Raw genomic sequence first — 60,948 nt, forward strand, 5'->3', positions numbered from 1 at the left:
TTTATCTCTTGGCTCCCTACTTTAGCATTCCAGTCCCCTAGAATGAGAAGAACATCTTTCTTTGGTGTCAGTTCTAGAAGGTGTTGTAAATCTTCATAAAATTGTTCAATTTCAGTCTCCTCAGCAATGGTGGTTGGTGCATAAACTTGGATTATTGTGATGTTGAAAGGTCTGCCTTGGATTCGTATTGACATTATTCTATCATTTTTGAGATTGTATCCCATTACAGCTTTTCCCACTCTTTTGTTGTCTATGAGGGCTACTCCATTCCTTCTACGGGATTCTTGCCCACAATAGTAGATATGATAATCATCTGAGCTGAATTTGCCTATTCCTGTCCATTTTAGTTCACTGATGCCCAGGATGTCAATGTTTATTCTTGCCATCTCCTGCTTGACCACCTCCAGCTTCCCAAGGTTCATAGATCTTACATTCCAGGTTCCTATGCAGTATTTTTCTTTGCTGCATCGGACTTTTCTTTCACTTCCAGGTGCGTCCGCAGCTGAGCGTCCTTTCGGCTTTGGCACAACCACTTCATTAGCTCTGGAGCTACTTGTACTTGTCCTCCGCTCTTTCTCAGTAGCATGTTGGACGCCTTCTGACCATCTTCCAGCATCATATCTTTTAGCCTTTTTTTTCTGATCATGGGATGTTTTTGGCAAAGATACTGGAGTGGCATTGCCATTTCCTACTCCAGGTGGATTGTGTTTAGTCGGAACTCTCCACTATGTCCTGTCCGTCTTGGGGGTCCCTGCACGGCACAGCCCATAGCTTCTCATAGTTACTCAAGCCCCTTCACCATGACAAGGCAGCAATCAATGATGGGTGCATTCATTGTAATTGCACACAAATGTTTAGTATTCCAGCAAAAAATGTTTAAATGTGTTGGATTTTTCATTTTGAGTTTTTTGCTTTTCTGATAAGTGAATTCCAGAAATTTTAATTTTATTTAAAAATAAAAAGAAGTTTGTATTTATATCTTATTGCTCAGAAAAATATTCTCCTCCATGAATAAATTACTCATATAATGCCCAATATTGATTTACCCCTTCATATCAGAATTTCAGAGGCAAATAGGTGACTACACTATTCAAGAAGTATCATAAGGACTCCTCGATACATCTATGCATGTGTGTTTACAACAGTCATTATCCCCACCACCACACCAGGGTATTAACTACAGACTACTGTTGAACAGTGCAGTGCAAAAACTGGATGTCATAAGCAATAGAAAGTTAAGAGTTGTGAGCTGGAAGTTTTAATGTGTTTTCTTCTTGCAATATAAAGCTCATTCCCAGAATTTCACTGGACCGTGTGGACAGGCCAACTGTCACAGCTGTCTATCAAGTCTGAATTAGATGAAGGCAGACAAAGCAGGCTTTGTGGGAAAACTGAAGCAGCAGCCTCAAACGTTTCCATTTCTCATCCAAGGGCACTGTGGGAGCATTGTCTTCCCCCTCTCTGAAAAGAGAATGGAGCAATTATGTTACTGAAATTCCTCAGTGAGTCTGAAAGACTGTTTATGTCCAGGCAGAGACAGTGAAAACTGAAAGGAGTTTCATGACAGCAGGGTGGAAGTTTGGGGGAAGATTTTTGTATGGAATGGTGGGCCTGACTCTCCTCTCTCATAGCAGTGTAAATCAGAAGAAAATCCACAAATGGCAATGGAGTGGAACTAGTCAGAACAACGCTCAGTTATGTCTGACATTTTTTGTAGAATTGCTGTGCACTGAGGATATTCATTACTTTCAATGAGTTATGTATCTTCTTTCCAAGTGTGACTTCAATCTGTCTTTCCATGGAAACCAGAAAATGAAACCAGGAACAGTCTGAATGGAATACAGCACTATAAGCATTCCCCCAATTATTTCATTGAAGAAATCCACTGCATAAAATTATAATACTCAGCCTGGACTTAAAAGGAAAAAAATGTTAAAAAGACCACATAAGCCCTGTTGTGTAAATTTCCCATTGAGGTACTTTGTTGTTTATTGACAGCACATCACTAACTCTAATGCAATCAGGGCTCTCCATCTTGTCAGCAAATGATCTATAACTGTCAGGGGAAAAGCTACCTGGCAATGTCCCAGGTCAAGATTAGCTGCTTTAGATTACATCAGTCTGTTTCGTTAATCATTTTGTTTCCTATTATTATTTTAGTGCCAAGAGTGCTGAAGATAGATAGATAGATAGATAGATAGATAGATAGATAGATAGATAGATAGATAGATAGATAGATAGATAGATAGATAGATAGATAGATAGATAGATAGATAGATAGATAGATAGATAGATAGATAGATAGATAACACAGTATAGTTAATGCACACCATAGTATGCAGCAGGCTTTGTAAGCACTGGTCATACCATATAGAAACATACTTCTGGGGAAGTCCTGTTGAACTGTTAGAAAATGGGAAGTATTTCTGTGTAAATTTGGCTGAGGCAGCTGTGCACAAGGGTTTGCACTCCATTTTTACTTCAGTTATCCAATGCATTGTGACTTTGACACCTGGCAAATGCTGCCAATGCCAGAGGGGTGCTGCTGAGTAAGGCTCTGGTAGCAGCAGATATCCCTGTCCAACCAACAAAGATGGATTCCATCCCTTACCTTATGGTCAGATACAGAAGCAGGCCTTGTAAGTCATTGCTGAGAATACGGTACTTGGCTTGACTCGGGCAATGCGAGACTTATTGCTTTCATGAGCCATAGTGGCAGACCTTATTTATGGATGAAGTTTTTGTTTGACTACCCTATAATGGTATTATGAGTGTGGTTATTGCTGCTGCTCATCATCATCATAGTCATCATGATTATCATAGCAGTAAAAATACTATGTTGGATGAAGTTTCCACTTTCTAAAACATTTATTGCCCCATAGGAATCACTGTTTTGCGAATTGCTATAGCGATCACAAAAAGTCAATGTCTAGCGAAAAAACTGTCATACGGGGTAACTGTGTAGCGAGGCACCACTGTATAAACACATCAATTTATTTATTTATTTATTATTTATTTATTTATTTATTTGATTTTTACCCTGCCCCTCTAGACAACGTCTACTCGGAGCGGCTTACATAGGCTAAAACAAATTAAAAGGACATATAAATAACATATATAATACAATAATTATAAGCAATATTATTCAAGTTGGCTAAAACTCAAAAAACAGAAGAAAAGGAAAGAAAAAATAACTTAGTTGACTGGGGGGAAGGCCTGTTTGAATAACCAGGTTTTTAGTTGGCTTTTAAAAGCACCCAGCGAGGGTGCCAGCCGAATTTCAGTGGGGAGTGTGTTCCACAGCCGAGGGGCGACCGCCGAGAAGGCCCGGTTTCTTGTTTTCTCCTTCTGGGCCTCCCTCGGCGTCTGTTGTTTTTATTGTGGTATCCCATGTTGTAAGCCGCCTAGAGTGGTCTATTGACTAGATAGGCGGGATATTAAATAAATAAATAAATAAATAAATAAATAAATAAATAAATAAATAAATAAATAAATAAATAAATAAATAAATAAATAAATAAATAAATAAATAAAATAAACCCCTCAGCTGACCCTGCTGGCTATATCGGGTGATTCGGGTAGATCTGGGCCGGAGGAGGCGATCTGCCAAATATTGAGGTCCCAAACCGTTAAGGGCTTTATATGTGATCATTAGCACTTTGAAGTCAATGCGGAAACAAATAGGTAACCAGTGCAATGCAACCAGAGTGGGGGAGATATGCTGAAATTTTCTCACGCCACTAAGAAGCCTGGCTGCTGCATTCTGGACCGTCTGAAGTTTCCCCATGAGCCTCAAAGGCAGTCCCACGTAGAGTGCATTACAATGGTCTAATCTTGAGATTAAGAGCGCATGGACTAGAGTAATGAGGGCCCCCCGATCAAGATATGGACGCAGCTGGGCAATCCGCCATAGATGAAAATAGGTGGAGTGGACCACGGACGCCACCTGGGTTTCCATGGTAAGCGCCGGGTCCAGATGTATCGCCAAGCTGCGGACCTCGCTCTTTGTGGCAAGGGCCGTCCCTCCAAAAGAGAGGGAGTCGCCTATGCCGCTGATGGGAGGGCCAACCACCCTCAAGACGTCCGTCTTCTCCGGGTTCAGCCCCAATCCATTTGACTGCATCCATTCCAGTACAGTCTCCAGGCAGCGCTGAAGGGACTGGACGGCATCCACTGAAGTTGGAGTAAAGGAGATGTAGAGCTGTGTGTCATCAGCGTACTGGTGACACGATGCCCCACACCCCCTGATGACCCCACCCAGCGGCCTCATATAGATGTTAAACAGCATTGGGGAGATGATCGACCCCTGTGGAACCCCACAATTGAGACTCCATGGGGCCGAGACATTCTCCCCAAGCTGTACTCTCTGAGGGCAGTCCTCCAAGAAGGAGCAGAGCCAGGCAAGTGCAAGGCCACCAACTCCCAACTCGGAGAGCCTCCTCAGGAGGATACCGTGGTCGACGGTATCAAAGGCGGCTGAGATGTCGAGGAGGACCAACAAGGACACATTGCCCCATCAGCCTCCCTCAACAGGTCATCCATCAGTGCGACCAGTGCCGTCTCTGTACCATAGCGCGGCCTGAAGCCCGACTGAAATGGGTCCAGAGCACTGGTTTCATCTAAGAGCGCCTGAAGCTGATCTGCCACCACTCTCTCGACCACTTTGCTGAGGAAGGAAACACTGGCGACGGGCCTATAATTGCCAATTTCGTCCGCCGCCAGATTGGGTTTCTTCCTAATGGGCCTAATGAGTGTCTCCTTGAGGGCAAGGGGAATCTTGCCCTCCTGGAGAGACCCATTAATTATTGCAGTGGCCCATTCAGTTGTTACCGGCCTGGCTGCTTTGATTAGCCAGGCCGGGCAAAAGTCGAGAGAAGAGGTGGTGGCCCGACAGCGATCAAGTGCCTTGTCTACCAAGTCTGATGTTACAGGCTGAAAAGAAGCGAGAATTACCGGGCAGGACGGAGTGCTGGAGATCTCTGCTCGATCCATTGTATTTAAAAAAGGAGAGAGGTCATGGTGGATGGCCTCCACTTTAGATTTTTAAAATGCTGCAAATTGGTCAGGTGAGATGCTATTAGGAGGCCCTTCAACCTGGCCAATTCCGGATAGATCGCGAACTATACGGAAGAGTTCTGCCTGCCGATTGGAAGCCTCGCTTATCCGGTCAGCGACATAAGATCTTCTCGCAGCCTTTACCTTGGCAGCAGTCTTATTATAATCCGTCGGTTCCTTCCTCCAAATGCACTCTAGCCGTTTCCTTATTCGCTTCATCGCTCGTAGATCCTGACTATACCAGGGTCCTGGCCGAGCTTTGCTACGGAGAGGGCGTTTGGGTGCGATCATGTCAACTGCCCTAGTGGCGGCGGAGAACCAACCATCAACCAGGGCTTCAACAGGAGCGCCGGACAGTACCACTGGAATCCCTCTCATGGTGTCCTGAAATCTCATTGGATCCAGTAACCTTCGAGGGCGGACCATCAAAATGGGTCCCTGCTCCCTGCAGGGGGGAAGCGCCATTGCGAGGTTACATTTTATCAGGTGATGGTCTGACCATGACAAGGGGACTGACATGAGGTCAGTCACCATCAGACCACGCTCACTACACTCGGTGGAAAAGACCAGATCAAGCTTATGGCCACCCATGTGTGTGGGGCCGTTGACATGTTGGGACAAGTTCAAGAAAGCCATGGTTTCCAAGAACTCAAGAGCTGGCCTGGATACCTCCGCCTCCACATGGATGTTGAAGTCACCCAGGACCAGAAGTCTCGGGGACTCCAACAGTGCTGCGGAGACGAAGTCCGCCAGCTCCGGTAGGGAGGTGGCTGGGTTGCGGGGAGCGCGGTAACCCAACAAAATCCCAATACCATCCCTGGCCTCAATCCACACATGGAGAGCCTCCAGACCTGGCCTCACAACCGAGGAGCGCCTGGTAACCTCTAATGATTTTCTATAAACAATGGCAACTCCCCCCCCCGCCCCTCCAGTCTGCCCTGGTGCTGCACTGCATAACCCGGAGGGCAGGAAAGGGTCAGAGGGACCCCTCCTTCTCTACCCATCCAGGTCTCGGTTATACACGCCAGGTCTGCATCCTCATCCAGAATAAGATCTTGTACAAGCTGGGATTTATTAGATACAGACCTGGCGTTCAATTAATTTGGGCTTTGCCCTAAACTGCAAGCTCTATCTTGCAATGCAAAATAAAATAAAATAAAACCTGAAACGTTGTTATGACAGATTTTGCCAAAATGTATCTTATGGTGTGCATGTATTTCCTCAGCTTCAATTAGTAGTAAACTAATTAACACAGTTCTTCTGTATATTTGTGAAAAGTGGCTCCTTCTTTCCTTTCATTTCTTGCAAGTCCCAAGTGTGATGTAAGAGTGATTGAGTAGCTAATTACTCTGTAATTGAATTTACACATTATACACTTGTTCAGGCAGATTACTCATTCAGAAATAAAACTAATTAAATTAAGCTATACAGGCAAATACAACCACTGTATTAAAGAAATTAAACATATTTTTTAAAAAAACTGTTTTATTCCATTTATTATAGGTACATGACGTAACAAAATGCACTCATTAAATGTGTTATAACTAAAGTGTGACCCATAGTCTTCCTTAAATGTATATATTCGAGTAAGTAAATATAAAAATACCTTAGGAAATGGTAGTATTTTTTGTTAATTTAAAAGATTCAGATAAATCTGTCAGAAGAACCAGATATCGATTCTATGTCTGAATTCATACATCCATATAATCAAGTTAGTTGTTTGTTTTTAAATGACTCATCTTTTCAGCAGAAGATGTCTATAATGTAGTGTAGTATTATTGCATCATATCGTACAGTTGGTGATGTAGTGGTCATTCCACTGGAACAGGATTAAGAAGAGCAAAGTACAAGTTGCTATTCAGATTTGAGATTCACTGAGTGATATTGAACCAGTTGCTTTCAGTTAGATCCCATTCAAGGTCTTGATTTGATCTCCTAAATAGTCTCTTCCAGAGACACCTCTTCTAGAGACATCCAGAGAATGTTTTTACTATATATAAAAATGCAGCCTATCTTTCGAGGCAAGTCATATCCAAGCAAGAAGGATAGCTTGATCCAAAATTTTGCCTATTGTCCAATGCAAGAAGTACTGCAAAGTTAGTTGATTTGATATTATTAGGGAAATGTTTGATCTTCCCCACTAGATCTGTAGTACATTGCTGTCAATATATTTTTTGGATTTCTTCCCATCTAAGGCCAAATTGTGGTGTGTAAATGTGCCAGTATAGCCCAGGAGATGGAGAGCCTGGTTGCAGAGCCAAAAGTCTGAAGTTCAAATCCCTTTGTGTATCCCGAGAGAAGGGCCATCGTATGTGAGTCTGATGGGGGTTATGTAGCTTGCTACCTAATGATCCGAGAGTGCCACCAGAAGAATGGACTGGTAAACCACATCTGTATACTTGGAAAACCCTGGGGAAAACCCTATGTCATAATCAACTTGGCAACATTTAATTATCATTAAGACCTCCTGTATTTTTCACTCCATAAGATGCACCTCAGCATAAGACACAGCTAATTTTTAGAGGAGGAAAACAGGAAAAAAATATTCTGAACCAAATAATGTAATAAAGTTGTATGGTATCTCTATAGGCAGAGTGGTCCCACATGAGGAGGTCTGTTGCTTTATATAATACATTTTAAATTATGTTCACCATTAGGAGAGTGAGGTAGACACCCCAAAGCACAATACATCAGTGTAAAGTATCAAAAATTCAGGTTTAAGATACCATTAGACTGGGTTGCCTTGAATAGTATGACAAATCTCAAAAGAACTAAAAGCCTTTCACTCAGTGAGCAACTGAAACAAATCCTACTTTTCACCAACAATGCCTCATGTGCCCCTTAATGTCGCCAATCAGCAATCCAGCCAGGAATACCTCTGTATTATGTTATTTACGGTACCTGGACGAGTCTTCTCCCTTCCTCCATGGAGCTCTCCTTTCTCTCTCTCTCTCTCTCTCTGCTTCCCCCAGTGTCTGGCTGGTCACGTGATCCGGCTGTCCAGTAAGCAGCACTGGTACTACAGGGCTGCTACAGATGCCCTGTAGTATCAGTGCTACTAATGAGTACAGTACTGGGGGGTCTGTTAAACCATCACCATTTTGCCTAGTCTCAGCAAGCTTGAGGCAGCGTCCTTCCAGATCAGCATTGTAAAAAATGTGTAATTATCAGACTGACCACTAGAGGGAACCAAATGCAATGTATTTTCTTCATAAGATGCACAGACTTTTTGCCTCACTTTTTTGAAGGGAAAAGTGCATCTTATGGAACAAAACATACGGTATTTACTGATCCTCATATTGGAGAACTTTTTAGCCCCTGTCTGTTTCCTGCAGGCCAAAATACTGGCAATGGTACATTGGCAGGAAAGTCTGATGTGTAGACTTCGAAAAAGAACAAACACAAATTTCCACAGTTAAGACTGTATCTACTGTTTTCAGCATTTTATTTTTCTTTCATATATTTTATGTTGGGATTGACACAGAAACTCCGCAATCTGTTTATGTGTTTGGAAAAGTACAAGTTACATTAACTGGCATCCATTTCTGTTGAATCCACTTTGAAGTATATGTTATTCCAGTTTGAACTGCTTGACCAAAAAGGTCCAACTTGGGCACAGATCAAAGTCAGACTGGTCTGTGATCTCATAGATGTCAGGTGATCACCAGGAAGTGGCTGGCACTTCATTGTGTTAAACCTCCAGGCTGATCTATTTTAACATGTACTTTAAATCTTACATTCACCGTTTGAGCTAATGCACATTTTAAATTTCAGAATTCTACAATAAAATTCTAACTTACTAGTGTAGGTCACCACAACAAAAACAACCATTTTATATACCCCAAGCAAAATACAAAATGGCTGACTTATGCATGCTATTTTCCTTATTGCATATATTTCATAAGTTACAGTGGTGCCCCGCAAGATGATTGCCTCGCCGGATGAAAAACTCACTAGATGAATGGTCCGACGAGGGTTTTGGTGCCTCACAAGATGATTTTTCCTATGGCACTGTTTCGCAAGACGAAGCCCCGGGAGGCTTCTGAAAGTGGTGCTTTGCTGGGGGCGGGTGTGTGTGTGCTCTTCTCCGCTCCCCCCTCCCCGCCTCACAGCTGATCGGCGCAGGGTGTCAGAAGCTTCTCCGGGCTTTCCCAACAGGTAAACAGGCAGTGGAAATGCACCCGGGGAAGCTTTGCCACAGGGTGGTTGGGTAGGGGTGGGTGGGTGGCAGGGACAAGGCCCCCTGCCCCCCATGGCAAAGCGCTGCTTTCAGAAGCTTCCCGGGGCTTGTTCAGCAATGGAAAGCACCCAGGAGGTTTCTGAAAGCGGTGCTTTGCCACGGGGGGCACAGGGGGGTGGCGGGCCTGCCCCTACCACCCACCCACCCTCAGGAAAGCGCCGCTTTCAGAGGATTCCCTGGTGCACTTCCACTGCCTGTTTACCTGCTGGGCAAGCCCGGGGAAGCTTCTAAGACCCAGCGCCGATCAGCTGTGAGGTGGGGTGGGGGAGGGGTTGGAGCAAAGAAGAGCACAAAATGGCTGCCGGCTCCCTGCTGGGTGCCAGCTCTGAGCTGTTTGGCGCTCTTTTTCCTGCTGTTCTGGGGCTACCAAGACAGTGTGAGGAGCTGGGCTCAGTCTATAGTCTACAGGTAAGTGATTTATTTTATTTTTTTGTTTTGTTTTGGACTTTTTCCCCCATAGGAATGGATTAATTAAATTTCAATGCATTCCTATGGGAAACCATGCCTTGCAAGACAAAATTTTCACTAGACGGCATTAACCATGGAACAGATTAATTTCATCTTGCGAGGCACCACTGTACTTCATAAACATAGATGATTAGCATGGGAAAGCATGTAAGCATGATACTGCAACCACTTTTATATATATTTGTATGTAACATATGAATAATCCTTATAGTGTTAGAAGTTTTTTGGAATAATGGAACAAAATATTAGAAAAAGTATAACATAACATGTAAGCACCTTTACAGAGAAACTTTGTATCATGCTGTAACCCTTAGAACCAGCTTCTCCACCTTTACAAAAGGTTTTGACACAGGTACTTACCAGGGAAAGAAATGCTAATTCAGTAATTTGCTTTGAGAGTTCCCCTAAAATTTTAGTTCAGGTCTGTCCCATAAAAACAGCAACCAAAGCCTCATGTGCGTTGAAGCTATTAGGCAGTCATAAATTATTTGGTGATGAGTGTGGGGAGTGAGGTATCAAGTTTTAAAACAATGCAAAAGTGCTACAGGGAGAAAAGGCTCAGCAAGGCACTATAAACTGACAGAACCAGGTTCCCAAACCTCTGGAGTGTAACAAAAACATGGTGATTGTGTATTCAGACGATAAAGATCCCCCTCTTTTGATATGGCAATACGCACCTGAAGTTATCTTCTACTTATTCCTGTATTTAGACATGGAGAAGTAGAGTACACAGAACAGAGAACAGAAATGAGTTCACATTTGAGATGGGTATAATATTGTATTGGACTTTTCCTTTTGGAGAAGCCCTTCAAATCCAAATAAACTTTATAATTTCTGAACTCTTCCAGAAAAAAAGAATTTGCACACAGTATGATGAACCAGTAACAGACTATCCTGTTCCAGATGGGCTAGGCCTAGATGTCTGACAGTTGGATAAGACCACTAGCATCAGGAAAAAGAGTAGGAAGTCATCTGAATTAACAGAGTAGTATAGCAGATACCAAAATGTAGGTTATGGTGAACATAACCTAGGTCAGCTCCAAGAAAATAACAAACTTTGTTCTGATAAAGGCTCAAATTCATTTGAGCACTTAGTGCAATTTCAAAGCCGCTTAAGAGCAGCTGATGTTATATTATTTACAAAGAATGGTAAGGAACTAAAGAGACAAGGTTCTAGATTGCATCCTGGTTCTGTAACATTGATGAATGAAGGACATCGTGTCAAACCTTCTGTTTTCTCAGTTGGGGGCCTACAAAAACAAAAACAAAACAAAACCCACAGCATTGGGCAAGTCAACATATTGATTCAGGAAAGAGTTCACATTCCCTGCCAGGATTATCTGATTCACTAGGATCTAGGTAAGCAAATATCTTTGAGGTACTACAAAATCACCAGGAATTCAGATGCTAGTCTGGACCAGGGCTTATAAGATCTCCAGGGCAGATTCCCTTGACTCCAGGTTACTATCAATGGGATCTTCAGGATAATCATGAGACAAATTCTGTATCTTTCTCGATTGATGGATAAAATCCTGTTGTGTAGCTACACCTGAGTAACTTGACATTGCACAAGCTGTTACAAAGTTTTCACCAAGGTGGAAGTCATATCCAAGAGCACCTCTGCAAGCATAGTTGTACAATCAAGCATAGAGACTCCCTGGGCCTCACTCGCTGCGAATTTCCACAGGCATAACTTTACGCTACAGCAAGTGCAGTAGGGTTTCGGCCAATCAGTCACTGCATCAGTTGGTGCATACTGGCAATCAGTTTCTCAATGTCACCTATTTTGTAGAACTCTTCCTGTTCATTATTAAACATCTACATAACGTAACCTAGATACCTAATCTTTCTGAGTTGTAAGCTCTTGCTATTGATTTAAATTAGAATTAACAGTTAATCCCAATTGGGGTACATCCTATTGAATGAAAGAGACTTTTAAAGTAAACAGATATGTGGTTCTCATTGATTTAGTGCTCTACTTGGAACCAGCAATTGGATTGACCTTAATATAATTCAACTTTCCTTAACTGAGAAAGTACAGTGGTGCCCCGCCTAATGAGCGATTCGTTTAATGACGAATCTGCATAGCGATTGAGTTTTTGCGATCGCAGAAAGCAATCGCATAACAATGTATTAAATGGGAAAACATCGCTTTGCGATGATCGGTAAGTGTTTCGCTTACCAATTATCGCATAACGATGTTTTAAGAACAGCTGATCGGCGGTTCCAAAATGGCCGCGGGGTGAAGAAAATGGCTGCCCGCTGTATTTTTGCGTCCTTTCCTCGCTTACTGGCCAGCGAAAATGGTGGCCGCATGGAGGATTTCTGCATAACGGTGAGTTTTGTGCCCGTAGGAATGCATTAAACATGTTCCTATGGACTTTTTTGCCCCGCATAGCGACGAATCCACATAGCGACGATTTTTTTGGAATGGATTATCGTTGCTATGCGGGGCACCACTGTACTTTGTTTAATTTTAGATCAACTGAATAGTTTACATGGGAAATGGTAGGAAGGCAGCTAAGGAGTATTTGAGAGAAATGCACTATGTAATCAGTATATGAAAAGGGACCAGGACTACATATGCTAATCCTGTCTCTACCACTGGACTAGTGGAATTAGCCTTTAATGAAAGGGCTGGCACAGAAATGTGAGCAACAGGTTCATCATCATCAGAATGAGGCTGATACACGTGGGCCTACTGTTCCATACCCAAGCTGATACCTCAGTGTGCAAGTCCATTTCATGTGAACAACTCTCTAGAAGTTGATTTTTCTATCTATCTGTAGAGTCACCTCTTGTGTTGTTGGAAAAGAGTGTTTGTGATGAGCAGCTTGATCTCTTCACAAAACTCTATTAGCCTTTGCCCTGCTTCGTTTTGAACTCCAAGGCCAAACTTCACTTTAGCATTTCAATTCCCTATAATGAGAAGAACATCTTTCCTTGGTATCAGTTCTAGTAGGTGTTGTAAGTCTTCATTGAATTGGTCAATTTCAGCCTCTTCAGCATCAGTGGTTGGTGCATAAACTTGGATTACTGTGATGTTGAAAGGTCTGCCTTGGATTCATATTGAAATCATTTAAACATTTTTGAGATTGTATCCAGTACAGATTCTCCCACTCTTTCGTGGACTGTGAGGGCTATTCCAGTTTTTTCTATGGGATTCTTGCCTGCAATTGTAGATACGATAATCATCTGAATTGAATTCGCCCATTCCCATCCATTTTAGTTCACTGATGCCCAGGATGTCGATGTTTATTCTTGCCATCTCCTGTTTGACCACATCCAATTTACCAAGTTCATAGATCTTACATTCCAGGTTCCTATGCAGTATTTTTCTTTGCAGTATCGGACTTTTCATTCACTTCCAGGTGCGTCCGCAGCTGAGCGTCCTTTCGGCTTTGGCCCAACCACTTCATTAGCTCTGGAGCTACTTGTACTTGTCATCTGCTCTTCCTCAGTAGCATTTTGGACACCCTCCGACCTGAGGGGCTTATGTTCCAGCATCATATCTTTTAGCCTTTTGTTTCTGTTCATGGAGTTTTCTTGGCAAAGATACTGGAGTGGTTTTCCAGTTCCTGCTCCAGGTAGATTGCATTTAGTCAGAACTCTCCACTATGACTTGTCTGTCTTGGGTGTCCCTGGATGGCATAGACCATAACTTCTCTGAATTACTCAAGCCCCTTCGCCACAACAAGGCAGCAATCCCTGAAGGGGAGGTAGGTAGGTAGGTACAATAATTATACCACACTTTTTTCCTAAGACCAGCATATTTTCTGTTCTATTATGAAGTTTCTAAAGTGTATGGTTTAAATAAACTATGCCTAAGGTAACCAACTTGTTGTCTAGAAATAGTTTTGCCACCTAAGATCAATATGTTTTAAGAGTAGATCTTGCATGCTTAAAGTTTGCCTCTTGTTGTCAAATAACTTCAATGTTGCTAGAATTTGAATTACTGACAATGGCCTCAGGACATTATTCAATCTCAGACAAATAAAATGCATAAGTCTGTGATGCTCCAGTCAAGTAAATCCTGTGCAACATTCTAGACACACATTAAATCACCCTTTTCAACAATAAAGGAATTGTACTTTGGGATAACAGAAGAGTATTATATAAGTGAATTTCAGCACAGTAGATAAAAGTGGATGTTTAGCAAAATAGTAAAAGTGGATCTTGAGAGGACTACAGGTTGCCTACATACAAACAAATAAGCAAAGATGCATAAAAGGGAGGGCAGTGGTCCATTGCTCTGGGCAGTCTGCTGTGTTTTCAAGATCAACTTTTACAATTTAACTACACATTCCTAGGGATCACTTTCTCATGAGTCATGATAAGTAGTGAAATGGTGTAGCAATGAATTACCTCCCTCCATTTTGGGAGGTGCTGCGCTGTCACCTCACTAACAGAGACCTACTAGCCCTTGAGTGTGACAGATGCCACAGCAGAACAGCCAGTAAGCTGGAACAGCTGCCCTTCTGATGACTCACTCTGACAAAATAGTGTCAGAATTGAAGCATCAGGCAGGTAGACGCTTAAAAACTGACTGGCTGTCAATGTCAGGCTGTGAGGGCCACTGGATGCTGCTATAACATTGTTGGTGAGGTATCTCTGGAGACTCAGTCTATGCACTCTACATCTCTCAACACAAAGTCTAGTGGTATTTAGCAGGAGAGTGGCAATAGGTGGCGCTGCTATTTCCCATCTCAGGGTGGAAGGATAACTTGTGCTGCCACTGTTCAAGACCATATTTTTCCTCCACTGTCCAAGGAATGAGATGCAAAGCAGAACAGAGTTCCTGTACATTTAGGCTTTAACAGTTTAAGTGCACCTGAACAGGGAAATAGTGAGTGACCTATATAGAGGGATCTAGTTATGGTTCTCCAGCATCTCATCTCATCTCATCCAGAGCTGCACATGGATTATGACAGTACAGATATAAATAAAAAGAATGATAGTTCCTCATCAGACTGGAAATCTGCACATGGTAGTTTTTATTTTATTTTATTTCTATGAAAATGTCATCAGTTCCCATAGCATTCTCCACCAAAAGAAACCACTGCCTGAAAAAAAAAATCTGAATTATCAAAGACCTTCTACTCTACACTATTCAGTGTTTTGCTTTAAAATAAAATGCATGGACTTACCTACATTATTATTGTTTTCACCATTTGTCTCTACTACTGGAAGGCAGCCCTTATGACTCTGTCGCTAAGTGGCTGGGTTGGCCTGAAGTTATCTCCTAAAATTCCATCACAGCCTTCTAGAAGTTCAGCTCCTTTAACATGTGTCCTCAGCCTTCGAAACTCTTCTATCTGATAAAGCAAGGGAACAGTCATTTAAATACCTCAGTGAATGATTTAATAGCAAGAAAAAGTTTATTTGGCATACTGTTCATTTTTACCTCTGTTTATTTAACACCATCTTACCGTTTCACTGTTGATGATATACATATGTTTCCAAAAAAAAACTTATTAGAAACTCAAATCCAGAACCTTTTAAATATATATAATGGCCAGAATCCTATTAGAATTTGTACAGCACAACTGCTCTGCAGGAGGAGCACTCCACAATGGCTAAAAACAACCTCCAGTTTACACTTCTCCAGTCTGTTGAAAACAATAGGGTTTAAACATGTGTAAGGAGATAGCCAATACTCTTTTGTACAACTGATGTAAAAAGACAACCACACATACAACAGCACTTTGTGCTTGGGGAAAAATAAACAGGATTTTGGCCAATGTAACGTAGAAACGGGAAAAGGCTATTTTGGGGACCAAAATTTCCAAGCTGTTCCTGCCAACTGGGATATACTAGGAGTTGTAATCTTAAATATAATTTTGCATACATATACAGAAAACAAAGGTCATGTTAATTAAAGTTAACAGAGTAAGAGTGTCCTCCAGGTCACTTAGAGAGAGATGAAGATACAAAACTGCCCTCTGCTGGGTTAGACCACCAGTCTTGCTAGCTCATAGTTGTCTACACTTACCCTGTGTCTTTCCAAGCCCCAGATCTCCTTTTGGACTGCCTGTGGAGCAGGCTGGTGCAATCTATTTCCTGGTGATCACACAACCTACAGGGAGTTGAGCTTCAGTCCAACCCGCATCCACGCCATGCCTTTTGGGTCCAGCCATAGGGCTACAGCTTTTTGTAGCCATGCTGGAGCGATTCCCCAGCAGACATCACTCCCTGCAAAGTCACCCTTTTCCAGTGTGATTGGACACAGACCCTTCCAGCTATCTGATTGCACCCATGGTTAGAAACAGAGCTACCTTATAAGAAAAAGGTTTTTGCTTATCCTAGGATAAGGTTCTGCAGTTCCTCAAGCCACCATTAAGCCTGCTTTTATTTGGTGATTGTTTGGTTGATTGGTCATCATCTTACCATTTCTAAGTTACAGATGGTTTCAGAATGTCATGATATTTACTTTTCTTAAAAATGATGCTCCAAGCTCCACTGTAAAACCAAATTCAACTCAAGGTTTTTTTCCCCCTCAGACTAACACATTTGATGGGCTTTGACAGAACTGATGCTTTAATAACAACTTCCAAGGTTACATTTCTCAATAGCATTTCAGATGAGAAACTATTGTTGTGGTTTCTAGCACCATGTACTTTGAAGCAGTCAAAACTGACTTCTTACATGATGTTTGCTTATTTGATGAACAACCAGAAATCTGTTGCTAAGACTTTTGTTCTTTGCAGTAGTGTTTTGAAATCCACATTGTTTTCTTTTCAGCTTTGAAAAGCAGAATGGTGCAGCTTATACTGAAAAGATGAAAAGAAGGAATTGAGGTATGGGATTAGAAGGTTCTTGGAAGAGGACTTAAAAAGAAGTCTTCATATTGTGAAGATGGCAATTAGTTTTATACACAGTAACTGGAATTCAAAAACAAACACATTAGAAACCAAAGCATCCCTAAGAAGCGAAGTGCAGACAGGAGCTTGAGTATTGTATAGAAAGATGACACTCTTCAAAGAACTGAAACGGCACTAATAGTTTGATGGTATTCGAATTTTGGAAGAAGTAGTTTCTCTAGCATACTCCAAAGGTTTCCACAGACATAAGCAGGTAGAAATAGGATAAATAAAATGGTCCTCTCCCAGTTCCAGTATTTCTGAATAGTGCTAGAGTGTAAGAAGTAGTGAGATGAACGGCTATCCTTACCTGCTTCCACTTGCTGCTGCTTCAAGAGACTGAGAGTGGGTCTCTTGTCGGCTTTTTAAAACAATTTGTGCCCAAAGAATAAAGCAATGCCCTCTTCCATTCTATGTACAAAAGCTGTATGTGCTGACAGTTAAATCTGTCTTCAGCACTGCCTATGGAACAGCATATTTCACTACACCTAAAGGCATTGGGTGGTGTAGACAGGTCACCTGGCCCAGAGTTCCCTTTTCCAACATTTTTGGGGTTTTCTGACACCCAGAAACTACCATTTGAGCTGATTGCTTCACATCACCTAACAAAATGTCTGGCAGTGCCTTACCAAGAATGAACCAATTTTGTGTTGGAAATAACGAAACATTAAGAACATAAGAACATATGATGATTCCTGAGGATCAGGCCAAGGCCCCATCTAGTCCAGCTTCCTGTATCTCACAGTGGCCCCACCAGATGCCTCTGGGAGCACATGAGACAACTAGGTATCTGTCTCCTGATACCCTTTCTCTGCATCTGGCATTTTGAGGTACCTTCCTTTTAAGCCTGGAAATTACACATCCCCATCAAGGCTTGTAACCTGTGTTGGGCTTTTCCTCCAGGAATCTGTCCAATTCCCTTTTAAAGGCATCTAGGCCAGATACCATCACCATATCCTGTGGCAAGGAGAGTTGCTTCACATCACTCTGCTGAAAGCATTTTTCTGTCTCCTCGTAAGGAAGGTTAAGCTGGCCCTTCTTTTTTGTCCTTCTGGCAATAGACTTTTTATTCTGCCAGGTCTTTGGTAGTTAAGCTGACCTGGTGTAAAAAGGTCTTTTAATCTGGCTGTAGCTCAGTGAAATGGGGCACCTGGTTGCAGAACTAGAGATCAGGCATTGATCCCCCCACCATGTCTTGTAGGAGCAAAGCCAGACTGTGTGGTCTTCGGCAAGCTATACTGTCCAGGAATTCTGTGAGTTGGAGGTGGGACAAAGGTTTCTCATTCTTTCTTTTTTTATTATACACAATAAATTAAGATCATTTTATTATCAAGACACAAACAGCAGACACTGGCAAAAGAAGGTGGTAGGCAATGGCCCATCATTGCCTACCACCTCTGGGAATTCTGTATTTTGAATTTGATCTCTGCTACAGTGGAGAAACCCTGACATTGCCCAATATCAAGACTGGTATTCCTTTAGCATTCTTAGATGGGCAAGTAGCATAAATTGCAGCTTTCGGAACACTGAACTCTGTCCTGGGTGGATTCTGATTAGGGAAATACAGTTACTGTGGCATAAGGCAACAATGGACTGCATGGGAACGGGCCACTTTGGAAAGGGTTTTTGTACTACTTCAACCGAAATAATTTTCAGCTGAGTCCATTCATGTATCAATCTATAGCAAATCAAGTGGGTATGCCTAATCCGATGCAGCATATTTCCATTTAGCTGAATATACCGTACATTTTAAGCAAATGCAAATAAATAAAGAAGAAATACATGAGTCAAGCACAGATAAAAGTAATAATATTCTTCACTGCTCAGAACCTGGAGTCTCTGCAGTGTTATTCAGGCTATCGGTGTCTGTGGATACAATCCATGTGAAGGGGTTTGTGAGAATGTGCAGGCTAGCATTACCCCAAATGTTCCCCCTGCCCCACCCAGCATCACTGTAAAGGGAGCATGTGTCCATATAGATACGTTCCTCAGAGGGTCACAAACCACTGCTCACATTCCAATGGAAGAAGCCATACAAGCATTGGCCCCTTCAGTAGCCAAGGAATAGAGTAAGGGAATACAAATGATACCTCGATTGGGCCTAGCTGGCAGATTCCTCAGAACTCCTCCAGGCATTCTGTATTCATATCCTGAATAAATGAGGAGAGCTATTGTGTGCCTCTGTTCATACGCATAGCAGTGATTACTTAAAGACGTATTTCAATGAACTGCAGATTTTTTTCCTCAGTGATATTTTTATCTTCTGTATTATTTTCTGGTAAATCCATTTTCCCTTAATACACAGGATAAATAGTAAAGCATTTTCTCATTTCTGACCTTTCCATTGCTTTCCGTGACACAAAGGATTTAGCCTTTATTTCAAAAGCCATGTACCAAATGATTTAGTGAGCTCTTTGGCATAAAAGAAGTGCAGTGCCCTGTAATATATTTGCACACCATAACCTTTCACTGAGAATTATATTCTTACATTATTATAAGCAGAGTTCTCACCTGAAGTTGGGATACAGTTAAAGGATATCTAAATAAGATCCAAGTAACACCTTCACTGCAGGGTGGAACCGTGAGGGAGCCTTCATACACCCAATAATCTCGTAACAGTGGGTCTGAAATTAAGCAAATCAGTTTCAAAGTAATTTAAAATGTTATATCGGTTTGATGGGGGCTTTTAATCTGTCAATCACCTCATTGTTGGAGTTTTGCCTACATTACTATCTAATCATTTTAAATTTTATGAGAATTGTCTGGACAATCCAAATTCTAAATTCCACATTCTTTTCCTTCTACCTCTGGATTAACTGTGCCCCAAATTCTGCCATTAAACTTACCTTAAACAAAGACTTCTCTCCATAGTTAATATGTGCTAGTCTGCTTACCTGTGCTTGTCACATGCCCATGATCTTTGAAAGACTCCTAACAGTGACTACTAAATGTCTATCTATCACTCCCAAAGACTTCTTAATGACTTATGCCAGTTATCCACATGCTGCATGAGCAATGACCAAATAATGTTTTCCATGTCCATTATATTTCATTCTTCCCTCCTCTGCATGTTTGCACAAATGTTGGCTTGCCTAGGCAAACTGTCCTGTGCAATCTAAAGAAGCAGGATATAATTGACAAAAATGTGCCCAAAATAAATAATGATAAACTCTTGTCACAAAACTCTTTGAAGGTTATATTAATAATATTTTATTTTTATTTCTTGTAATAAGGGCATAATTCAGTACTACTTTTTGGCATACACTGCCCTAAATCTCCCAACCAGAACAGACACAGTCACTGTAAAACAAAAAAAATGTTTTCTATAATATGTGTGTGTTATGTGCCAACATGTTGGAACCAACTTATAGCAACCCTAATAGAGCTTCCAAGGTACATGAGATGTTTAAGGAGTGGTTCTACCAGTTTCCACTCCACCAGTGAGTTTCCATAGCCAAGCAAGGATTCAAACTCATGTCTCCTGAGTCCTAGTCTGTTACTCTATCCAGTATACAACCCTGGGTATCTCTCTATAATAACTCCTCCAAAGTGTAGCTGGGAAAGATCTGGAGCCTAAAAATGAAGACTGGGGCAGAGAAAAAATTACTTGGAATGCATTTTTCTTAGCAGCATTACAAGACAGTGCTTTTCTTACTCCTCTAGCAACAAGAGGGCACTATAGAATTTTTTTGTTTCATTTTTTGGGATGTGGTGCACTCGCTTTCCCACCACTAAGCCACAAGACAGGATTATGTGCTGGCTATAACTGCAGATCCTTACGCTGCGCCTCACAGTGACAATGCAAAAGAGAGAGAGAGAGAGAGAGAAGAAAAATAAACTTGTCTTGATCATGGTCAGCTTTACCTTTGATAAGCTGTTGAGAGAATTTCTCCTTCCTTGAACGAATCTGGAAAACATGACCTCCCAATTCCATTGCCCAAAAATAGCATGAAGCATTTCTGCACACTGCTTTCTAGCCTTCTGTGCAAGACTGTGCCTAGCACAATGTGAAAGTAAACACTCTAGTCTGTGCTATAAAAAGGGAGAGAGGTGTGGGGCAGGGGGGGGGACCACCTAATCAAGCCCTTGGTGTTTGCCACTGTTACCAACTGTATATATTTATTTCCCGACTGCATCTGCGAAACAGCCATTTAATCTGGAAAGCTAAGTTACTGTCCTTGCTGATTCACAGTAATGGTATGGGTGGCTTTTGAGCATGGGCTGCACAACATGAGGAGACCAACAACTTAACTTGGACATGGACAAACACACAGTAAATTTTGTAAAACATTCAGGAAATACTTTACATAAACAATCTATAACAGGCTCTAATTGCCAGTGGGTATTTATCCCAGCTGCCTAAATTCTGATGGAATTACACCTTGACATAAAGCAGAGACAAGTATTTTGAAAGCTATGACTGATTGCTGTTGAGAATACAAATGTTACCCAGTGGGTACTCAATACATACTGTGCTGACAGACACCATTCATCATCACGGCTGCTTCTATGGCATATACCCTGTTCGAAGCTATCTTTACTAGAAATCCATTTAAGTTAAAACTGTTATTCAGAGTGAAAGCTCCTCAAAGGATTTATACAGAAGCAGAGGTACACCATTTAAGACTGCAATGAAACTTAACCATACATATACATTGCACAGTTAAGTTTTTGTGACACAGCAATAAACACTTACCTGGTAAAAGTGTGTTGGGATTAAAACACGGTATTGTCTTGGACTTTCCCTGAAAATTTAGCAGAAATCAAAATTGTCTCTAGGTCTTAAGAGAAAAAGGAGCAATTTAAGAGTATTATGGCTTATGGAAACTATTATCATGTATCTCATTCCAAACAAAAAATATGCCAAATTGATACCCAAATCCCCCACTCTTAATACTAAAAGCCATAAAAACAAGAGCGCTTATTGTCCAGTAATAATATAATCTTCCTTAATTTTATCTTGGCAACTGGCCATTTTTCTCCACACAAAAGGATGATTGTCACATTCCAGTTGCCCAATTCCAGGTGCCCCAATCTACATATTATTAGCATGTTTTGCAGATTAGCATATCATTCAAATTAAGTACACATTTCAAATTGTGCACATTTTGCAATATAAGCACATTGATTATTGTTTTTCCTACCACACAGCACCATGTATACAGTACGCAGTGATCAGAATGGTCCAAAATAGCAAAGTTTACAGAAAGGTTTTGGAAGAAGGAGAGTCAAGATCAATTCTTACTCTGTTAATAACGCTTGCTGAATAATCTTTGGCCGGCCACTATGATACAGTCAAACCTACCCTAAAGAATTGCTGCAGAATAAATAGGGACAGAAGAACCATGGAAAATGGCCACTTACATTGCTGGTACAAACATCAAGTGCTATCTTGGATTACTCTAGTTTCTTGTCAACAGGTTTTTATTGATGGCAAAGCAGTATAGATCTATGATAATACCACCACAAGTGATACATTGCCATCTGATTTACAGGGGGAAAAACTATGAAGTAAAAAGAGGGGAAACAACAGGTATTACAGGGAACTGTAAAACATGATTTTTTTAAAAAGTTGCATATTAAATATTTACTGGGCAAAATCCTGTTATATCTATATGCCAGCATGAAAGTTGTAGAGTCAGTGCTTCCCTTGCTCATCCTGCACCACTTGCATGACTTGGTGCACAATGAAAAATTCAACATTAGCTAGTAGCAATTCAACACTGTGATTTACATGGTTTACCTTGGGCTGGCACAAATGATAAGATTCTGGTCAACATATGTAATCCTGTAGTATTTTGCTATTTTGCTTTGCCACCAGTAAAATAACTGTTAGCAAGAAATGGCAGTGATACAAAAATACTTTTTATTATTTATACCAGCATTGTAAGTAATTTTTTGTCTTACTTATATTTTTTTGTCCTTTTCAACTGTGAATATATATTGGAACATTTTACTTGACTGACTTCTTGCATTGATGTCATCATTATTACTGCCTGTTGTTTAGTCGTTGTGTCCGACTCTTCATGACCCCATGGACCAGAGCAAGCCATGCCCTCCTGTCTTCTACTTCCTTCCGGAGTTTGGTCAAATTCATGTTGGTAGCTTCGATGACACTGTCCATCCATCTCGTCCTCTGTCGTCCCCTTCTCCTCTTGCCTTCACACTTTCCCAACATCAGGGTCTTTTCCAGGGAGTCTTCTCTTCTCATGAGATGGCCAAAGTATTGGAGCCTCGGCTTTAGGATCTGTCCTTCCAGTGAGCTCTCAGGGTTGATTTCCTTCAGAATGGTTTGTTCTCCTTGCAGTCCAGGGGACTCTCAAGAGCCTCCTCCAGCACCACAATTCAAAAGCATCAATTCTTCAGTGGTCAACCTTCTTTATGGTCCGGCTCTCACTTCCATACTTCAATAGCTCACTTCAATAGCTTTGACTATGCGGACCTTTGTTGGCAAGGTGATGTCTCTGCTTTTTAAGATGCTGTCTAGGTTTGTCATCGCTTTCCTCCCAAGAATCAGGGGTCTTTTAATTTTGTGGCTGCTGTCCCCATCTGCAGTGATTATGGAGCCCAAGAAAGTAAAATCTGTCACTGCCTTCATATCTTCCCCTTCTATTTGCCAGGAGGTGATGGGACCAGTGGCCATGATCTTAGTTTTTTTGATGTTGAACTTCAGACCATGCTTTCCGCTCTCCTCTTTCACCCTCATTAAGATGTTCTTTAATTCCTCCTCACTTTCTGCCATCAGAGTGGTATCATCTGCATATCTGAGGTTGTTGATATTTCTTCCAGCAATCTTAATTCTAGCTTGGGATTCATCCAGTCCAGCCTTTCGCATGAATTACTACTGCTACTTCTTTAATATTTGTTAATGATGACAGTTAATGAAAGACTTTTTTGTCAATTCCTCCTTACAGCAACCCCCCCCCCAAGTTTTTTTTATATCACTCCATGCAACCTGTAATTCATGCACTAGATTCTGTGGGCTGCAGTCCACAAAAGCTTATGCAAAAACAAACAAACAAAGGGATTAGTCTATATTAGGATACGGAAGTGCCTAACATGAAATCTCGGGGTTGGGCAGAATAACATAAAAAGGCAGCTGAAACAAAATTAAAACTAAGCAGCACTTGGAAAACAGAAAATTGTCATGGACAAAAAGCTAGGAGTTTGGTGGTGGTATTTTTTCAAAGTCTGTGACAGTTAACTCATACCAAGGAAGGAGATAATCAAACCTTTCCAAAGACTAAAATCCACAGTTCTGGTTCTAGAGTGCAGAAGGCGGCTATAACCAACCAAAGGATGTGAGATGCAGCACAAAGTCTGCGATGCCAAATCCAGTAGGCAGGTGAAATAGTACAGGAGGAAACAGACTAAAATCCAGGTTACAGATCATTAACATTGTGGAGAATGTGAAGCCCTCCAAACACTGGGCTTCAGCTCCCATCAGCTGTGACCATCAGAGTCCATGATACAGGATGGCAGTTGTAGTCTGGTGAACCACATATTTTCCATTCCTTGTTTAGGACTTTATAATTGCCTAAATTCAATTAAATGTCTTCCACTGCCTCCCAGAGTTTGGTCAAATTTGTGTTGGTAGCTTCGATGACACTGTCCAACCATCTCGTCCACATAATACCCAACCAAAAATTAGCCAGTGAAATAAGTCTCTTTTCTTCCTTCTTAAACCACGTTTTACCTTATACTGGATATCTTGCAGGATCTCAGTCACAGCCTTTAGGCCTGCGTGTTCCTTTCCTATCTGAAACAAAATGGATAAATAGAAGTAAAAGCTGGCATACAATGCCATTTTGATTATTCTCCCACACCAAACCTCTGTGATGACAAAGTTGTCAACAAGTGGAGTCTGGTCTCTGCTCATTTCTGCAAACTGAATGACCTTTTGCATGAAGTTCAAATAACAATGTACCACAAAGCATCCGAAATGTAGACAAGATTAAAGCATGTCAAAGCAGAGAACTAAAGTAACAAGTTGCAAAATAAATCAACTTGCCTCATTTTGCCTTAATGTTTCAGTAATTACTGTATCATTTCCTTGTGTCAGAAAAATACAGAGTTATTTAGTCTCCCTCTTAGCTCTTCTTGTGCTGAGTTGCTTTCCATATTCACTTAAGGATAAGACATTTACATACTGCCCTTACCCCAGTCAAGTCAAGGAGGCATATATGTTTTCTACCTCCTTTATTTTATCCTTAGATCATTGGTTTGCTTAGGCTCGAGACCATTACTGGCCCAGGGCAGTCTAGTATGCATTGTTGCTGAGTGGGGATAGGAACTCTAGTTCATGTATGCTACTGTCCATCACATGACAGAAGGTATTAAACAACCACAGATCAAGGATTCGTGCCTGTTGGAGCCCACATACATGCCCAATACCATACATCCAGCTGAATTTTTCAATAGTTAGCAGTAAAAATACAAAAAAAGTGTTCCATGATAAACTTTGTACATGGCTAGGGAAGTCATGAATGCTGTTCCAGTGTGAGTGTAGGACATGTTGTTGCCTGATAATGATGTTCCACCCAAGTCAAAGTGCACAATATTTAAACACAGATAAGTTATTTTGGCACAACAGACAGAAATCCCTCAGTGAAATCCCTCCGCAAAAAACACCACAGCAACATTCAAAACTAATCATTTGCCACCATTTCATTACACCCAACATTTACCCCCTGAGGCAGCCAACTCATTCTGCATAATACTAGAGCTGATCCTGATTAACCCACCATATGCCTGAAGAGGGTTGTAAGACAGGCTTTAGATTACCCCCAACTCTTTTTTAATTGTGGGCTAGACCCTGCATACTCAAGGAGTTTCCATACCTATGAGAATACAGGGTAAGAACAATGCTATCATCTCTAGGCAAGACCATGGGGAATACTTGAGATATCCAATAGGATATTGTGTGCATGTGAAGCCCAGGAGGATCTTCGGGACTTCAGTTGTTGCTTTTTTTTAAGGCAAAGGAAAAATGTAAGGACTATTGTGCAATTGGTCTGATTTTCTTCTGACTTGCTGAAGAAGGCATGTTAGCCATCACCTCCCTGTGGAAAGGGAAGCTTTCGTACCTATACGAACAGTCTCCGCTTACAGGATTATGAAGAGAGATGGCATTAGAATGTTAGTGGAACTGTCCAGTCCCCTTGTGCTGAAGAGGAGGATCCCAGGCTCCTAGCCCTATATTTAATATATTCTCTTTTTTAAAGGAAAAAAAATGATACTGAAAACCCACAAAGTAACTGTGTATACGTACAAAGAGGCTGAGAGACCAATTTCTATTAACACAAAACAACCTTCTCATCTATATCTGCAAGTGTACACCAGCCTTTTCAAAAGAGAGATCTGATTTTTGAATCCCACACTCCTGTACCTTTTGCAAAGAGATGAAGGTCTACCATACTTTTTAAAAAGTCTGTGTGGAGATATTGTTAAATTGCATTTATAATCTTCTTTATTATTCCAAGGTCCCAAAGCTTTTTCAGTACATCTTGGTACACCTTGATCTTTTCAAATCCTAGTTAGGAAAATCAGCCTGCTACCATTCCATAATCAGATCATTCCTACTTTGAAAGGCAATTTATAAATTGCACTAGCGCATGCCCACTGAATCAGTGGGGATTTGGTGTATCAACTCCTGCATAAATTCCACTGATTCAACTAAGTCTACTCTTCTGTAACTTAATGATTTGAATCAATGGAACTTACAGAGGTGACTCACCAAATTCACATTGATTAAATGGGCATACTCGTAGTGCCATTTGTTGCACTAAGTAATCAGATTTTGGGCAACCTTGTTGAAAATATTTCTTCTTTTAAAAAGAAACCTCTATGTAAAAAATATTACATAAAATGCATTTTGATGTTTTGTGATCCAACATTTTTATAGCCCTCTGCAGACATATTGTATGAAATATGCAAAGGAGCTTCCAAGAACATGCCAGTAAGCCTCACTCTCTTGATAATGTGTGCATTAGTGGTACTCCTCCAAGTCACAGGGCCTCGCCAGGGGCAAATTGTGGGACACAGAAGTAGTGGGATGCAGAGTTTTCATAACAGTTACAAGGAATTCAATTTACGTGTTTACAGTCTTGTTTCAAAGTATGTAAAGGTAAAGGTTCCCCTTGACATTTAGTCCAGTTGTGTCCGACTCTAGGGGGTGGTGCTCATCCCTTTTTCCAAGCCATAGAGCCAGTGTTTGTCTGTGGACAGTTTCTGTGGTCATGTGGCCAGCACGACTAGACACGGACTGCTGTTACCTTCCCACCATGGTGCTACTTATTTATCTACTTGCATTTTTACATTCTTTCGAACTGTTAGGTTGGCAGGAGCTGGGACAAGTGACGGGAGCTCACTCCATCACGTGGATTTGATCTTACGACTGCTGGTCTTCTGACCTTGCAGCACATAGGCTTCTGCGGATTAACCCGCAGCTCCACCAGATCCCACAGTTTCAAAGTAGTTCACCATAATTCTGTCTTTGCTTTTCTATATAATGTCTTTGCATTTAAATGCATATAATTGGTCAGGTATATGGCAGGTAATATTTCAGTTCTTCTTTTTTCAAGAGGGCTTCCCTTTTCCTCAGTCCCCATGTCCTGCTACAAGAGTTATCTGCCATCTTTGATGAATGCTGCCTTTTGTGGATTATCTGTCACAACCTTTTGGCATGCTAGTAGTATTCTGGATACTCAGTGTTTGTCCTATGTCCTGCCTCACCAATTTACTATAAATCGGGGGTCTCAAACATGCAGCCCCGAGGGCCATTTGCGGCCCCCCAGATGATAGTTTGTGGCCCCTGCCTTGCCTGCCCCCCCTGAAGCGCCCACGCGGCCTCTGCTGTCAAGAGTCAAAAAAAGCCTCACCTCGCTTGCCGGCTCTCTCCCAAGACAGTGCCTCTTGCACCCTCCATCCGTGACTGCAGCCTGCCACCCAGCCAGCTGCAGTTCTGGATGGAGGGTTCAAGAGGTGCTATCTTGGGAGAGAGCTGGCGAGCGAGGCGCGCTGCCGCCACTTTTTCCCGAGCCGCAGCCGAGCGATGCCTGAGAGTGGAGTTCGCTCCCTGGCCATCCTCGAAGAGTGCCTCCAAGCCACCAACAGCAGCTGCTGCTCCTGCCGCCTCTTCCAAGGAAGCGGCTCTCTAGCTCTCTTTCTCTCTCAGCACCCCCAGCACCAGTCTGGCCAGCAGCTGCCTCAGCGCCTGGCGGTGCTTCCTCCTCCTCCTCCTCCTCCTCCTCTTCATCCTGCTTCAGCCGCCTTGGCTTGGAGGCTGCCTGGGTTCACCTGGCAAAGTTTGCTCCTTTGTCGTAGTGGGGGTAGCTGCTCCTGCTGAGTGTGCCTTCTTTTGAGGGGGGCCTTCAGAGGAAGGTTGCCAGACCTGTGTGTCTGTGTGTGTGTGTGCGTGTGTGTGTGTGTGCGTGCGCACCTGTGGGGGCCCCGTTCTGTTTAATTTCGCAGGTACCAATGGGGGCTTTTCTCCTTTGGCAAGGCGATTCTGTGAGGTTTTTTTTTTAAAAAAGTCATGCCCTCCCCCCCCCACTAGGAAGTCGCCGGCGCTCCCTCCCTTCTCCATCCTGGTGGTGGTGGTGGTGGTGGTAGTGAAGAAGGAGCCGGAGGGGGGGGTCATAGCCGGTGACGAGGGCTTGCGCACCCCTCCTCCTCCTCCTCGGAGTCCCAGCCAGGCTAGGAAACTCCTGGGGGGTTTCCTTGGGCTCTTGCTCCATTTGGCAGAAAATCTGATGCGGCCCAGCCTCACCCAGACTCTGCCTCCAGCGGCCCCCAGGTAAATTGAGTTTGAGACCCCCGCTATAAATAATAGGGGTGTGTAGAAGCCTCCTGGCCAACTTTGAACTCAAAAAGAGGGGCATACAGTTTATGTTTAATCCACCTTGTACCCTTTAGGAGACATTCCAACCAGTTCCATTCCAGAGTCTGGAACATTTCCAGATATCTATCTGTGCATTTCCAGATATCTATTGAACAAACAAAATTCCAACTGAGTGGTGGGACTCAAACAGCTATGACTTAATGCTTTAAAGTTTATTTTCAATTCAATTCAGTGAATATCTTTTTAACCCTACAGATTCTGATATGAAAGACCCATTGTGGTGCTGCTCCATCTGAGGCTGAATAGCACATCTTTGCTCTGACCCACAATTATCCTGGGATTGGCCCATTTTTGCACATGTGTTTGAAGGCATTGTATATGGTTAATAAATACAATAACAGAATGCCTGTACAGAAATAAATATCCATCCCTCTCCCCCAAAAAGGTATTTTTCCCCCTATTGTGATAGGAGTCACATTTTTGATAGAGTGATTGGTGGGGCATGAGATACAGAACATTGAGAGCCACTGTTCCATCTGAATCACAATTAGCATCAGTCTGGACAGCTCCTGCATAAAAAATAGATGCATGCAAGTGATTAGGCTTCTTATTCCCACAAAGAAAACTATGTGTGGATTGTTCCTCCTGTCTTCAGACTTTTTAACCAATCACTCATTGGCCTTAAGTTGTGATCAAGACATGCATGAGAATCATAAGGACAAGGCTAATCAACACATCCTCAGAAGGCTGTTCATACATTGTTACCAAACACATCTAAGGATGGTTTATGAGTTGAATTCATTATTGCATCATTCAAATATAGAAAACATCTACTTATTTTTATTTAGAACAAAGTCCAGGACACTTCTCACAGGTGATTCTCTCCTTCATTGCAGATTTTTAAACAGAGTGTTGATAACCACCTATCAAGGATGCTTTAGCTATGAATTTCCTCCACTAGTGTGTGGGGGGGGGGGGGGCTAGAGTCAATGTCCCTTCTAACACTACAATTCTATTGTTCTAACTCATAACACAATAATATATAATACAATTAGCTATTATTTTGTGACAAACACAAAAATAAAGTTACCTGCACAAATAAAGCAATAATAGCTATGCCGTTCTTCTTTCCGATAGCTTCATCAATATTGCGATACATGGTGGAGTTCCAGTGAACTAAATGTAACTAAAGATAAAAGGAAAGAGAGAATGTCACTCATTGGAAAAATATACTTTTCAGCAAAGAATCTCTGGAGCATAGGCTGCTGGAGACTTTTGCAGACACTGTTTATCACCTACTCATTTGCCAAAATCCTTTTGGTCATTTATGTCAGCATAAGTGCAAAGATGTAAATCACAGTGATGAATTGCTGCAGTCAAAGTATTTCTACCTATATTCCTTGTCTCATGCCATTTCCATGATAAGGAACAGAAGTGGAATCTCATTAACTAACAGCAACCTGCCACTGTGGTTTTACACCACTCTGCTTATGCTGCCATAATTACAAAAGGACACTAGCTATTATCTCTCTTTCTTTCACCATTTTCATATTGTTCTTTGAAAGAAAAATCCAGAATGTTCACCAAAAGAAAGTGGGTTTTCTGATGCTGTTGTTATTTTGGAAACACCTCTGCAACTACAAGGCAAAACAAAACAAAAACTATTGTGGCATATTTAAGACTAACATATTTATTTCAGTGTGATATTTTGTGGTTACAATCTACTTTTTTAGATACATGGAGCACAACTTAAGAAATGGGTTGTAGTCCATAAAAACTCACACAGCAATACATCTGTTTTTGTTTTTGCTGAAACAGGTTAACAGGTTCTTTTTGAAAACAATGATATTTCATCCTACATTAAAAAAACATACAAACAGCAAACAAAGGCCAGTAAGCAGTGAAAAATAGATGTAAACCATCAGTGAATAGTCAGTGTAATACATTTGTTTTCACATGGTACCTGGAAAGTAAGAGAAGGAGGGAGAGAGGGGAAAGGAGCAAAAGAGTTTTTTTGTTGTTTCATTTTTCAATTTTTTAAATTGTTCTTCTACATTGTGAAATAGACTAATGATAAGAAATCTTAGAAATCACTCATTCATAGGATTGCTGTTCATTGGAAGCAACCTGACAGCACATCATAACAACAACCAATGTTTCTACTGTTTAAATCAGCCAAAGCCATCCTCGGAGAGTCTCTACCATGCTATGCTAAGGGAGCAGAGTTGTATCTTATAGACCCATTGTTAATGCCGCCACCATCATTGGGCCTACCCCCACAATATTGGTTTTCACATCAAGGCCTCCTTACAAATCCTATCCATCAGGGTGGAAACTGTTGTATGTAGAGGTCCACTTTCCTTCAGAAGATAGGTTTCAGGGGCTGCAGAGCAATATGCAAAGGTCTGGATCAGTCCCAAGTCTGTCAAAGCTAAATGTGGACAGATTTTACATCCTCACAAGACTTCCTCTTGTGCATACAGTGGACCCTCGACTTACAGACGGCTCGACTTACAGACTTTTCGAGTTACAGACTTCTCTGGCTGCAAAATTTAGATTCGACTTGCAGCCAGAGAATCGACTTACAGACCAGAAAAAAACCAAAATGGAATAAAAATACAATAAAAAACACTGGTTATGGGATTAATCGGTTTTCAGTGCATTGTAGGTCAATGGAGATTCAACTTACAGACCTTTCGACTTGCAGCCACCATTCCAATACGGATTAATTCCTTAACTAGAGGGTCCACTGTACACTGAATCTCTGCCCATAAATCAGAACCCTATAAAACTAGGCTGAGAAAACAATAATTTAAAGCAAGCTTTTGCCAGCCATGTTAATATATGTAATAATAATAATAATGTGGCAAAGGTATCTTAATGAAATAGTGGTCAAAACAGAAAAAGTGAACAGTGAAATCCAGTTTCAGAACTTGGTGCTTAAATTCACAAGCTAGTTTGTTAAGTACCAGCCACTGAAACAATCTCCGTTGTAGTCACAGTAAGCTTTCTTTTCATATTAAAAGATCATGTTAAAAAGAACAGTAAAATATTCATATTTGGTAAAACACAATTAGACAGAAGGCACTTATCACTCAGCTTGGTATTCAGCAAGTGTTGTGTGTTGAATGAATATAAAGAAGCAAATTATACTGTTTTACTTTGCTCTTTTCAGTTGTCAGTTTTACATGCATACATAATTTTACCTGCTTCTAATGTTAAATGCTTCATTTAAATGCCAAATCATAGGATGACATTTCAGTCCCAGACTCTTGTAAAACAAAAGCAACAAAATAAAATAGCATCATCCAAACAGGACGCAAGCTAATGTTGATGTCAAATTGTCAAGCGCAACAAGCATCTTTTGTTGACTTCTTTTTCTTTCAGTCTCCACTAGGGGGTACACCTGCTGCCGGATAAGCAGCCTCTACAGTAGAAGGAAAAGGGGGGGGGAATCAAACTTCACACTTATGAGGTAAAGCCAAAGGGAAAAAATAAAGAAGACAAAAACACTGTGGTGCCTTAAAGATTAACGGCTATATTTTAATGTGCACCTTTGTGGACAAGTCCAGTTCTTCAGACTTGTCCATGAAAGCTCACATTAAAATATAGTGGTTATTTTATTATTCTTAATTTATTTTTTATACTTTTATAAAAAGTATAAAAAGAGGCCACACTGGGCAAGGTACAGAAGAGGGAAAAAAAAGTCAGTAATTATAAAATGGCAGCATCTTTTTCTTTCTTAAAACCTTTATTGGCATTAAAAGGGGATAAAGCAGCAGTAACAATTTATGTCATAGTATTACAAACCAAAAAGGACGATCGTGAGGGTAAGAGCTGGGAAGGTGATGCGGGGGGAGGTTGGGGGAGGGATTTTGGCTTGGAGACCGCTAATAAAAAATCCGCTACCACGCTAGTGATGGTCGCCGAGTAATTGCTTAAAAGGACGGGAAGGGGGTCAGCTAGGGAAACAAAAAGGAACGACAGGCAGCATAATAAAACAATACACCAACATTATAAAATAAAATGAACAAAACAAATCAAAATACAACTGTGATAAATTAAATTAATCAGTAAATAAAATGCAAACTTACAAACATTAAAAACAGGCGGTGACAATGGGTATTAAATACGTACACTCTAATATACAGCTACTAATCATAGAAAAGTGGAGTTGGAAGGGGGCTACAAGGCCATCAAGTCCAACCCCCTGCTCAATGAAGGAATACAATCAAAGCATATCTGCCAGGTAATTATCTACGTTTTTCTTGAATGCCTCCAGTGTTGGTGCAGTCACCAAAGCCCAGGTAACTGGTTCAACTGTTGTACTGCTCTAACAGTTAGGAAGTAGTGGATGGAATAGTTGACGGAATAGTTTGAAAAGGCTAGTCTTTAAGATGGCACAACATGTTTGTCTTTTTTCTTTTGGTTTTGCCCGATACATTAGCATAGACTAACATGGCTACCTCTTCTGAAACTTAAACTTCATGAAGATTCATAGAAAGCAACTCTGTGTATTGAAGAGTTAAAGCTCTAGGTAGAATACAATGCTCAGTACTGTTCCTATTGTTATCTTACTAATGTCAACATAGATCTTGATGCGAAAAGTTATAACAATGCTACAAGAGTCTTGTTAAGCTGCCAAGTTTGCAGTGACCATTTTTAAGGAGTCAACAGACAACCTCTTGGAGGTTTTTCATTGTGGTGCTGCATTCAGGGAAGTAAAGAACTGAAGCAGGTACCTTCACCTTTGATTTTTTTTAAAGCAAGGATTTATTACAGGAATTGTATATATATGGGGAGGGTGTTAAATAAAGGGAAGGAAATATGATGGTACCCATCAAGAAGAGCCTACTTTTGGATACACCCCCCACAAAAAATGAATGATATTTTACTCTCAAAAACCTACATACAAAACGTATACATATGGAAAAAATATTTCAGTTTAAATGGTAAAATGCATAAAAAGCTGATTTTGCTGTGACTTTCACATCCCGTAGAGCTGTTAGGCAACCTGAGAATAGTGCAAATACATTTAGTTACATCAGTGCATTTTATGCACTGAAGCACTGGTAAAATCCAAATGTGTTCCAAAGCACCGCTGTATTTTTTGCTGAAGGCTGCAAAAAATAAATAAATGTGCACTCGTGAATCACAATTGATAGCACTGTTCTGAGTGAGATAAGAATGACAGCAGACTCAAATTTAAAAGACCTAGGATCCAACTCTACTCTGTGGTTTTCCCAAGCCATCATCAGAAAAATCAAGGAGAATTGCCCAGAACAATGATAGGCCCCATTTACAGGCCTGGCAATAAAATCTTCTTATTACCAGTAAAAAAGAGAACAACATTTAGAAAGGAATCTCACAGGATAAGGCTGAGGCAGAATTCCTCTCCTGCCCAGGTCAACAATGCCTAGATTGGAGCAGAGGTGGCATATGTAAAAGAGGAACTGCACTTCTTCGGGAGCAAATTATGGCAGTGCCTTGGATTAGGATGAATTTTAAATTTTAAACTAAACCAGATTAATTTGGGGCAATTTGTATGAGGTCCAGGTGAAAACAAAATGGGCAAATTTGGTTCCAAGGTAAGAAGAAGCAAATTCACATACCAGTCTGAGTCCAAATCAAATCAGCCTGAATAAAATCAGATGGGAATTGGGGGAAATTTTGCTTCAGCCTTTTCTTTTTTTCAATAAGGCAAACTTTGAAGGTGCGCAGAACAAAAATCCCTAAAGCTACCTATGTGAAATGGGGCTTCCTGCTTTAGAATCTATCATGCCTCCGAATTTCATGTGCATCAGTGCAAAAAAAGAAAATTGCAGCCATTTTTGTTTCAATGGGAACCTTACAAATTGATTGGATCCAGGAGCAAAATTGGTGATTTGGATGGGGTACGAATCATTTTAGACCCAACTGGCTGATAACCAAACCCCCCAAACAGATTGGGGGACCATGCAGTGCCTTAGAATGAATCACGTCCTGATGGAACTGCCTCTTTGGTGTAAATCTTTTTAAAAGTTCCTTGTTTTTTTTTCTGTTTGACCCTTTAGTCTTTAAAAATGTAGTCTTTAGAATTTAAGAATCCAATTTAAATCATAAATTGTCAGGGATGGGGACTCGAGTCTTGAGACTTGCTGTCAAGATGGACTTAAGTCATGCTGGTGACTCAACTCAGACTTGACTTGGGTTTTCTTTTTCAATGACTCAGAGTCAACTCATCACTTGGAACCCACCCCTACTTTTTTCCTGTGGGAAAAAGCTTGTTTTTAACAGGTGCTCAGACTTGGGACTTGGGACTTGGGACGAAAGATTCAGACTCAGACTTGGGACTTGGACACAAAGACTTGCCAACATTGCTGTAAATTGTATGACTCTTAAACTAAGTAAGGCTTCGACCACATTAGCAAATGGTTGACAAAATACTTCTGGATTGCAACAGGCTGCATGTGTTGTTGTCATTGTTGTTGATCAGATGATGCAAAAGAAAATGAGACTCAGTGGGAGTTCTCCCCCAAACCATAATTTTTGCCCCTGCCTCTTCAGGCTTCTACCATTTTTTTAACATCACATCCATTGTCATTGGTTCTGGCAATGTGATTGTTTAAACCAGTGGTTCCCAATCTTAAGTTCCCAGAGGTTTTTGGACTAAAACTTCTAGAAACCTTCACCACTAGTTGTGCTGGCCAGGATTCTTGGGAGTTGTAATCCAAGAATATCTGGGAACTCCAGTTTGAGAACCACTGGCTTAAACCGATGTCTCCATTTCAGAACTAATCTAGTTGCTACTCAGAAGACAAATCCATTAAAGTAAATTGGACTTACGACTAGGTAAGCACAGTGCTCCCTATCATTCACTCACAGCCTGGCAGATGGATGTTCTTGAGAGGTGCACAGACACCTTGTCCCACTGTTTGCCCCCCCATCTCCATGTAGAAACAGGGCAGGAGAGAAATACAAAACAAGAAAGGGAACCTGATGAGAAGATAGGCAATCTCCTTGTTTACTATCTTCCTATGAACTTATTTTGTAGCTGCACCCCCCCCCCGCCGAGTTACATAAACCTAGCTTAAGAGATTGTACTTCTTTCTTTCCTTGTGTGGCCAGAACTGACACAGATCCAGGGAACCCCCAACTCCCTGGTGTGACTTTGCAGCAAGAGAATTCACATTTATCTGCCTGTGTAGTTGTGCCCTTAGTTTAACATCTGGCCAGAGCTTTGAAATATTCCTTTGTTTGACTGCCATTTCAGACATCCCCCCCCACATCATTGTCACTGGGAGATTCTGGAAACTGTATTGCTAAAAAACAACTACTGTATTACAATTTCTCGATGTGACAAAGGAAGATAATGGAGGTCTAAAATGTTACTTAAATAAATAGCAAACATCCTCAGTGGGAACAGGACAGGACACCTCTGGTTGTGACCCACAATAGGAACTCTGATGTAAGTTACACTGTACAATTGCACTTAGTGATAGCCGGAGTCTTTTTGGTGGACTTAGTCTTGTTCTCATCTGAAGAGAATATAATATGAAATACACTACTTCTGAAATGCTCTGTCTGCATGAAGACAGGGGGACCATCTACACATCCTCACTCTGAGAAATGGAAGAATATGCTTTCACATCGTCCAGCAAAAGTTTCACTTCAGCTTTGCTGTATCTCAAGAACAACAAGTTGCCTGTACCACAGAGGACCCTGAACACAGTACCCAGCTTAACATAGTTACTGCTCTGTTAGGCTAAATACAGTATAATACATTGCTGTACGTGTCAGGCATACTAATAAGCAAAGCAGATACAGTCTCTAACAAGAAACCTTCATGTGAGAGCTTTGGATCATCTCATAGCCTCTCCCTCAAAGATCTAGTTTCAAGCTCCTAGTTAGCCATGACATTCACTGGCTGACCTTAGGCCATGGGTCGGGGAACAGAGGTAAATTACCCCAAGTGGGGTAAAAGTGAAAATCCTGGGGGTAATGAGCAGAGTGCTACCCCGTCCCTCCCTCCCTCCCACCCCCACCCTCTGCAGCCAAGCTCAAGTTGTAAACCACCTCATCCTGTTACTTCCTTCCTTGAAGCAGGGGACTTCTAAATGCTCCGTTTGTTCAGAAATCGGGGAGATAAGCTTCCCTAATAGGTTATAGCTGGGGATTAGCCCCAGGCAATCAGCCAATCCGGGGCTTCTGAATGACTGCTTCCTCCGGAAGTGACTGCAAAGAAGCATCAGGATGGAAAGGAGCAAGCAAGGGAAGGAGGGAAGAACGAAAGAAAGGTGTGAGAGACTGAGGACTTCATCAGGCTTATTTAAATGTATGTAATTGGAGAAAATGGAGGGAGAAAATGGAGGGAGGGAGGAAATGGAGTGTGTGTGTGTGTGTCTGTGTGTGTGTGAGAGAGAGAGAGAGAGACAGACAGACTGACTCAAAACTGAAAATGAACAGGCAGTCAAGCAAAAGAGAAACTGAATTAAGACGGGGGGGAAGGGTGGCTTTTTAAGGTGCTGTCTAGGTTTATCATTGCTTTCCTTCCAAAAAGCAGGCATCTTTGAATTTTGTGGCTGCTGTCACCATCTGCAGTGATGATGGAGCCCAAGAAAGTAAAATCTGTCACTGCCTCCATATCTTGCCCTTCTATTTGCCAGGACGTGATGGGACCAGTGGCCAGGATCTTGGTTTTTTTTATGTTGAGCTTCAGAGCATTTTTTGCGTTCTCCTCTTTCACCCTCATTAAGAGGTTCTTTAAGTCCTCACTTTCTGCCATACTTTTGCATAATCAATGAAGTAGAAGTAGATATTTTTTCTGGAACTCTCTGGCTTTCTCCACAATCCAGCGCAATTTGGTCTCTAGTTCCTCTGCCTCTTCGAAATCCAGCTTGTACTTCTGGGAGTTCTTGGTCCACATACTGCTGAAGCCTACCTTGTAGGATTTTGAGCATAACTTTGCTAGCATGTGAAATGAGTGCAATTGTATGGTAGTTCAAGCATTCTTTGGCACTGCCTTTCTTTGGGACTGGGATGTAGACTGATCTTTTCCAATCCTCAGCTTCAGGATCTGTCCTTCCAGTGAGCTTTCTCCATAATCCAGTGCATGTTAGCAATTTGGTCTCAAGTTCCTCTGCCTCTTCAGAATCCAGCTTGTACTTCTGGGACTTCTCGGTTCACATACTGCTGAAGCCTATCTTGTAGGATTTTAAGCATAACCTTGCTAGCGTGGGAAATGAGTGCAATTGTACGGTAGTTGGAGCATTCTTTGGCGCTGCCCTTCTTTGGGATTGGGATGTAGACTGATCTTTTCCAGTCCTCTGGCCACTGTTGAGTTTTCCATTGATGATGATAAAAAAGCACACTGGTCCTTTGATACTGGGCTGTGGCACCAGGATGGGTGACATGACCTTTAGCCTGGTTTGTTCCTTTTCACACGCCACACATAGAATGATTAAAGTAGTAGGGAAAGCCCCCCCCCCCCAATTCTGCGTTGGCTGTCTCTAGCAAGCATGTCATTGCTAGCACCACTCTGGCAGCCACTAATGATCCTCTGCAAGCTAGCAAAAATTTAATGCAACTTGCTAGGCACGTTGGACACCTTACTACTCCCTATACCACACCATGGCTGGAGTGCAATGTGTTCCAGCAAAAATAGTGCACATCTTTATCAAATTTGGTGCATCCTGCTAGTTCGGTACACAGCCTGTGTAGATTCAATAATATTTTTTAATTCAAATAATGTATGATTTCCTTCCTTTCGAATCAAGGGGGTAATGTCGACGTATATAAATTTTTTTTGGGGGGGGGGGGTAAAAGGTAAAAAAGTTCCCTGACCCCTGCCTTAGGCCAATCATCTTTTTATGGATACCATGCCAGGTTTGTATGGCTGCCACAGCATGTATAGCTGCCAATAAGGGAAGCTCAACTACAGTATTATCAGCTTGCTGTAACTAGCAGGCAATATGAGAAGTCTGGATTGGTCAGGCTGGAATGCTAGTGTTCAGAGTAGGATTTGAAAAAATACTAACTCCCCAAATTCCCCACTGGGGGTTATAGTCAAAAAAGTAACATTTCCATGCTTTAGTTATTTATTTAAAATATTTTTACCCTGCCTTTCTCCTTAAGAAAGAAGCAAATATTGTCATTTAAAATAAGATTTTTAAAAACAATAAGTATACAAATATTTTGAAAGAATTAAACAAATATTATATTAAAATGGTACATCAATACGAAAAACACATTTAAAAGCAACAAGGCACAATGAACCATTTAGTTAGGAACCTAGCCTCTTGTGCCCTGCCAAGGGTATCTTCAGGAATTTTTCTAGGGGCATAGGGAACCTGCACAGCACATCTTCCCTCATCCTTGCTTACTTCCAGTTCAAGATCTCAGCTCCCCAAGGAACTGTTGCAGCCCAGACCCTGTTCCAGATCACCTCCCTCTTCCTCCTGCCCACAGCCAATTCTAGTGTGGCTCTTTGTCAAGCTTCACCAATCAACCAACCGACTGTAGTAACTCTGTGGTGGAGCATCCTCCCCAGTTGCAAGACATGATCATACACACACCCCACAATACACCCGAATCACTAGAAAGTGCTAAAGGTAACTGCTGTGGGATAATCAAAAACTCCTACCCTAAAGCTTTTCATTAGAGATTGACTTGGCTCATTAGCCTGCCTGAAAACTGACAATAATACAGTATTTCAATCTGGATCTACCCAGATGCTGTGATTCTTCATAAAGTCAGTCAATTCTTCTTTGAATTTTCTTCAGAGTAAGAAGAAATTATTTTAACTCAAATAATTGTCTAACTTTGATGGCTGGTATTCTATTCCTTCCTGTCTATTCCCTTTAAAACAAAAACAAACAAAAATAAAACTGGTTTAACACAAGCATATAAAAAGCTAGTAAATGAAGTTCATAACTAATGTGAGCATGAACATGCATCTTTGTAAATAACAGGCTCAATTCCAGGAATGCACTAGTACTTCAGTGTTATGTGACTCTAGATCATTCATCATTCAAAGTACAAACAACCAAAGATATTGAGAAAACAAGTGAAGGCTGTGTACAAGTTGCTTAATACTGTATAAGACTTTGATTTACAATGACTATGAAGTTACTGGGGACCAAAGCACAAAAGGCCAAACAGCTATTGTGCTACTATTGTGTTTTAACACAAGCATATAAAAAGCAAGTAAATGAAGTCCATGACTAATGTGAGCATGAACATGCATCTTTGTAAATGACAGGCTCAATTTCAGGAATGCACTAGTACTTCAGCTGTCCATCATTTCTTACCTTAGTAGTAGGACATGTGGACTGAACAGACCATATGAGCCTAGTTTGCACATGCAACATTCTCAGATCTGTGGCTGCATGTGTTTAGTGCTTAGAAATAAGACTTCCATTATTCTAATTAAAATTGTGTCCAGGTAAGTAAGTGTGCGTCTGTAACTTCAGCTGCAGTGCTCTTTCTCAGCATCAATGCACAATTTTTTAAATACTTAGTAATGTTCCAAAGGAAGGCCACAGAACAGCATGGGCACAAGAAAGGAGTTGAGTTGCTAACCATGCACTGAATATACCCAGTAGATGTCCTTGACAATTTGATTAATTAGCAAATTAATGGGGAAAATATTTCACTTTGATAAGAACACTTGTGATAAGAACACTTGCTCAGAAAACTGCAATCTTGCACAATTGTGAGTGAAAACATCTCGGTTGTGTATGACAAGTGAACATTTGTATGGTAAGGCAGCAGGAAGCATTGCCCATTAAGAACTGGGCCAAAGGGGATATACTCTTATGCTGTGGATGTACTTGAGGGAAATGAAAAAAGCAGCATCTTCTATTTTTCTGATCATCAGGACAAGATATTTTATATCTAAATATTATGGCTCCATAAAAGTTGTTTGTCTATCTAGGCTCTCTGAAGTACTACTCTTAAGCTTATCTATCTTGTGAGAGTGGAAGGTTTTTTTAAGTATAAAAAAATCAAAGCTAGAAAACTCTTCTACTTCCACCACCTCAGCTTCCTTTTAACTGGAAAGTTACTGCTTTTCTGCAGTGCTTGCTAAGATAGTGAGTTCACAGAACAAGAAGATTATATTTATCTTGAAGGTCAGATTTTCTAACTTTGTTACACATCCCAGCTAGGAAATGCTATGCCGTGTATTAGGTGCCTGAACCCAGACATCCAGGAATACAAACCTAGGAATGAAATGTAACCTTTGTGTCTCTTAATAAATGATGCCTCACTGGCCACACCTTCCAAAGGCCAGAGAGGTCAGTATGAACTCCGCCTATCTCATTTCCTCCTGTCAGTCTTGAAAAGAATCTCATTTGTGACAAGCCTCTATGTAGCAACACATCCATGGAAAATTTACAGCTCAATTCCCTTTATGACACTGAATAATAGCATTAAATGAGAAGGAAAATAAATTTGCACAAGTCTGACATGTAGTTAAGTGTGACAGCCTAGAGTGCACTCTGTTTAGGATTCAACCAACTATATTCCTCTCCATACACATTTCCCCACTACTCCTGTTTTCTACATACCCCAAAAATTAGTCAGCATCCTGTATTCACTGTGAATGAACAATCTTGTTAGCTATAACACTTTCATTATATATATAATCCATCTTTCTTCCAGTGTAGTCCTGGAGACATAAACAGTTGTGCAATTTCATCCTAATAATAATCCTATGAGGTCGGTCTAGCTGAGGAAAAAATGGCTGATCCAAGGTCACTTTGTGAATTTAATGCCTCCTACTTTTGCATGGCTATGCCTTTTCAGCAGCATGCAAATAAGTATTTAGAAGGTCCAGATTACTATTCACATGTAAAAGTTGGACCTGCAATAAATTGTTGCAGTGTGAAGAGTCCTTGTTTGTAATATCCAGCCCCCTTTGGTTCCCTCACCAAGAGGGTCGAAAATATCTGATCTGTTGGCAGTCCAGGCTTTTAGTCCAGTCCCCAGTCCTGCTAGGACTGGCTTCCTCCTTGCCTTGAGGGAACCTTCCAGTCTTACGCAACTTTAGGCCAAAAAACAACAAGCATTGGTAGCTTGCCACTAGACATGGGGATGAATAAAAAAAATGAATTGCAATATTCGTTTAAAATTCACTGATTCATTAAATATTTGTCCCTTCATATTCGTGAGTTCAAGAGACCCTGACAAATACGAAGGGACAAATATCTGTCTATTTTTATTCATTCTCCATACAAAGAGAGGGAATATTAGCCTTCCGTCTCTTCCTATGGCCTTCCCATTTTATTTATGGGCCCACCAATCAGCTGATCTGTGGGCTGATAGGCAGGCAGGCAGGCACACAGCTGCCGCCACCCACAGCCTATCCCCCACCCCTTTCCCCTCTCTACCTTAGCCACTGCCACCACCCGCCGCCACCACCTGGCACTGCCATCACCCATTGCCACCCGCTGCCACCACCATTCACCACCGCCCACTGTGGTGGCCTCCCCAGCCAAGCCTGCTATAAGGGACACTGGCTGCACTTTACAAAGATGGTGGCTGTGGCTTCTTTTAGAGCAAGGAAGCTGCAGCCGCCATCTTTGCAAAGGGCAGCCTGGATTCCCTTAGCCTGCAGTGGTGGATGGAGACTGCGGAGGCCACTATTGTACAGGCTGTTGTGGATGGTGGTGGCAATGGGAGAAGCTGCAGCAGTGGCAGCAGTGCAGACTGTGGCTGCCAAGGTAGGGAGGCAACAGGGCAAGGGGGCAGGCTGTAGGGGTGTGGGGGCTCAGGTAGTCTTTTTAGAACTATATATATATAGTTCTAAAAAGACTATATATACACACACAGCTAATCCAGGTAATTTCTGAGTAAATTCATATATATATATATATTTCTGAGATTTGTCTGCTTTTTACGGATGGGCCTAATAAGTGTCTCCTTGAGGGTACAGGGAAATAAATAAATGTTCCCTCAAGGAGACACTTATTAGGCCCATCCGTAAAAAGCAGACAATATTAACAACTATTGAACTGTTGCCAATGTTCCCTTCCTCAACAAGCTAGTGGAGAGAGTGGTGACCAATCAGCTTCAGGCTCTTCTAGAGGAGACTGATGCTCTTGACACATTCCAGTCTGGCTTCAAGCCATGCCATTGCATGGAGATGGCATTGGTCACCCTGCAAGATGACCTTTTGAGGGAGACTGACAGGGGCAAAATGTCCTTCTTGGTCCTCTTCAACCTATCAGCGATCTTTGATACTATTAACCATGGTATCCTTTTGCATGAGCCTGCCATTTTGCTGAATTTTCATTAAAAAACAAAGAGATCTGGCTAGACATTTTTAATGTACTGTACTTCCAAGGTAAAGATTACATTTACTTGCATGCAAACAGAATAGGAAAGGCAGGTAGTGCTGGGGTCAAGAGTGTCTGGTTAAGACTCAGGGGATCTGGGTTCAAAACCTCACTTGGCCATGGAAGCTCTGGTTTAATACATAGAAAGTACACCTGTTGGAGAGCTGAGTAATCCTACAAGTGAATTTTCAGTTTAGTAATTAGCAGAACATTTTTAAAAAAAGAACTAGATCGGGGCTGCAGTTTTGAATTTAAGGGTACATTTGAGTAAATGAAACACTTGGGCCTTTTCAACTTGCATGGTTGCTCTTCTCTTGCATCACAGTGCATTTTTCCCTCTGAAATATATAATGTCTAATATCCCCTTCTAGAAAACAATAAAAAAATGAGACATCATCTTATGAAAAGCCATGCAGCATTGCTTACTATATGCTTAGGCCACTGCTGGCTCAAAGATAATGTAAGAATAACGATACAATTACTCTTATATCTTTGAGCAAAAACCTGACACAAACTCTGACTTCTAAAATTACTTTATAAAAGGAGAGTCCACCAGTGAAAGCTGTCCCTTTGAATAAGTAATACAAAAAACTGTAAGCTGCAGTTGCTGCATTCACTTATACTCAATGCCTTGTTGCCTGGGGTGGGGGGTGGCAGTGAAAGGAGAGGAAGGAAGGAAGGGTAGATGACTCATTCTCACAAATCTTACAAATCCCTTTTTCATCCCTCTTCACAAACTCTTTTATTCATGTTTTCTCTAGAAATCCAAATGCTGCTAAAAGAGGAGAGGAGAAAAAGGGGAGGCAGGGAAGGTACCATAAATCACAGCTCTATTTCTCTCTGTATGATCTCAACAGTCTAGTTACAGTAAGCCTTTCTTTCTCTTTCCCTCTGCTCCCTTTCCCCTTAATCTCTACCTTAAATTGATCTATAAAAATAGGATTAAAAGATCCCACCTTTGGAATCTCATGGTCCCTAGATTTAATTATAGCATCACAGTTTTACTGATAATCATTTCTAAAAGATATTCAGGTTTCGAGGTTGGTAATCAAGCAACACTTATATCAGCATTCCAGGACTGGCTGGAAAATGGGTATCTAATTTAAGAGTAAATTTAAGCTGAATCGGTCCTTACATTGTCGAGTTCTTTATCATTATTATTGTTATTGTTTAGTTGTTGTAAACTGCTCGAAGTGGGCAGCATAGAAATCAAATAAATCAAACAAACAAACAAACAAACAAACAAACAAATAAATAAATAAATAAATAAATAAATAAATAAATAAATAAATAAATAAATAAATGCATACATACATACATACATACATACATACATACATACATACATACATACATACATACATACATACATACATTGGTTTTTAACCTAGCCACCAATCTCAAATTTTGTTCCTGGAGCTCAGCGAGAAAGGCACCAGATACTCCCACAACATCCAAGGAAAGAAAGCCTTTTTTCCGTTGTGAGGTGCAGGTAACATATACTCTTCTATGTTCATCACAGCTGGAGCACACAACACCCCTGTCGCTGAATTACTTGAAACCAAAGTCCATTTCAGCACCTGTGAATGTACAAAATAAAACTATACTCCAAAGACCTTATCAATGAATAACAATGTAATCATTGTGCTTTGATGCTTTTCCTTTGTTTTCAAAAGATGGTATCAATCATATTCACTGCTTACTCTTTCTTGTCATTCTATGTTGGAAGGTTAAGGATAAGACTTCAATTTTAGAAAACAAATAAACCTATCAACCTCCCCAATCTACTGTTTAGAAAGAAAGAAAAAACATGAATGTGTTTGACAAGGCCTGCGTGAGGAAGTGAGATATATGCACTGGTCCAGCTCTTATGCTGGACAAAGTTGAACACATTCCATATATGTTGTCTCTGGCGCCTTTTTGGTATCACCTGGCAGGACGAAGTTCTAAATAGAGTAGTCCTAGAACGAGCTGGAATTTTTAGCATGTATACATTACTGAAACAGCTTAGATATGTCATGAGAATGGCTGATGGTCGGATTCCCAAAGATCTCCTGTATGGAGAATTAGTGCAGGGAAAGCGCCCCAGAGGGAGACCACAGTTGTGATAGAAGGATATCTGCAAGTGGGATCTGAAGGCCTTAGGAATGGACCTCAACAGTTGGGAAACCCTGACATCTGAGTGTTCAGCCTGGAGGCAGGCGTTGCATCACGGCCTCTCCCAATTTGAAGAGACCCTTGTCCAGCAGGCCAAGGCAAAGAGGAAGTCACGAAAGCAGCAAAATGAGGGAGCTGGACGGGGGACAGATTGTATTTGTCTTCAGTGTGGAAGAGATTGTCACTCTCAAATTGGCCTTCTCAGCCACACTAGACGCTGCTTCAAGACCTCTATTCAGAACACGTTACCATAGTCTCTCAAGACTGAATGATGCCTGTTACAGCTCTCATGCAACGTTAACCATTGTTATGATGGCCAAATTGGGCAAGACAAAATGACATTACTAGTTCTCATATGAATGTCTGGGGAAAAAATCTGCATACGTCAGGGAGAGGATCAACATGCTGCAGGAATTACCATGCTGAATGAGGACTTGGGAGTTCAAGATTGTAGCCCCCACTCAGCCACAAAATTTGTTGGATGTCTCAGGGCCATTTCTTTCAGCCTGACCTACTTCACAGGATTTTTGTAAGGAAAAGGTGAAGAGCTGGAGAGCCATGTACATGATCTTGAACTTACTGGAGGAAAAATGGGATATCAGTGTAATGAATAAACCAACAAACAAACAAGCAATGGCCTGGGCAGTGAAGGGGGACTCTGTGTCTTTATCCCTGCCACAGTCCTGATTGAAACTGGCATCCCTAGTCCTGTTAATTAGGGCCTGTCTAGATAAGGGGAATTTGGAGCCATCTGGTTCACAATTAAAAGCTTCTTATCTTCGGTGAGATCCATTTTATCTCTCACTTGAGAGATTTTTCTGTTCACACTGGAGATGTTTATGCTCCTGGGAGAAGGGTCCACACAAGTCTGCGGACCACTGGTTTACTCACATGCAAGAGTACCTGGCTTACTCACAACGAAGTAGCGAGCAGCAATATTTGCATGAGGAGTAAAGGTTGGGGGACATGAAAGGGAGGTTAACACCCCCTTTTTTCCTGCTTTTCTCCTCAGCCAGGACTCTTCTGGGGCTGTGCTGTCTTTTGAAGGTAAGCCAAAGATGTTGACATAGTTCCCTTCCCCATTTTTTCCCAGGGCTGTTGTTTAGTAGGCTGCAATGACTTTCCTTTTTCTTACTGTTAAATAAAGTAAGTGGCATATCGAAAGAGCAATGTATTAATCTAGCATGGTATCAGAATAGCACTGTGTCAGTTAGGGAAATATTTTAAAAGATGAAAATAGAGGAGGGGGTTTCCTCTATCCTCCTTTTAAATGTTACAACCCAACTAATATACCACAGGGTTGTCACCTCAGATAATAGTACCCACAGCTCTATTTGGGTGCAAAACAACCATCTGCATGGACTACACAATGGGATAATTGGGAGCACACTGAAATGTACCAAGAAAACAGAGGCCCTAGCACTGTGCCAGAAAGGACTGGGGCAGTTGTTAAAGGGGCAGGATGGAAAGATCCAAGTAGAAACATATGTGGACAACACAATTTGGCTTGACCCAAGCTGTACCAACAGTGATCCAAATACTGATCTATATACAGTACATGTCTGGATAGGCCCTTAACCCTGGTGCTTTCCTTCTGGAGAAAACAAGAGGCGCATATTGACCCATTTAGCAGCTGGCCAATCTTCACCAAACCTAATCTTCACCAAACTGGGAGGGATTGTACATAGAGGAGAGTCAGGGAAAGCTTCTCTATGATTCCTGTGTCTCTGGGTGCCTGGGGGAAACTTTCCAGGGGCATCCTCTTTGTGGGTGTATAACCTGGATATCCAAAACCCAATCCTCACCAAATATGGAGTATTTGTAGAGGAGAGTCCAAGGAAGTGCTTCTGTAAAGTTGGTGTCTGTAGATGCCTTGGGGACATTTTATAGCCCAAATGAATTACCAAATCAAAAATCATAAAAAATTATTGGTTTGTATTTGTTAAAGGTATCAATTCATAGAAATATGAATTAAAAATTAGCAATTTTTGATGAATTTTGCAATTTGTTTTTAAATTCATCCCCATTTCTGTTCATGACTATTTAAAACAACCCACAGCATTAATATATTTACACACAGGTTGAGGACCAAGTACTGGAGCTTTGAGGCCTCAAACAATATGCAGCTATGTTTTGTGGGGATTTTGTAATGTTTAGTTTTTAAATGGGTTTATTGCAAATCTCCATGTTCTTTTTCATAACGCACCTTTGTTGGTGGCATGGAATCCAAGTTTTGGAGCATGAGACAGACCAAAACTAGCACTTAGAGTGTTGTAGGACTAAAGACAATGGGGTAGGGTCATAATTAAAACAGGTGCAAGAGAACTTGATTGAAATCCTAGTAAGATCTAGCTTGTTGTTGTTGTTGTTTAGTCATTAAGTCATGTCTGACTCTTTGTGACCCCATGGTCCAGAACACATCAGGCCCTCCTGTCTTCCACTGCCTCCCAGAGTTTGGTCAAATTCATGTTGGTAGCTTTGATAACACTGTCCAACCATCTCATCCTTTGTTGTCCCCTTTTTCTCTTGCCTTCACACTTTCCCAACATCAGGGTCTTTTCCAGGGAGTCTTCTCTTCTCATTAGATGGCCAAAGTACTGTATAGGATAAGAGATATTCTGTTAAATCTGTCACTGCCTCTATATCTCCCTGTTCTATTTGCCAGGAAGTGATGGGACTAGTGGCCATGATCTTAGTTTTTCTGATGTTGAGTTTCAGACCATTTTTTGCACTCTCCTCTTTCATTGTCATTAAGAGGTTCTTTAATTCCTCCTCACTTTCTGCCATCAGAGTGGTATCATCTGCATATCTGAGGTTGTTGATATTTCTTCCAGCAGTCTTAATTCTGGATGGGATTCCTCCAGTCTAGCTTTTCGCATGATGTATTCTGCATATAAGTTAAATAAGCAGGGGGACAATATACAGCCTTGTCGTACTCCTTTCCCAATTTTGAACCAATCAGTTGTTCCATATCCAGTTCTAACTCTTGTTTTCTATCCCACATATAGGTTTCTCAGGAGATAGATAAGGTGGTAAGGCAGTCCAATTTCTTTAAGAACTTGCCAAAATTTGCTGTGGTCCACACAGTCAAAGGCCTTTGCGTAGTCAATGAAGCAGAAGTAGATGTTTTTCTGGAACTCTCTGGCTTTCTCCATAATCCAACGCATGTTAGCAATTTGGTCCCTAGTTCCTCTGCTCCTTCTGGGAGTTCTCGGTCCACATATTGCTGAAGCCTACCTTGTAGGATTTTGAGCATAACCTTGCTAGCGTGTGAAATGAGTGCAATTGTACGGTAGTTGGAGCATTCTTTGGCACTGCCCTTCTTTGGGATTGGGATGTAAACTGATCTTTTCCAATCCTCTGGCCACTGCTGAGTTTGCCAAACTTGCTGGCATATTGAGTGTAGCACCTTAACAGCATCATCTTTTAAGATTTTAAGTAGTTCAACTGGAATGCCATCACCTCCACTGGCCTTGTTGTTAGCCATGATTTCTAAGGCCCACTTGACTTCACTCTCCAGGATGTCTGGCTCAAGCTCAGCAACCACACTATCTGGGTTGTCCAGGACATCCAGATCTTTCTGGTATAATTCCTTTGTGTATTCTTGCCACCTCTTCTTGATGTCTTCTGCTTCTGTGAGGTTCCTACCATTTTTGCCCTTTATCATGTCCATCTTTGCACAAAATGTTCCTTTAATATCTCCAGTTTTCTTGAACAGATCTCTGGTTTTTTTGCTTTCTATTATTTTCCTATATTTCTTTGCACTGTTCATTTAAGAAGGCCCTCTTGTCTCTTCTTGCTATTCTTTGGAAGTCTGCATTCAATTTTCTGTAACTTTTCCTATCTCCCTTGCATTTTGTTTCCCCTCTCTTCTCTGTTATTTGTAAGGCCTCATTGGACAGCCACTTTGCTTTCTTGCATTTCCTTTACTTTGGGATGGAAATTGCTGCCTCCTGTACAATGTTACAAGCGTCCATCCATAGTTCTTCAGGCACTCTCTCCACCAAATCTAGTTCCTTAAATCTGCTCTTCACTTCCATTGTGTATTCATTAATAACAAGCCATCACTGAACATGTGATCTTCTTCCCCATTTCAATACCATGGCCTCCAACAAAAAAAAGAGGCAAGATATCTTATTGTTCAGTCTAGATCATCCATTTTCAACTTTTTTTTTTTTTTGCTATGACCATAAATACAATATGAAAGAAATATAGGCCAAATCAGGATTGTTTATCATATAACTAACCTTATCAATTGATGTGTGAAGAATTATTTCTTCACACATTGTGTCTAGCCTGTGTCTCCCTTCAAATGTGCCATGGTCTCTGTTGAGAATGGCTGATCTAGATAATGCTGTTAGGTAAATCTTACTAGAGAAAAGGGAAAATAGATTAACAATTTACTAGTTAAATATAACCAGTTATATCTGAGCACTGCTTCTCAAGCACATGTGAACCTATTCACTAAAAAATAAACCCCAACAGATCAGGAAGCACATGCAACTTTCAGCATGAATTAGGGCCAGCTCCCAATATAACAGTAGCTCCGGCTAGGTAGTCAGATGCAAAAGCAGAGATTATTCAATGTGTCTTAAATACTGTGCAAAAGACAGGATTTCAGCCAATACTGTGGGTGGAGAAGGACTATGTAACTGGACATTTCTTGGCTTCAAGCATCCCCTCCCACAGCTGTTTTTACATCCACATGAAATTTGGATTTTGCTAAGTGTACATGCTCATAAAATGTGATGTTGACTCTATATCAATTCTGGATACCTATGTAGAAACTGGGACTTATTCCCAGAGACCAGCCAAAGGATCTGGCTGTGAAGGGGCTGTGCTTTCCACACTTATGGTCAACTACATTCAGGCATATTCTCTTAAAATCATAGTGGATGTATTATGCAGAAATGACAGTTTCCTAGAGCAAAGATTTTCCACAAAGAAGAGAAGAAAGCCATCCTTATGTGCTGTTCTTTCTGCTATAATGCACACATACGTTCAATTACTTCCTCACAACTGCCCACTGCCTCAAAAAGGCAAACAAAAACATATCTGAACTTGATTCATTAAAACAGTCTTCCTGATCAGCCATCTTCCAAATATTTTGGACTAATTTAAAAAAAAAGTTTATCAGATGTACAAGCTTATCTATTGTAATACCATTTTATTCTGCATTTTAATGTATATGTTCATGTTTTTAATATCCAGTGGCTATAACAAACTTTTGCCTTACCTACATACCTTGAACTAATATGTCACATTGCCAATCAATTAATGGCCATTGTGGTTAGAGGATGATGAGAGTTGTAAACCATGTGGCAGCCAGACTTCTCAGTGGGGTGAGAAAACATCAACATATCTCTCCCACTCTGGCCGCCTTGCACTGGCTGCCCGTTCACCTCCGCATTGATTTCAAAGTTTTAATGATTACATATAAAGCCCTAAATGGTTTAGGGCCTCGATACTTCCTCCTCCCACCTAGATCTACTCGTATCACTCCTTCTAGCCAGGAGGGGCAGCTGAGGAGCCTAATGACGAGGGAAAAAAACAAGAAACTGGGCCTTCTCGGCAGTGGCCCCCTATCTTTAAAATCATCTCCCCTCCGAGATCCCTTTGGCCCCTTCGCTGGGTATTTTTAAAAGCCAACTTAAAACCTGGTTATTTAGGCAAGCCTTCCCTCCGGACACTACTTAATTTATCTTTTTATCTTCCATCTTGAATGACTGTTTAACGTTGTGAAATGGTTGTAAAATTGTTGCCACATTACAATTGTTTTTATTCTACTTGTTGTGAGCCGCCCAGAGACAAAGGCAATGTGTAGCCTTTATAATTAAAATTGTAAACCGCCCGGAGAGTGCTTGTAGCGCTATGGGGCGGTATATAAATCCAATAAATAAATAAAAATAAATAAATAAATTGTCTAGGTGGGCGGCGTATAAGTCTAATAAATAAATAAATCACACCTGGAAGGCACCAAATTGGGGCATGCTTCCTTGTGTTGTCAGATTATTGCACAACAATCGCACAGAGATAAATCCTGCTTAACTGCCTTCATTCCAGTATAGCAGTTTTCCCTCAAACCTATACCTGTGTACGTTTAAATCATACACAGATTTATGCCTATTTCAGAACAAATCCACCATTTCTTCTTTGATTACAAGGAGAACCATGCGAGGCAGAAATTCCTGTGGTTCTAAAGGAATGCAATGGGCCTTTCTCTGTTTAATTGTCTGCCTCAAGGTTCTGTACAGACTTTCAGTTTTCTGATAGTTTCTGTTCAGCATTGGAGCAGAGTGGAACTCGTTTGGCACTGTCCTGAAAACAAGCCTTTTATCACAGCAGCTCCATGCTTAATGACAAATCCCACAAAGAATTAAAATGAAAAGGAAATTTGTTTTCAAGTTTCTAAAGGGATTAAGATAAATAGCACGAAAATATTTAAAGCCAAACAAATATGCCCTGAAAGAGCTTTTATCGTACAAAAGATTAACAGCATAGCGTGCGGAAATATCTGGATATTAGCAATCTGGATCATGGATGGATGGAGTTGTAATACCACCTGTCTGTCAAATTTAGGACTGTGTCCTTCACCCTCTTTTCAAAAGTTGCATTTCACTAAAACCCAAAAGCCATCTGTTTATCTTGGTTATTCATTACCTTATTTATAAAGAGCAAAAAATCCCCTGATGATTTTGACTTGATCTACCCTTACATATCAGAGCAAGTGAAGTATTCCAGTGCCAGTTTGTTCCGGAGATTGGTCAAGGTGACACAGGGAATGCGATAGCCGCAGATCTTGTTAGAATATTACTAATGCCAAAGTTAATCGTGCTGTGGGTTAATTTTATGATCAATTACTTATGTAGTGGAATTTTCACCAGAGGCACAGTAAATATAAAAGTCTATTTGAATTCCCAGGGCAAACTATGGCTTTGAAATGTTATGATAATAAATCAATAGATTACTTAGTTAAAATGAAACCAACAGGTTTTTAGGCAATGGTTTAATATTTTGAGGAGAAATGTGAAGACTGTACAAAGTGAGCCCATACTTACCTCCATGGGAAAAGCTTTAAAATTAACAGTGTGTTCAGAGCCACGCTGATTTTCTCTGCCCCAGTGAAATCGAGCATCGTGCAGTTCAAATTCATGCCCCCGAGGCAACGGCCCTCCTACCAACACTGCAAAAGAGTGCAACACAAATAATAGCAGGTGACATTCAGAGTGAGCAATTTTCTTAAAGACTTTCTTAACAAACAGTAAAGTGCAAAGGTGAAGTGCTAAAGGGGTGGAACCATAACCCATAAACTTGGCTTTTTTTGTTCTGTTGCTGCACATTTCTGTTACTGATACATTAAGAAAAACAGATGGCGTCCTGTTGCATTCTCATTTTTATGACACTTTTTCACAATGAAAGATAACTGTTGGTCTGTGTTTATCACTTCTAGGTGTGGATGTGTACCTATCTATACCCCAAGCCTGAATTTTTACTAGCTATTTAGAGGTTACATAATTGTAGGCCTGCCTTGAAGAAACCAAGACTGGATCTGGAGGACACTTAATCATTTCATCAGTGGTCAACCTCCAGTTCTTCAGCATAGTTATTGAATGTAGGATTGATACTTAACTTTGGCCATTTCTGGACAAAACTGACCAGTGGGCTTCAGAACTGGTTTTGGAGTGAAAACTATCTTGTCTGGTGCTGTGGAATGACAAACATTATCCTTCAGTATCAACAGCCTTGGAAAAGTTAATCAAAGGAGACACTGGATTCATATACAAGTTTTCATCAGCTGATTAAAAAAAAACACAACACATTGGTCATTCTATAGCCCAGTTTTCATTATTATATAGTTACTAAAGCTTTTAAAACTCCAGGATAGCCAGAACTTAATATATACACACAATCCAGAATTAGACATAAAATATTTAGCCATATATAGTTTCTACACAAGGATAATGCTATCAATAGTTAAAAGTTATAATGGTTGTGTATTACGTCCAATTACCAGCTGCTGGGGCATATAAACTGGAGAGTGCTCCTGCACTCATGTCTGGCTTATATGTTTCCAATAGGTGCCTGATTAGCTACTGTGGAAACAGAATGGTGAACTAGATAGGCCTTTGGTATGATCCAGCATGATGAAGTTTGTATATTTGACAAGAATGAGAACAGTAAGTGAATGACTACACTATAGCCTAGATCTAGAAGTCACAGCCATACATATTTGAATGTCATGACAATGCTCAGAAGGCCAGAATATTGCCAGTTTAGAGGACAAAAGGTGCTCCCACATGATTGCATGAAAGCATCATGGTGACCTAGGTCTAGCTGGAACAGATTGCTTTAAGATAAACGAATGCCTGGACAAAGGACAACAGAGAAAATATAGATGGCAGTATTATACAAATTATTTAAATCATTTTCAGTGCAGAGAAAGTGAAGGAAACCCCTCAAGTTTACTTTTTCCAGAGGTAACCATCTTAATTTCTTGCACCACCCCACAGGTGGTATTCAGTTACAGGCCTGAACAGGATTGGATTATGGGATTTTATCAGATTTAATGAGTATTTTATGAGCCACCAATTAGAACAATTTCTTCTAGGATTCACAAAGCATTATAAAGGATCATTTCTGGAAGGTTCAGGACTGAGGCTCAGATTATATTTGCCGTGTTTGTTTTATAGGGATCAAGTCTTAAATAAGCAAGTAGTGATCTTGTATTTCCTAGCTAAATAACTGGCACTTTTGTCTATTTGAAGGAGAGGTAATGGGAATTCCTCTTGAAGCCACATTTCCTGAAGGGCACGAACATCTGATCTCCACATTTTGGGGGTGACATGCTCCTCCTGCTCAGACCATAAGCACTGAAACTGGCATTGAAACTGTTTATAACTGAGCAGTAAGATCTAGAGTACTGTCTTGACTGCTGCTTAGTGACAGACCAGTGCAGTATATCAGTATATGCATGTACTTTTTAAAACTCTGGTCTCTGAGTTGCATTAAATTATGTTGAAAGGCACATGCAGTCCTTAGGCTACAGGTTCTCCACTCATTATCTAGAGAGAGTCCCCCCCCCCTTTCCCCCTCTCACATTGGAAATAATGGAAAGTATTATAGGTGTAAATACTGGTACTAATCCAAGGCCAAATTATATATTAGGGATAATCTGCTATTACAGCTGAAATTATTTTGGTGTTCAAGTAATATGATTGAGTCAAGTCTGAAAAATCAGTTTTGCAAAGGAATATTATACTTATGCCCCAAGAACCAGCTACAAAGCAAAACAAAACAAGCTAAGTTGGAAATTACATGGGGTGAGAAACAATTTTGCTTTGACAGCCACAAGTAGATGAATACAAAGCCTGCCAGCACAGATGGACAGTCCAATTACCTCCCACCCCCAGAACCTGCTGGTCTACTTATAGAATGGCATGTGGTGCGTATGGCTGGCATCATTGCTAGCATGCCAACTGCAGCAGTACCCCAGCTGCCGCAGCCCCATCTCCTTGCTTGCCCAGCCACTCTGCAGCTGAGCGGGGAGACTTGTCCTTCTTCCCCTTTGCTGGAATGGCCAGGCGAGCGGGGAGACAGGACTGCAGCAGCCGGACTACTGTTGCAATTGGTGCACTGACGATGACGCCGGCCACATGCACCACTTTCTAAGTGGACCAGTGGGGTCTGTGGGTGGGAGGTAATGGAGTCGGCCACCTGCCTCTATGAATACAAAGCCCCCATCTCTAGTCACAAGCAATCAATATTTCAGGAATTCTTCAGGACTAATTATCTATAATATTTTGGCCCTGAATTCCAGTGCTGAAGTAGAACACTTGGAAGTTCAGGTGCTCATAGACCCCATAACCATCCAGTTTCATAACAGAACCAACATTAAGACCTCTAAATCAACAATTAAGGAAGTGATCTTTTGGACAGCTAATTGCTGTAAATTGCCCATACAAAACCAAACCACCCTCAAATTCTTTGCCTTAGAACAAGGAAGGCTTGAAATAATATATACTGCATATTGTTTTGGGGGGGGAGGTTTCTCTTCCAACCATTAAGAGGAATGTAGCTAAGCTCAAAGAGAACAGGAAAGCCTGAGCAGGGTGTTGGATGATGTTATAGTCCCTTTGACCCTGTAAGTCCTGGCTCCAATACACCACTTCTCAATTCATATTTTGACATTTTCTTTTATGTCTTTTATGTCTTTCTTTTTCTTTTCTTTCTATTCTCAGAATCGGATGTTTATTGTGCTGAAAAACTGTGGAAGAATCACACACCTCATTCTCAACATGCAAGCACAGTCACATGAATTCAACAACAGGATGGGGTCCCTCTAGAAGCCAGAAGGGCTGTAATCTAACCCAAGGATTGCTCGATCAAACTGCCAGTGGCCTTCCAGGATTCTTGATTCTCCTTGATCATGTAATGCAGAAGTTTCACCTCCAATGTGCAAACCATGGTTCCACCATTGTACCACTTTCACAAAGCTTGTTTTTGCTTTAAAATCTTATCATGAAATCTCTAGGCAGATTTTTAGGAGCAAAAGTGGAATGAGTTGTTAGTGGACATACTGAAGACTGAAAAGGGAGTCAAGCCTAGATCATGAATGTGTGTGTGTGTGTGTGTGTGTGTGTGTGTGTGTGTGTGTGTGTGTGTGTGTGTGTGTGTGTGTGTGTGTGTGTGTGTGTGTGTGTGTGTGTGTGTGTGTGTGTGTGTGTGTAGAGTGTAGTGTAGTGTAGTGTAGTGTAGTGTAGTGTAGTTCTTGCTGGGTATACACAAGTAGGCAGCTTTGATTTCTGTGAAATCTTGTTTGAAACAGTTGAGTAGAAAGTACTGAAATATATAGTCTTTGCCGCTTCCTGCTGAGGAGATATTTCTGTAGCAAAATGATAACCTGCTTTGGATCCTGTGTCTAAAACACTGCCCTTAAAATGGATAGTTGTACTTCTTTCTCTTCTGATAGCACAATATATAAAAAAGCCACACTGGCCAATGATTTGGAGTTGCTAAGTTTCCAGCACAGGATCTACTGACAAATGCTTTCCACCACCCAGCTGGCTATATACACTGTAGGATGCTTTCCTGTTGTCCTTCAACACTTTCACAGCCTTTCAGAATTGCCAAGAATATGTTAAATAAATAGTACACATTCTAAAATAAATAGTACACATTCTACACATTGATTTTAACTCTGAATGTTGGTGTCCTCTGTTATTATGCATTTGTAAACTGAAGAATTGTCTTTGGCACCAAAAGTAGAAATGTCTGTGCAGAAGCTGGGAGCACAGAGCCAGCTTTATGCTGTTCAGGAATGGGTTGTGTCCATGAAAGCAGGAAAATGTGGAGGGAACACCTCCAGTGTTGCCCATTTTCTGCAAGACAGTTTCTTCCATTTTTACAGATTGTAATAATTTGGTTGGTTGGAGGCCAATTCTGCTTTTTTCATTTCCCTAATTAATGTGCTGAAAACACAATAGGGAAAGCAGCCAGATGGTGGCTGAAAACACAAATTTTCATAAAGCTTGAAAGATAAGACATGAACATTACACTCCACTTCCATCTGAAAATGTTCTGGAAGCTTCTGTGATAACTTGCACCTGACTACTTCTGCTACAGACAAGCATCTGCATCCTCCAAGAATGCTCAAATGTGTGTTGCACAACAAGGAGAACAAAAACAAAAAGAAATTAGAACTGTTATATGTACGAGCTAACAGTGGGAGTTCAAAGGAAGCAATCATTTGTTCAACTCTCACCTCTGCCATGAACTCATTAGCAGCTGGAGGCAAATCTTTTGCTCTCAGCTTCACTCCTCGTTTCCATAATATGGCGATAATAACATGATCTTACAGCATGCTTGTTAGGTTTGTTAAGTGAATGTGTGAAGTTCTCTAACTATTCCGTTAATTGTTGCAGGTAATAATAACAAAATTAAAACATGAGGAAGTGGACATAATTTAAGGCACAACAGTGGAACAGCATACCTGATTTAGACTTTAGAAGGATCTGGACTGAGTGTCCATCATTGATGACTTCACAATCACGACATACCACATAGTTGGGTGATAAACGTACTTCCAGTAGTAAGGGGTCATACTTCGCTTCTCTTGAATTCAAGTTAATAGGAGACTGGTATTCTCCATTAGCATCTGGAAAGATCAGCCCCCACTCAACTCCTGAAAAATAAAATATACTTAACTGAAGTGATGTATTACAATATTTCCACATGCACAAACTCCTAAATATCTCAAGCAGATTTTGAGGACAACCAGGGGGTTGGGCCGGGGGGAGGGAGAGAGAGAGGAAGAAATAACTTTGAACTTGCTTTCTATTCCATCACTGAAAACTTTCTGTCAGTAAGTGTGTCTAACTGGGGAAAATAGTGTCATCAGTCCCCAGGAAAATTGCAACTTCAAGGGAGTTTTCCAGCATGCTTTCCAGTATTGGAGGGGGAGGATATAATCCCCAACACACACAGCTCTGGTCACAGTAACGATTACTGTACCACATAACTAATCACCACATACAAGTAGCCACTTTGGGATTTAAAAAACCCCATGCGGATTAAATGCAAATATCCATTTAATGTCTCATCTAATTTGGACCTGCTGGTCAATGCCAGAGATTTCTTCTTCTTCTTCTTTAAAGACTCCAATGTTCTGTAAATCAAAGGTTATTTCTAACTTTCTGTATATTAAGGAAGAAATGAAAAATCCTTGTTATGTTCACCAAGAGATAAAACACTTTTTCAATGACAAACTGTTATTTAATTATAGGCCCTGGTTTTGGAGGCAAATCTTCAGATTAATAAAAAAAAAACTTTGCTTAATTGAGACCAACTGAAACATCACAGAACACTGAGCACGTTTTTGAGTCATCAGCATTTTTCTTCCACCTGAAGAAAATGCTCACAACTAACCTCTTGTTTTCACCTACCATAATCTCACCTCAAATGTGTTTAGCATCTCCTTCAGTTCACTTCAGTAACTGCAAAATTTGACTAGACCCAAGCAATATCTCCACCCCTTTAAAATAATAAAAAAAGGAAAAAGAATATAGCCAACTGCAGATTGGTGCTTCATTGAGTTTTTCTTTGGCTCTCGTTTGTGAAGTTTTAGTTGGCTACATCTGTTCTTTTTCAGACAGAGAGGAACATATTCCTGATGGAGCAAATATCAGTATTGGTAATTTTTCTTTCTTTCTTAGCCCACCTAATATTGTGGCTTCATCGTTCATTTAGGAAATGCCATCTCTTCAATATTAGACTTCTAACCATAAATGTTTCTGCTCCCACATTATGTAGTACCTGGGAGAGGACTTTCTGTGCTGCCACAGCTGCACCCAAGATGTGGAATCTTCTCCCCTTGGAGGCCCGATTGTCACCAACATTGTCTTCTATTTGGGCATCAAAGTTACAACCTGACTGCTCATTGAACATTTCATAATTAGAGAGATCATCGTTTGGTCTGCAGTTTCCCAATTTCCTGGTTTTGGTCTTCATTGGAAATGTTTTAAAATATTATTTTAAAGTATTCAAATGTTTTCATTTCTTTTAACCTGATTTTACCCCAGCCTGAGATCTGCGGATAAAGGTTAGAAATATTTCCATGCAGACAGCCATAGAGCTTGGATTAATAAAAGAGAGAGGGGATTAGAGACCCCTTTGGTTTGCCCTTGCCTGAGCTTGGAGAGGAGGAAGGAAAGGCAATGAAAGCAATCCATCTTCTTTGTGTATAGTCAGTAGCGCTGTCAGAGTTACGATGTTTGAGTTTCAAACACAGCCTAAGAATGTGGAACTTATCGGCGGAAAGGCTACTGTTTTCATTACACTGGAAAAGAGGGTTACTCTACTTTCCAGGGTTTTTTTTTTAAAACCCAAATATAAATCACTCACTTTTAGGTTTGGAAGCAAACTTAAACTGATTCTCTCTGTGTCTGTCTTCAAGAATAAATGTGTGCCTGTGAATGTTCACATAGTTTCTTTCTCTCTTTCACACAGTGAAAATGCCTCCCTCTTTCACCTCACAGCCTCAGACCCCAATTTCCTTACCTTCTTCATAACCCCACTCCACAGATTCCTCTTTCTCAGGCAAATGCTCTGATTCTTCAATGTAGCTGTCAGCCATTAACAGGCACTCCCCAGCCTTTCTGTTCCTCTGGGTACTCAGGGTGTCTGTGTGAGACTATCGCACGGAAGTCTATTCTTCTCAGGCAGGCGGGATGTGTGTGTGTGTGTGTGTGTGTGTGTGTGTGTGTGTGCATTTGCGCGTATGAGAGAGAGAGAGAGAGAGAGAGAATGTGTGTAGCAAGAGCTGGAACCTCATGCTGCAGAACACCTTCTCTGGACTATGACTGTGTGATTAAACACATTGCAGAGTCAGGCAGTCTGGATGATTTTGAAAAGCTGGGACATTTTTTGTGAATGTTTTTCGATAACCCTGGGCTTTAGTAGAGCATACCAAGAGAAAAAGGGTAGGATCAACTGCAAAGCCAGATGTTCTGAGCTTCATATGCCAACCAGATGTGTGGTTGTGGGTGGCCTGCACCCTACATTTTTAGGGAGGGGAGATGGCTCCAGGCACAAGTTGTTTATGGTTCCAGAAGATCTGTGTTTCTTTACACGGGACAATTGAATGCTCAAATCCTATATAAAAAGAGAGGTGACTGCTGAATATAGAACTTTGAGGTCTCAATTGCAGCCATATTCCAACGTGTATTCAAGGAAAGTGAAGAAATATGCACATGTCAATTTCTGAGCATGCCCCTACCTATGTTCTATGTACAATTGGCAACTCATGATGTTCAGGATATGGGTAGGATATATTGGAGTGGGTAGAAAGCACAGAGCAATGAGGGTACTAAGTTGTGATGACACTGAACCTACTTCTGCACCACTTGCTAATTCAAGTTCATGTTGGAAGGAAATATAAGACAAGCTCTGACCAATAGTTAATAAATCAGGGCTTAAGACTCTGCTGCAAAACCTCTATTTATCAGGTTAGGAAGGCAGTTGGTCTATTTTGGCTTCACTGTTGTATCAACCTGTGTGAAGCAGGATGAAAGTGTGGCTACATGACCTCTTTTACAAAGGACACCCCTCTGTTTGAAAGGTTGGAACAGAAAACTTCTCTTTTTGAAGGTGTTCTCTATTTAAAGGCAGTCTAGTCCAAGTGCATCCAAATGACAAAGACCAGTGAGGGAGGGCAGGGATCTTAACGTTGTCCATCCTCTGTTAACACCTGGACACCAGACACATATGTCACCTGGTTACAGTCTTCCCTAATCTGGTGAGATATAACGTAATTATGTTCAAATTATTATTTTTAAAAATCTAATTTTGCACCTGAACATATAAATTAGTGTAGGTATTGTTTTGTTTTGTTTTGATTTGATTTGATTTTGCAAATCAGTGCCCTCTTTCATCCACTTTTTGGATGATGTATGTCTCACTTTTTAGGCCACTAAGACACTAGGTAAGAGTCCACTAGGCAAATAATATTTGTCATAGAACAAGGAAGGGGTATCTCTGGCTTATGGGCTGATCCAGCCTATCAGGTCTCCCTAACTATACCACTGCTGGCCTCCTTCTCTTGCACCCCCACTCATCCTTTTGAGTTGGGAGAGGCGTTGGCTTCACTTGGAATCATCTTGAAGCAACAGCTCCATGCTTCTTGCATGCCTTGGGAGAGACAAGGGCCAGGCAAAGTCAGTTGCAACTGGATCAGACTAAACAGGGTTGCTTCAAAGTGTAGTACCCCTCCTTGCATCCACATGCTAGCACCTGGTCACCACACCTCAAAGTGACCCTATTTATCCCATTTCTTCTTCTCTGCCTCCATGCCACCGCATTCTCTTCTGTCTTCCCCTTTGTGCAGTGGGGGACTTCATTTTTAAAAATTATTGAGAAATGACACTCCACCTTCTCTTCTGTGTCCCCCTCTGTAGGAAGCAGGGGAAACTTTTTCCATTCATTCACAAGTACATATCACTTCAGTGGCTTGCC

The 60,948-nt window shown here is 41.1% G+C and overlaps 1 protein-coding gene across 3 annotated transcripts; it reads right to left on the reverse strand.

The window, feature by feature from the left end:
* Positions 1-9,711: 9,711 nt before the first annotated feature.
* Positions 9,712-59,301, reverse strand: CA8 (carbonic anhydrase 8). Of its 3 annotated transcripts, none has more exons than XM_072998962.2 (9): positions 58,996-59,301; positions 56,930-57,121; positions 51,999-52,123; positions 29,556-29,651; positions 24,320-24,382; positions 21,320-21,368; positions 19,135-19,247; positions 14,915-15,078; positions 9,712-11,013 (listed from the first exon to the last, which is right to left on the reverse strand). In XM_072998962.2, exons 1-8 carry the CDS (start codon positions 59,069-59,071, stop codon positions 14,944-14,946), a joined length of 849 nt encoding a protein of 282 aa, XP_072855063.1. In that variant the 5' UTR covers positions 59,072-59,301; the 3' UTR covers positions 9,712-11,013; positions 14,915-14,943. The 3 variants fall into 3 exon arrangements, with proteins under 3 accessions (XP_072855063.1, XP_072855062.1, XP_072855065.2); XM_072998961.2 differs by having other exon boundaries at positions 14,911-15,078; XM_072998964.2 differs by lacking the exons at positions 9,712-11,013; positions 14,915-15,078; positions 19,135-19,247; positions 21,320-21,368; positions 24,320-24,382 and adding an exon at positions 28,659-29,034.
* Between the last annotated feature and the right edge of the window lie 1,647 nt (positions 59,302-60,948).

Source organism: Pogona vitticeps, chromosome 4 (genome assembly GCF_051106095.1).
Source record: "Pogona vitticeps strain Pit_001003342236 chromosome 4, PviZW2.1, whole genome shotgun sequence".
Lineage (NCBI taxonomy): Eukaryota > Metazoa > Chordata > Lepidosauria > Squamata > Agamidae > Pogona > Pogona vitticeps.

Bases quoted from the DNA above. Each gene is read 5' to 3' on its own strand.
- CA8 (XM_072998962.2), bottom strand. From the start codon at position 59,071: ATGGCTGACAGCTACATTGAAGAATCAGAGCATTTGCCTGAGAAAGAG. The intron at 57,122-58,995 runs GTAAGGAAATTG...TTTATTTTTCAG, and splicing joins GGAGTGGGGTTATGAAGAAG to GAGTTGAGTGGGGGCTGATC. The intron at 52,124-56,929 runs GTATGCTGTTCC...ACTCTTTTGCAG, and splicing joins CCTTCTAAAGTCTAAATCAG to TGTTGGTAGGAGGGCCGTTG.